This window comes from Notamacropus eugenii, chromosome 4, assembly GCF_028372415.1.
Source record: "Notamacropus eugenii isolate mMacEug1 chromosome 4, mMacEug1.pri_v2, whole genome shotgun sequence".
Classification (NCBI taxonomy): Eukaryota; Metazoa; Chordata; class Mammalia; order Diprotodontia; family Macropodidae; genus Notamacropus; species Notamacropus eugenii.
In genome coordinates, this window is record NC_092875.1 from 110615490 (window position 1) to 110687578 (window position 72089).

The window sequence follows — 72089 nt, forward strand, 5'->3', positions numbered from 1 at the left end:
AAAGACCAGAGCTGAATAGAAAATTTGACTTTCAAACACAAGAATCAAGAGAAGCATGAAAAGGTAAACAGGAAAGAGATATCAAAAGGGACTTACTAAATTTGAACTGTTTACATTTCTACATGGAAAGATAATATCTGTAACTTGAAACTTTTCTCAGTATTTCAGTAGTTGGAGGGATTACACACAAGGTGAGTTGAGTAGGAAGGGATGATATCTAAAAAAATAAAATTAAGGGGTGAGAGAGGAATATATTGGAAGGAGAAAGGGAGAAATGGAATGGGACAAATTCTCTCTCATGAAAGAAGGAAGAAAAAGTTTCTTCAGTGGAGAAGAAAATGTAGGAGGTGAGAGGGAAAAAGCAAAGCTTATTCTCTCCACATTTGGCTTAAGAAGGGAATAACATGCACACTCAATTTGGTATGAAAATCTATTTTACACTACAGTAAAGTAGGGGAGAAGGGGATAAGTGGGGTGGGGGATGACAGAAGGAAGGGCAAATAGAATGAGGGAATAATTAGAAGTAAACACTTTTGGGGATGGGCAAGGTCAAAAGAAAGAATAGAATAAATGGGGGCCAGGATAGGCTGGAGGGAAATATAGTTAGTATTATACAACGTGACTATTATAGAAGCCTTGTGCAAAACTACACATATATAGCCTATATTGAATTGCTTACCTTCTCAGTGGGGATGCATGGGGAGGGAGGAGGCGAGAGAAGTTGGAACTCAAAGTTTTAGGAACGAATGTTGAGAATTATTTTCTCATGCAACTGGAAAATAAGAAATACAAGTAATGGGGTATAGAAATCTATCTTGCCCTACAAGAAAAAAGAGAAGATGAGGATAAGGGAAGGGAGGGGTATGATAGAAGGTAGGGCAAATTGGAGGAAGGGTAATCAGAATGCATAGTGGTTTGGGGTGGGGAAGGGGGAGAGATGAGGAGAAAATTTGGAACTCAAAATCTTGTGGAAATGAATGTTGAAAACTAAAAATAAATAAATAAACATTAAAAAATAAAATAAAATGTAAAAAAAAAAAGAAAAATCAAGAAATTATGAAACAAAACCAAAAGAATGAAAAAATAGGAGACAATGTTAAAAGAACTCCTTGGAAAAACAATTGCCCTGGAAAATAGATCCAGGAGAGGTAATTTAAAAATTATGAGACTACCTGAAAACCATGATCAAAAAAAGAGCCTAGACATCATCTTTCATGAAGTTATGAAGGAAAAACTGCCCTGATATTCTGGAATGAGAGGGTAAAATAAATATTGAAAGAATTCACTGATCACCTCCTGAAAGAGATCCAAAAAGAAAAGCTCCTAGGAATATTGTAGCCAAATCCAGAGTTCTCAGGTCAAGGAGAACATATTGTAAGCAGCCAGAAAGAAATAGTTCAAGTATTGTGGAAACATAATCAGAATACCACAGGTTTTAGCAGCTTCTACACTAAAGGATCAAAGGGCTTGGAATGTGATAATACAGACATCAAAGGAGGTAGGAGTAAAAGTGAGAATCATCTACCAACAAAACTGAGTTTAATACTTCAGAGAAAAAATGGAATTTCAATGAAAGAAGACTTCCAAGCATTCTTGTTGGAAATACCAGAGCTGAGTAGAAAATTTGACTTTCCAATACAACAATCAAGAGAAACATGAAAAGTTAACAGGAAAAAGAAGGCATAAGGGACTCATTAAATTTGAACTGTTTACATTCCTACATGTAAAGATGGTATTTGTAACTCATGAGACCTTTGTCATTTTAAGATTGTTAGAAGGAATATGTATATGTAAGTATGTATTATATATATGTGTGTGTGTGTATGCATGTGTATATTATATTTGCGTAGTTATGTATATGTGTATGCATGTATGTATATGTACACATACATACACATATTTATGTGTATATGTATACATATGCATATACCTAAACATACATACATACATACATATAAATGTGTGTATGTATATGTGTATGTATGTGTGTGTGTATACATATATATATATATATATATTTATATATGTAGAGAGAGACAGAGACAGAGAGACAGAGGGCACAGGGTGAGCCGAATATGAAGGGAGGATACCTAAAGAAAATGGGTTGAGAGGAATATACTGGGAGAAAGAGAGAAGTAGAACACAGTGAATCATCTCACATAAAAGAAGCAAGAAAGAGCTTTTACAATGAGGAGAAAGAGGTGGAAGGTGAGAGGGAATAAGTGAGCCTTACTTTCATCCAATTTAGCTTCAAGAAGCAATAACATGCGCACTCTATTGGGTGTGGAAGTTTATCTTACCCTACAGGAAAGCAGGGGGAAAGGGAATAAGAGAGAGGGGATGATTGAAAGGACAGCAGATTGGGGCAAGGGGTAATCAGAAATGAATACTTTTGTAGAGGGACAGGTCAAAAGTAAGAATAGAATAAATGGAGGGCAGGACAGGATAGAGGGCAGGGCGATATAGTTAGTTTTTCAAATCATGAATGTTATGGAAGTGCTTTTCATGACTACATATGTATAACCTATATAGAACTGCTTGCCTTCTCAGTGAGTTTGGGTGGGGAGAGGGGAAGGGAGAGAATGTGGAAAGAATTCACCAATCACCTCCTGAAAGAGATCCAAAAAGAAAAGCTGCTAGGAATATTGTAGTCAAATTCCAGAGTTCCCAGGTCAGGGAGAAAATATTGTAAGCAGCCAGAAAGAAATAGATACTTAGGCAATGGAGTATAGAAATCTATCCTGTCCTACAGGAAAACAGAAGGGAAGGGGATTTGAGGGGTGCAGATAAAAGGGAGGGCATATTGGAGGAAAGGGTATTCAGAATGCACTCTATCCTGGGATGAGTGGAGGGGGGAGATGGGAAAAAATTTTGACATTCAAAATTTTGTGGGAGTGAATGTTGGAAAACTGAAAATAAATAAATATAATTAGAAAGAATAGAAAGAACTTTCTAAGATTCAATCTAAAAATAAAATGGGCTGCCTCTTGAGGTAATAAATTCTCCATTACTGAGAGTGTTTAAGTAGTGACTGAATAGTAATTCAATCAACTATTCAATACAATTCAATTAATATATGAATATTCTATTTCTACTTGAATATTTTCAGTGTGCTTAAAGGGATATTGTAGAAAAAAAGTTCCTATTTTGGGGGAGGAAGTTTGAAAAGATGATCTTCAAGGCCCTTTCCAAACCTAATATTCTAATACTAGTTAATGGAAAACAGCGATGGGTGTTTTTGTTTGGTTGTTTCATTTTTGTTCTTCTTTTTCCCTTTCCACAATACTACTACCCTTCTTCCAGCTATTGTGTGCCATAGCTGTTAGCTTTAACAGCAACTTCTTCCTTATAAAGATTCAAGGTCTTGACCAGGGGTGGGGAACCTGCAGCCTGAACACCACATGTAGCCCTCTAGGTCTTCAAGTGGGACCCCTTGACTGAACTCAAACTTCACAGAACAAATCCCCTTAATAAAAAATTTGTTCTGTAAAACTTGGACTCAGTCAAAAGGTTGCACCCAAGGTCTTGGAAGGCCACATGTGACCTCAAGACCACAAGTTCCCCAACCCTGGTCTTGACACTCACCTGTTCTTAACCTTTTTTTGATTCATAGACTCCTTTGGCTGACTTACAAAGTCTATGGACTCCTCAGAATAATGTTTTTTCAATGCCTAAAATAAAACAGAGATTACAAAGAAAACCAATTATATTTAAATTATCAAAAACACTGTTTTTGTTTTCCAAGAAATATTTGTTTGTTTTCAATTTTCAACAATCACTTCTATAAGTTTAAAATTTTCTCACCCTCTGTTCCCTCTCCCTTCCCAAGACAGTATGCAATCCTTTATGGGATCTACACATACATTCTTCTTAAACACATTTTCACATTAGTCGTGTTGCATAGAAGAATTAAAACGAATGGGAGAAAGCATCAGAAAAACTAAACAAAACCAAATCTAACAAAAGAGAAAATAATTTGCTTCATTCTACATTCTGACTCCATAGTTCTTTCTCTGGATGTGGGTGGTATTTTGTGTCATGAGTACTTTGGACATGTTTAGGTCCTTGCATTGCTGTGAAGGGCTGTCTATCAGAAACAGTTCTCACACACTGTGGCTGTTACTGTGTATAATTGTCTCCTGGTTCTGCTCACTTCACTGAGCATTAGTTCATAAGTCTAATCCAAGTATTTCTGAAGTCTGCCTGTTCGTCATTTCTTATAGCTCAATAGCATTCCATTACATTCATATGCCATAACTTGTTCAGCCATTCCCCAGTTGATGGGCATCCCTTTGATTTCCAGTTCTTGGCCACCACAGAGAGCTGCTATAAATATTTTTGTACATGTGGGTCCTTTTCCCATTTTTATGACCTCTTTGGCATACAGCCCAAAAAGCAGTATTGCTGGGTCAAAAGGTATGCAAATTCAAAAAAATTTAAACAAATTCATGAACTCTATGTTAAGAACCCTTGTTGATCAAGGATGATGATCTTGGCGCCTCCCTCAGGACTTCATCATTTCTCTGTGTCCCATCCCTTTGCACCCTAGTTGGTTTTGCTATCTCTGGATTTATTCTGGAAGATTTGTTTTTTCCTGTTTAGATTTTGGTCTCATCTTCCTCCCCTCCCTGCTCAACCCATGATAAGGCATCATAGATCATTCTTTAAAACTTTAGGGGGCTGTACAAGTAATTTGGCCTAAGGATATTTAGATTCACTATTCTAGTGACAAACTATTGCTCAGTGGCAGAACCAATTCATAACCCTCTGGTAAATGTAATTGGCAATGCTTGCTCTTCTTTGTTCTCATATTAGTAAAATAAACCTAAGGATAAAGAAGAGAAATAAACACTTCACTTACAAAGTTTTGAAGTGCTATATGGATGTTAATTATTAGTATTTTTTTGATCATCACAAAAAATTATTGAGTTAAATTCTTGCTATGTGCTATTATCTTCTGAATAAAAATACAGCATGTTTTTAATCTCCCTTTTATGGATGAGGAAACTGAGGATCAGAGCAGTCAAATGATGACCTGCTGAAAGTCACACAGTTGCTATCAGTGCTGTTGTGCCCATTTGTTTACTGACTCCCTGAAAGGCCAAAGTTCTTTCCATCGCACCAAATTCTAACAGTAAAATATCACTATACAATATGTCTCAATCTGCTGGGGATGGAAGCTCAATTCCAGGTGGACAGTCTCGGGCGGGTAAAGGTGGGAACTTCTAAATCTTAGAGTTCTCACGAGACCCCCCAGGAAACGACTGGGAATCGAGGTGAACTGAGCTATCTCGTGTATTTCCGCCTCTTCCCGTGAGAGACGTGATGGGAGAGAGCTCTCCCCGCCCTCGAGATTGTCCCGGATCTGGGCACACCTAACAGGCACGGTATTCAGATGCAAACTATACGCCTGGAGAACTTAAGTAGGATCAGGAAAGCCTGAAAGCTCTCTTGGGCGGAGGGGCGCGGAGCGGACAGGACCACAAGGCTCCGCTTTTCCTCTCTCTTCTCTCCCCTCCCCCTCTCTCCCCACTTACACTTCTACTTCCAATCTCTTATTGTAAGATCTTTGCCTCCTTGGGAGATTCTTTGCTCCCTCCTAAGGAAGAATTCCCCTACACTTGTAACTAGACCCTGAAATAAAGCTCAACCCTTGTTCGACTCTGGAATGTCCTTTCTCTCATACGAGCATCCGGTTTGGCCAACTGAAGACCTCCAATAGAGGTAAGGGAAGACTTGGGTAGCCCTCAGGCCTCTAGGCCTGGCATCAATCTTCTCCTTAACTTGAACCAGAGGTCTCACTGAGGTTAGTGAAAAAGATACTTACAGAAAAAGGAGATTAAATAATTGTTTTATTCCATACTGCCATTGGTTTTTAGTATTAGAGCAACAAGGTGGTATAGTAGGTAGAGTATTCAGTCTAGAGTCAGAAAGATCTGAGTTCAAATCCAGCCTCAGACACTTGCTACCTGTGTGACCCTAGACAATTCCTTAACTTCTGTTTGCCTGTTTCCTCATAGGTAAAATGGGGGTGATAATACTCCCTACCTTCTGAAGTTGTAGTGAGCACCAAATGAGATAATAACTGTAAAATGCAGGTGGGTGGGCACAGTGGTTAGAGTGTCAGGTCTGAAGTCAGTAAGACTCATCTTCCTGGTCTCATATACTTACTACTTGTATGACTCTTAGCACCTCCATTAGCCCTGCTTGCCTCAGTTTCCCCATCCATGAAATGAAAAGGAGAAAGAAATGGCAAACCATTTCAGTATCTTTGCCAAGAAAACCCCCAAAGAACTCATGGAGAGTCAGACATGACTGAACAACACTTAGCACAGTTCCTGGAACATAGCAAGTGCTATATAAATGTTAGTTATTGTTATTACTATTGTTAGATGCTTTAAAGATTCACTAATCAAACTTCCTCATTTTCCAGATAAGAAAAGTGAGGCTCTGATAGTTGGAATAATTTACCCAAGGTCACAGGTAGTGTCAGAGGCAGGGCTAAGGTTGGATTCAGTCAAAGTGACACACTTGAGGACTTAGTGTACCACATGTGACCTCAAGGGACCAGGTTCCCCACCCCTGATCTAAACCATGTTCCTCTGTCTCCAGAACTTGAATTCTTTTCATTTACTGTTATTTCACTACTTCTGTATGGAGGATTCTAAAACATACTGTATTTGCAGGCAGAAGATCAGAGCTGGCTTCAAGGACTAGCATACACTGTGTGTTACAGTTTTAGGGAAAGACACCCCTTACCTCTGCCACTGTCAATTCTTCTTATTCATTACTTATATTTACTCTGTATGTACTTGTGGAACTTACATAGATATGCTTGTCTCCTTTGTTAGGATATAAGAACCTTTAAAATTAAGACTATTTCATTCTTTACATTTATATCCATGACAAGATGATTAATAATACCTTCTGATGGACTATTCACTTGATTTAGTAATCTACCATTTCCCCCAAGAGCTTGCCTTTTCTAAACTCTCCAACTAATTTTCAACTTATCCTTATCCATTCTCTCCTTCCTTTCTCTTTGTAAATGTGTCCAGATCTCTTCAATTTATAATATGAAATAAAATAAAATACAACCTTCCTCTTACCCGACCATCCCATCAAGCTATATTTGTCTTTCTCTTCCTCCCAGTCAAACCCTGGTGGAGGTGAGCAGGGGAGGATATCTATACTTATTACCTCAACTTTCTTTTCTTCCACTTATGCAATCTGGCTTCTGTCCTGAATACTCTACTGAAATTATTCTCTCCGAGGTCACCAATGATCTCTCTATTGCTAATGCAATGGTTGTTATCTCAATCCTTCACTTTTTATAGGATTTGACACTGTTGATCTACTCACTTCTGAATATTCTTTCTTAGCTGGATTTTCACAACTCTGTTGTCTCCCAGGGATCATTATCCATATTATACTCCCTATGGGTAAGGGTACCCCTCAGCCTTCTTCTCTCTGTGCATTTATTTTAGCAATCTAATCAATGCACATAAAGCAAAATTATCACCTCTATAGCAATGCCTACCCAGGCTATGTATCTGCAATTTATATCATCTCTTTCTTAAACTACCTGCCATATCCAATCTATTGCCAAGTCTTACTGATTCAAGCTCAGCAACACTTCTCACATCTGCCCTATATCATCATTCACATCCAAACACTCCAATGTAGCCCTCACCATCTCTAGTATCTTATTGCAATACCTTTTTTAAGTTTCTTTTTTTAATTAATTCTATTTACTTTCAGAGTTCTACAATCACTGCCATATAACTTAGATTTTTTTCCTCTTCCTCCCCTCTCCCTCCCCCCTCCCTCCTCTCTCCCTCCCTGAGATGGCATACAATTTTATATAGGTTCTACACATGCAATCCTATTAAATACATTTTCACCATAATCATACTGTGTAGAAGAATTAAAATGAATGGGAAAAATCATATAACAAACCAAAAGGTAATACAAAAGAAAATGATCAGCTACATTCTGTTATTGAATTCCATAGTTCTTTCTCTAGATGTGGAAGGCATTTAAAAGACCATTGGAAATTTTTTTTAAGTCCTTGTGTTGCAATGATGTTCCAAATCTACCAGAAAAACTCTGACACACTGTGGTAGTTACTGTGCACAAAGTTCTCCTGGTTCTGCTCCTTTCTCTCAGCGTCAGATCCTATAAATCTTTCCAGGCCTCTCTGAAGTCTTCCTGTTCATCATTTCTTATAGTGCAATCGTATTCTATTACATTCATATACCGTAATTTATTCTGCCATTCCCCAATTGATGGGCGTCCCCTTGATTTCCAGTTTTTGGCCACTACAAAGAGTGCTGCTATAAATGTTTTTATACATGTGGGACCCTTTCCCATTTTTATGATCTCTTGGAGATACAGTCCTAGAAGCAGTTTTGCTGGGTCAAAGGCTAGGCATATTTTTTGTACCACTTTGTGTATAGTTCCAAACTGCTCTCCACTGCAACTCACAGCTCCACCAATAATGAATCAGTGTTCCTACTCTCCCACATCCTTTCCAACATTTATCATCCTCCTCTTCTGTCTTGCTAGCCAATCTGGTAGGTGCAGTGTGGTACCTCAGAGTTGTTTTGATTTGCATCTCTCTAATCAATAGCGATTTAGAGCATTTTTTCATATGATTATAGATATCTTTAATTTCTTCCTCTGAAAACTGCCTGTTCATATCCTTTGAGCATTTATCAATTGGGGAATGACTTATATTCTTATACATTTGATTTAGTTCTCTATATATTTTAGAAGTGAGGCCTTTATCACACACTAGCTGCAAAAAATTCTTTCCCAGTTTTCTGCATCCCTCTGAATCTTGGTTACATTGGGTTTGGTTGTGCAAAAGCTTTTCAGTTTAATGTAATCAAAATTATTCATCTTGTACTTCATAATGCTTTCTATCACTTCTTTAGTCAAAAAATTTTTCCTTCTCCATAAATCTGATAAATACACTATTCCTTGCTCCACCCATTTGTCCATAATATCAATCTTTATACCTAGATCATACACCCATTTGGAGTTTATTCTTGTATATGGTGTCAGGCATTGGTCTATGCCCAGTTTCTGCCACACTGTTATCCAGTTTTCCCAGAAAACAGTGAGTTCTTATCCCAGAAGCTGGGATCCTTGGGTTTAACAAACAGTAGATTGCTCTATTCATTGCTTACTGTGTCTTGAGTACCTATCTAATTCCACTTGTCTACCCTTCTGTTTCTTAGCCTGTACCAAATGGTTTTGATAATTGCTCCTTAATAATACAATTTGAGATTTAGAAGCACTAGGCCACCTTCCCTAGCATGTCTTTTCATTAGTCTCCTTGATATTCTGGACCTTTTGTTATTCCAGATGAATTTTGATATTATTTTTTCCAGTTCTAGAAAATACTTATCAGATAGTTTGATTGGTATGGCACTAAATAAGTAAATTAATTTAGGTTGAGTTGTCATTTTTATTATCAGCCTACCCACAAGTAACTGATGTTTTTCTACTTACTTAGATTTGACTTTGTGTGAAAAGTGTCTTGTAATTTTGTTCAAATAGTCCCTGAGTTTGTTTTGTCAGGTAAACTCCCAAATATTTTACAGAGTCTACCTTAGCCTTAAATGGGATTTCTCTTTCTATCTCTTGCTGTTGGGCTTTGTTACTAATATATAGAAATGCAGATTTGTGTGGGTTTATTTTGTAACTTGCAAATTTGCCAGAGTTGTTTATTATTTCAAGTACATTTTTACTTGAATTTCTGGGATTCTCTAAGTATTTCAACATATCATCTGCAAAGAGTGATAACTTAGTTTATTCTTTGCCTATTCTAATTCCTTCAATTTCTTTATCTTCTTTAATTGCTACAACTAATATTTCTAGTACCATATTGAATAATAGTGGTGATAATGGACATCCTTGTTTCACGCCTGATCTTATTGGAAATGCCTCTAACTTATCTCCATTGAATATAATGCTTGCTGAAGGTTTTGAGTAGATACTACTTATTATTTTATGGAAAGTTCCCTTTATTCCTATGCTTTCCAGTATTTTTAATAAAAATGGGTATTGTATTTTGTCAAAAACTTTTTCTGCATCTGTTGAGATAATCGTGTGGTTTCTGTTAGTTTTGTTGTTGATATGATCAATAGTGCTAACAGTTTTCCTAACACTGAACCAGCTCTGCTTTCCTGGTATGAATCCTACATGATCATAATGTATTATTCTCATAAGTTGCTATATTCTTTTTGCTAAAATATTATTTAAAATTTTTGCATCTCTATTCATCAGAGAAATTGGTCTATAATTTTCTTTCTCTGTTTTGACTCTTCCTGGTTTAGGTATCAAAACCATATTTCTACATAGAAAAAATTGGGGAGGACTTCTCCAATTTTCCCAACTTTCCCAAATAGTCTATATAGTATTGGAATTAACTGTTCTTTAAATGTTTGATAGAATTCATTTGTAAATCCATCTGGCCCTGGAGATTTTTTTCCTAGGGAGTTAATTGATGGCTTGTTCAATTTCTTTTTCTGAGATGCAGTATTAACAAAAAGTATTCAAATTTTTTTGTTAATTTAGGCAATTTATATTTTTTAAAATACTTATTCATGTCGTTTAGATTGTTGAATTTATGGGCATAAAGTTGGGCAAAGTAATTTCTAATTATTGTTTTAATTTCCTCTTCATTGGAGGTGAGTTCACTCCTTTCATTTTTGATATTGGTAATTTGTTTTTCTCCTTTCTTGTTTCAAATCAAATTGACCAAAGGTTTATCAATTCTATTAGTTTTTTTCATAAAACCAACTGTTTGTTTTATTTATTTGCTCAATAGTTTTCTTAATTTCGGTTTTATTAATCTCTCCTTTGGTTTTCAGTATTTCTACTTTTGTATTTACTTGGGGATTTTTTTTTTATTTTTTATTTAACTTTTAACATTCATTTTCACAAAATTTTGGGTTTCAAATTTTCCCCCTTTTGTCCCCTCCCCCCACCCCAAAACACCAACCATTCTAATCACATCTATCATCAATCTGCCCTCTCTTCTATCATCCCTCTCTGCCCTTGTCTCCATCTTCTCTTTTGTCCTGTAGGGCCAAATAGCTATATATACCCCTTTGCCTGTATTTCTTATTTCCTAGTGGCAAGAACAGTATTCAACAGTTGTTCCAAAAACTTTGAATTCCAACTTCTCTTCCTCCCTCCCTCCCCACCCCTTCCCTTTGGAAGGCAAGCAATTCAATATAGGCCATATCTGTGTAGTTTTGCAAATGACTTCCATAATAGTTGTGTTGTATAAGACTAACTATATTTCCCTCCATCCTATCCTGTCCTCCATTATTTCTATTCTCTCTTTTGATCCTGTCCCTCCCCATGAGTGTTGACCTCAAATTGCTCCCTCCTCCCCATGCCCTCCCTTCCATCATCCCCCCCAACCTACTTATCCCCTTATCCCCCACTTTCCTGTATTGTAAGATAGGTTTTCACACCAAAATGAGTGTGCATTTTATTCCTTCCTTTAGTTGAATGTGATCAGAGTAAACTTCATGTTTTTCTCTCACCTTCCCTCTTTTTCCTTCCACTAAAAAGTCTTTTGCTTGCCTCTTTTATGAGAGATAATTTGCCCCATTCCATTTCTCCCTTTCTTCTCCCAATATATTTCTCTCTCACTGCTTGATTTCATTTTTTTTTAAGATATGATCCCATCCTCTTCAATTCACTCTGTGCACTCTGTCTCTATGTGTGTGTGCGTGTGCATGTGCATGTGTGTGTGTGTAATCGCACCCAGTACCCAGATACTGAATAATTTCAAGAGTCACAAATATTGTCTTTCCATGTAGGAATGTAAACAGTTCAACTTTAGTAAGTCCCTCATGACTTCTCTTTGCTGTTTACCTTTTTATGCTTCTCTTCATTCTTGTGCTTGAAAGCCAAATTTTCTTTTCAGCTCTGGTCTTTTCATCAAGAATGCTTGAAAATCCTCTATTTCATTGAAAGACCAATTTTTCCCCTGAAGTATTATACTCAGTTTTGCTGGGTAGGTGATTTTTGGTTTTAGTCCTGGTTCCTTTGACTTCCGGAATATCATATTCCACACCCTTCGATCCCTTAATGTAGAAGCTGCTAGATCTTGTGTTATCCTGATTGTATTCCCACAATACTTGAATTGTTTCTTTCTAGCTGCTTGCAGTATTTTCTCCTTGACCTGGGAACTTTGGAATTTGGCCACAATGTTCCTAAGAGTTTCTCTTTTTGGATCTCTTTCAGGTGGTGATCTATGGATTCCTTGAATACTTATTTTGCCCTCTGGTTCTAAAATCTCAGGGCAGTTTTCCTTGACAATTTCATGAAAGATGATGTCTAGGCTCTTTTTTTGATCATGGCTTTCAGGTAGGCCCATAATTTTTAAATTGTCTCTCCTGGATCTATTTTCCAAGTCAGTTGTTTTTCCAGTAAGATATTTCACATTATCTTCCATTTTTTCATTCTTTTGGTTTTGTTTTGTGATTTCTTGGTTTCTCATAAAGTCATTGGCCTCCATCTGTTCCATTCTAATTTTGAAAGAACTGTTTTCTTCAGTGAGTTTTTGAACCTCCTTTTCCATTTGGCTAATTCTGCTTTTGAAAGCATTATTCTCCTCGTTGGCCTTTTGAACCTCTTTTGCTAGTTGAGTTAGCCTATTTTTCAAGGTGTTATTTTCTTCAGCATTTTTTTGGGTCTCCGTAAGCAGGTTGTGGACCTGCTTTTCATACTTTACCTGCATCTCTCTCATTTCTCTTCCCAGTTTTTCCTCCACCTCTCTAACTTGATTTTCAAAATCCTTTTTGAGCTCTTCCATGGCCTGAGCTCATTGGGTCAGCTGGGATACAGAAGCCTTGACTTCTGTGTCTTTCCCTGATGGTAAGCATTGTTCTTCCTCATTAGAAAGGAAGGGAGGAAATACCTGTTCACCAAGGAAGTAACCTTCTATAGTCTTATTTTTTTTTTCCCTTTTCTGGGCATTTTCTGAGCCAGTGACTTGACTTCTGAGTATTCTCTTCACACCCACTTGGCCTCCAGATCTGCCCAGCCAGCACTTGGGGTCTGAGATTCAATGTTGCTTCCCAGCCTCAGGGCTTTGGGCAGGGGTGGGGCTGCTATTCAGTGTGAGATTAAGTTCAGGTGCTCAGGTGAGGGCAGGGCCGCCTCACAGGCTCAGTTCCATCAGGGGGTTTATGCAGAGACCTTCAACAATGGATCAGGGCTCCTGCCTGCTTGGGGAGCCCTGGTCTGCTCCCGCCTCCACTGCTGCCTCCCAAGGGGGCCTGAGTTATGGGGACACCCCACTCCCCTCTCGGCAAGATGAAAAGACCCTCTCACCAACCTTTGGGGCCCATGGGTTGAGGGACCCACGCAGCTTCTGGAGATTCTGTCCCTGAAGCCTGCTCAGATCTGCTCCTCTCTGTGCTGCGCAGCCAAGGCAGGGCTGGGCTTGGCTCAGGGTCCAGGGCGCCACGGACTTTTCACGTTAGGTTTTCAGGTCTCTCTGGAACAGAAATCTCCTCTGCTCTGTTGTTCTGTGGCTTCTGCTGCTCCAGAATTTGTTGGGAGTTCTTTTTTACAGATATTTTATGGGCTGTGGGTTCGGAGCCAGCGTATGTGTGTCTTTCTACTCTGCCATCTTGGCTCCACCCCCTGTGGATTTTCAATTTGTTCTTTTTCCAACTTTTTCAGCTGCAAGCCAAAGTCATGGATCTTCTCTTTCTCTGTTTTATTTATGTAGGCATTCAAAGATATAAAACTTCCCCTAAGAACTGCTTTTGCAGTATCCCAGAAGATTGATAGGTTGTTTCATTATTGTCATTCTCTTGAGAGAAGTTGTTGATTGTTTCTGTGATTTGTTGTTTAACCCACTCCTTCTTTAGCATTAGATTATTTAGTCCCCAATTAATTTTTGGTTTATCTTTCAATTTCCTTTTATTACACATAATTTTTATTGCATTGTGATCTGAGAAGGGTGCATTGACTATCTCTGCCTTTCTGCCCTGGATTGTGAGGTTTTTATGCCCTAGAAGATGGTCAATTTTTGTATATATGCAATGTACCACTGAGAAAAAAATATATTCCTTTCTATCCCTATTCAATTTTCTTCAGAGATCTATCATATCTACCTTATCCAGAGTGTTATTCACCTCCTTAACTTTTTTCTTGTTTATTTGAGGTTAGATTTATCGAGTTCAGAAAGGGGGAGGCTGAGGTACTCCACTAGTATAGTTTTGATGTCTATTTCTTCCTGCAACTCCCCCAACCCTAACTCTAACCATAAATGTCCTCTCCTTTAAGAATTTGGATGCTATACCACTTGGAGCATACATGTTTAGTAATGATATTGCTTCATTGTCTGTTGTGCTTTTTAACAGGATATAGTTTCCTTCCTTATCTCTTTTGATTAGATCTATGTCTGCTTTTGCTTTGCCTGAGATTAGGATTGCTACCCCTGCTTTTCTTACATCAGCTGAAGCCCAATATATTCTGTTCAAACCTTTTACTTTTACCCTTTGTGTATGCCCCCATTTCAAATGTGTTTCTTGTAAACCACATATTGTTGGATTATAGCTTTTAATCCATTCTGCTGTCTCCATTTTAAGGGAGACTTCATTCCATTCACATTCCCAGTTATGATTATAATCAGTGTCTTTCCCTCCATCCCCTTTCTCACCATTTGCGCTTTTAGTTGTCCCATCTCCCTTCCCCTCCTCAAAAGAGTTTTTGCTTTTGACTACCACCTCCTGCAGTCTTCCCTTCCTTCTTTCAGCCCCCTCCCTTTTACTCCTCTTTACCCTTACTACTTCTTCCCTCCATTTTAGCCTCCCCTCCCCTTTCTTCTCCCTTTCCCTCCTACTGCCTATAGAGCTAGTTAGATTTATATACTTAATTAAGTTTATTGTTCCCTCCTTGAACCAAATCAGATAAACCTTGTAGGAAAGTGCAACATCTATTTACAAACGAAAAAGTTGAGGCTCAGAGAGTGAGATAACCACTGCAAAAGAGTGGGGGAGATACCTTCTAGTCTTTTTTCATGGGGTCAAGCTTGATGATTATAATTTTGTAACACTTAGTCACAATTGTTTTGTAGTGATTGCTCTTCTTAAGTTGTGCTTTTGCATATTGTTTTTCCTGGCTCTACTTACTTCACTTTGCATCAGTTGAATGTCTTCCCATGCTTCTTGATATTCATCACATTCGTTGATTTTTGCATTAGAGAAATAGTTCATGGCATTTATGTACCACAGCTTATTTAGCCATGTCATAAGTGATGACCATTTAATTTTCTTCCACTTGTTTGCTATTATACAAAAAATAAAAGTGTTGCTACAAATATGTTAATGTATATTGGACCTATTTTAGTCATTTCAGGGGGAGGAGCCAAGATGGCAGACTAGAAAGACACACTTATGTAGGGTGTCCCCACACAGCCCACAAAATACCTATAGAGAAGGACTCTCAACAAATTCTGGAGCAGCAGAAGTGGAGAACAACAGAGTGGAGGAGATTTCCAGCTCACAGTGAACTGAAAGGCCCACGGAAATGTTGGTTGAGCCATATGCGGAGCAGAGTGCAGAGCCCAGCCCAGCCTTGGCCATGAGGTGTGGCACGACGAGACTCTGGGAGGAGGACACCTTGGGGCAAAATCTCCAGTTGCAGCAGCAGGTCCACAGATCCCTCAACCCGCAGGTGCCAAAAGTCAGTGAAGGGGTTTTATCAGCTGGCCAGGAAGGGAGAAGGGCCTTCCCATAGCTCCAGCAGCAGGTAGCTGCCACAGCGGGTGCACAGCAGCCAGTACTGACTCTCCATTGTTGGAGCATAAAAACCCCTGGAGGCACCGAAGGTCTGAGTCTGGCCAAGCTGGTCTTTGTCTCTCACTGAATGGCAGCCCTGTCCACCCAGCTTATCTGAAAATCAGCCCCCAGTGCTGACTTGGCAGAACTAGAGGCTAGTGGCTGTGGAGAGGTAATTGCTAAGATTCTGGACATAAAAATCCTTCTCTGCATCCAGACCAGTACACTCTTGATTGTGCCACCTTGGAGGAACTGAGATCTCACAGATGTCCAGAGTATACCCTATTCTTGACAAAGGACCCAAAAGTCAAGTAACTGGTTGGGAAAATGCTCAAAAAGGGAAAAAAAAATAAGACCATAGAAGGTTACTTTCTTGATGAACAGATATCTCCTCCCATTCTTCCAGATGAGGAAGAACAATGCTTACCATCAGGAAAAGACATAGAAGTCAAAGCTTCTGTATCCCAAACATTCAAAATAAATATTCAATGATCTCAGGCTATGGAAGAGCTCAAAAAGGATTTTGAAAATCAAGTTAGAGAGGTGGAGGAAAAACTGGGAAGAGAAATGAAAGAGATGCAAGATAAGTATGAAAAGCAGGTCAACTAAAGGAGACCCCAAAAAATACTGAAGAAAATATTTTAGTCATTTCTCTCTTGGGATATACGCCTACCAGTGGAATCTCAGCATCAAAAAGATATGGATTTTTAGTCAATTTCTTTGAATAATTCTAAATTGCTTTGCAGAATGAACAAATCAATTTACAGCTCCACAAACAGTATACCTCCACAAACAGCTATGCCTGTGTTTCTATAACTACTTCAATATCAATTATTCCCATCTTTGTAAACTTGCTGTGTGTAAAATGACCTGTCAGAGTTGTTTTGGTTTTCATTTCTCTCATTATTAGAGGTTTGGAGTATTCTTTGATGTGATTGTTAATAGTTCACTATCCTTTGCAAATTATTCATTTCCTCTAACCATTTATTCATTGGGGAATGACTTTTGATCATAATGTGTTAATTTTCTATGTATCTTGGTTATCAGACCCTTATCAGAAATATTTGATGCAAAGTTTCCTCTCAATTCACTTGTATCATTTGTATCCTAATGAAATTAACTTTGTCCACGCAAAAAAAAAAATACTTCTCTTTCATCTAAGGAAAGTTATCTATTAAATTTTTTTGTAATCAACTTGTTTACTTAAGAATTCACAGCAGCCCCATTCATGTGTGTGGAAAGGACCCTTTGTAAAATGTTGTAACAATTGTTACTGAGGACATCTCAGTATTTTAAATTTATTATGATAGATGATATGTGTTTGTCTAAACAAATTTTTGCTTGACTGCTTTCTTGTTTTCTCAGCAATTTTGGTTAAATAGTAGGTTATCCATTAGGTAATTTATGCATGTAGAATTATCAAATACTGAGATAGTGAATTTGTTCTTTTGTTCTTTTTTCCTTGTCTATTTTTGTCATTGATCTACTTTTAACCAGAACAAAATCATTTAGTTTTTTCTGATTTGTAATATGGTTTGAGGTCCAAAAATGCTATTCTTCCTTAATTCATTTTTTTTTCATTTTGTCCCTTGATAATCTAGGTCTTTTTATCCCCTCCAAACTAATTTTATTACTATTTTTAATAACTCTGTGAAATATATCCTTAGTAGTTTGATTGGAACAGTGTCAAATACATAAAATGATTTTGGTAGCATTGTCCTATTCATTATATTGGTATGGCCCAGTCATGAGCACTGAAAATTTTTCTATTTGCTTAGATTGTTCTTTGTTTCTTTAAGAAACACTGCACACATAAAGGTATTAAATGCGCTTTGACAAAGGACCTCTCAGATATTGTAGGCATTTTGTAGTTGTTTTGAAAAGAACTTCATTTTCTATTATTGGCTTCTGGATTTTCTGATTGCAACATCGTAATACAATTGTAGATTTTTATGGGTTCATTTAATAAACTGCTACTTTACTGAACATATTGTCTCAAATTACTCATTCTCCAGGATTTTCTAAGTAAATCATCATGTCATTAGGTGTATGTACTATCCATTCATCCCTGGTGTATATCTCAACTGGATCACAGTGAATGATTTTTTGTATAAATTGTGATATTTCCCCAATGATTTAATTTTAAAATTTTGAATAAATATTCATAAGTGGTATTGGGCTGTAATCATTATTCTTTGCTTTAACTTTCCTCAGTTTAAGTGTCAGGAATATATTTGTCTCATAAAAGAAGTTTGGCCGAGTATAGGTATCCCCATCTTTTTTAGAATCATTTGTGTAGTAAAGGTATTCATTGTTGTTTCAAAGCTTAATACAATTACCTAGTAAATCTTTTTGAACCAGGAGACTCAGGCTAATTCTTAAAGTGATGGTCTTTTTCAAAATTATGATCTCAACATGGACTGCCTATATTTTGATAATTCTCATTTAGCCAGAATATTCTGGTAAAAAGAGGAGCTAGGCTTTTTTTTTTTTTTTTGTCCCTCTCCACTTTGGAAGAATGGATGTATCCTTCCTTTTTCTCATCTTTTCCCTCTGCTCCTAAAATTCTGCTCTCAGATTCCTTGTCCATATTCAAACATAATTGATTAGTAAGAGTAAAAGTGTTCTAAATCCTAAGGAATTTATTTTCCATTCTACAAATATTTAAGTGCCTCTTGTTTGCCTGATACTATGCTAGGACATTAAGATACAAAAGTCAGAAATGTACTAATCTCTGCCATTAAGGAATTTACATTCTATTATATTTAAAACACACGTACACAAAGATAAATAAATTAACTTCTCTGAGACTTTCTTTGTCTATAAAATTATGATAAAATTATAGAGCCTCACAGAACTGCTTCCAAGTCCAGAAGAGATAGCATCTAAACACTTTGCAAATTTAAATTTAATTTAAATTAAATGTCAGTTTTAGCACCAATAGCAGCATCCCCCATCCCTTAGGATGTTTGCTCTTTTTAGGTTGATTGCCAAACTCTCTAACTACCCCTATCATCCCTCCCTCAACATCCCAAATATTCTCAAGGTGAGTAGCCACTTGATAAACTGGTAAAAGTCATACTTGGCACTGGACTTTGTCAGAACAACTGTAGCCAGTGAGAAGTTCCACACTTTTTATAGATACAATTAGAATTGACTGGGAAGACAGCAATGAAAATGATAAAAGGGTTAGCAAATAGGGCCTTGAAAACAAGTCTAGAGAGATGAGGGTTATTTAGCCTGAAGAAAAGGCAAAGGAATGACTTAATAACAGTCTTTAAGCATATGAAGCATTATTATACAGAAGATGGTGGCCAGCTGTTTGGCATCATCACTAAGAGTAATGAGTATGGAAGTGAGCAATTTCGTGATATCAAAGGGACTTGGAAATAACAAACAGCTTCATGATGGTGGGGGGGGGGGGCTCTTAGATTCTAGGACATGATAAATAGAGCTCCTAGATATTTTCCTTCAGAAGGCTTTAAAATTTTCATCATTCTCTCTTAGAAAGTCTATCATATTTATTGATATCATCAAGATCATCTAAATTCTTCTTCCAATTTTAGCAGATTATGAATCTAAGAACCTCAAAGTGTTTGAAATTGAATACCTTTTTCTGTTATTTGGGTAGTGTTAACAAAAGGAGGGATTTGACTCTACATCAAAACATCAGGAGATTCTGACAACCACTGTCTTGAGAAAGTCTCTTTCACTCCCAGTCTTGGGGGGGGGGGGTTTGAATATTGATCCATAAATTTGCTGAATGCTAGATCATTCCTACCAGTGGGCAGCTAAGTAGTACAGTGGATAAAGCATTGGACCTGTACTTAGGAAGATCTCAGTTCAAATCTGGCCTTAGATACTTACTAGCTGTGTGACTCTGGGCAAGTTGCTTAACCTATATTTGTCACAATTCCTCATCTATAAAATGGGGACACATTGAAGAAGGAAATGGCAAACCATTCCTGTATCTTTACCAAGAAAACTCGACTGAAAAAGAACAAAGAGCTAAAAAAGGATACGACCAGATTCTTTTAAATTTTAATTTTCTTATTTGACCTAAAAGAATCAAAGAATTTAAAATTGGAAAGGGTATGAAATATACTCTAGTAATATTCATTCATTTGTGGATGAAGTCACATAATCATTTAGTGACAAGGTTTGTAATAGAACTCAGATACTTTCATTTCTTTTAGACTTACCCCTTTGTCTTCAGCTCCATCTCTAGTTTTCACATGCTTGGTTGATTTTACTTTGTTTACTTGTCTGTTTGCTTGTATTAGATGCCGAGAAGATAGAATTCAACTTAGTGTGACAAATATTTATTGAGCTCTTGGGTTTTTGAGGATAGAAAGTAGTAGAAGTAATAGAGGTAGCAGAAGACTTACCATCCTACCATACCTACCTTACTGAAGAAACAAGATATAGGTTCAGGAAGCCAATACATAGAAATAGAAAACAGAATATGATAAAAGTAGTCAAATTAGTAGTAACAGAAAGGAGGCTGTACATGTATTTAGAGGAGGAAGAGAAAAATATGACTTCTTTTAGGCAATTTTTGATAGAGAAGAAGGCCTTGACTCAGATAATCAGTCATTACAAATGTTCATGTTGGCGGGGTTGGGGGGCAGGAAGTGAGGGAGGGAGAGAGAAAGAGAATCCAAGATCAGTTGATAGTTCTGTCAATCTGGGCTATATAGTAACTTTAGTAATGACCAAATTCAAGATGATAGAATGATAGTATTAGGTTGGAAATTAAAAGAATCTAATCCAATCCCCTCGCTTTTTAGATGAGAAATACCTGTCTGATCTTGTACAAGTCATTTAATCTCTCTGGGTCTCACTTTCCTCATCTGTAAAATGATGGTGTTGCAGTAGTCCTTCTCTAAGATCCCTTTTGGCTCTAAATCTATGGTCCTATGAGATGCCAAGTAGAAGCATATAGTAGCTAGGATACCATAGCACAATGCCTGGGACATCATATTCACTTCTAAAATGGTTTTTGACTTACTGGTCATAGAAAAATCATGATGACTCTCTGTTCCTCCTTTTCTGTGTCCATTAAATGGGAATATTAACATACAAAGTGCCACAAGTTTGTTGAAGATCAAATAGCATCATATATTTAAAGTGATTTTCATACCTTAAAATGCTATGTACGTCAGTAATTACAGTTATCATCAATATTATTGTTATTATTCCTAGGATGGAGACTAGAAATCAGGTCTCTTTTCCCATGAGTTAGTATTCTTTCCCCTGTACCATATAAGTGCCTGTTTGGATGACTTTTGATTCTCTGAACAATTTAAAATTCAGGCTACATGAGCAGCTGCATAGTGCACACTGTGGCAAACCACCCTCCCTTTGGCATCCAGTATGCTCTACTTGGTATGCTGACCATTTTGTACAGCTTCTGGGGGAGGCCTAAAGAGGGGAATCTGATCCAGTTTGGCAAATGTCTCAGTATACTGCTGAGTAAGTGACTTTGAGATAAGCAAGTGTTTATTTGCTCTTGAAGTGACCTTAATTACACTTGTCAAGAGATTTATGCTAGAGCAGCTGACAGGAAAACAAGACAACAAGTGGACATTAGGGGAAATGTATACAAAAGATTCTACAATTAAACTCAATTAGCGTTTTCATCCTTCTCTGAATGCCAAACTCAAGTTGTGAAACCAAAAAAATGGAAGAGAATGAGTTAAAGAAAGTATAAGGTTAGGAAAATTTTAATTTCTTTCACTCGATTCTCTTAGACTTACTCTCTACGCCCACTATTCCTCAGAATACTACCTATGGTTCTGTTCACTTCCCACTAGAACTACATTGCCTGATGCCTATTGTACAGCTCCACTTGGATGTCCCATTTCCCTCACATATACATTTCCAAATCATTATTTCAACCACAGCCATTATGGGACCAGTCTTTTTCTCCATCACATGACCTGCCATAATCCTCAAAGACTTCAATATTCACATTGAAAATTCCTCTAAAAATAACTATGCAATTCCTTAACCTCCCAAACCCTGATAATAATCCCTCCTTCAACATTGTTTCAATCTCACACCAACATTAAACAACATTAGACACCATTTATTAGACTCTGCCATAGTTCTCAGATTTGCACTACCTCTAGAGAGAGGTGGATATTTTACATTCTATTCTCCCACAACTTCCTATCCCTAAACCTCTCCTGTCATCCCTCAAGCAAAATCTCTTTGCCCTTGTCATGAACCTTCTAGTCATTTGACCAATTCTCTCAGTCCATTATACACTTCTCCCCTAACATTCCCTTCACACATAATAGCTTCATCTGTCCTCATGTTCAAACGACCACGTTATCTGCCACTTTTTGTATATTTCACTAGCAACTGTCTTTTAGAAATTTCTTATATCTTAAATCCCCTTGCTTGCTCATGGGATCTTCTATCATTTGCTACCTGTTAATTCTTGATCCTGGTCACTCTCTTCCATTGAATCTCCCTGATCTAGGTCCTGGGATGTTGATTTTTTCTGAAGGAAATAACTACATGGAATTTTATTCTATACAATACACACTTATTAAATGCCTACTGTTTATATGTCATGAGGCTAGGTCCTAGGGATTTAAAGATTCCATATGCTAAGAATTTATATTATGTAACTCAGCTGGGCTCTTGCTGGTATGTTGCATTCCTTAAGCTGTATTCTTTCCAACTCCTTGTCTTATACCACAAAGTTATTACTCTACAATCTTTTAACAGGCTAAAGGAGGGAGACAAGCATCATTCTTAAACTACCCTCACTCAAAATCCTGAATTCATCTTTGATGCTTCCCTCTTCTTGTTACCCTACTCCATATCCATATAAGACCTGTCTGTAAATTCTTCTTTTCTGTTGTCTTTTCTTACGATCTTTCTTTTCCAGCCTTACTTTCACCTGTTCTAGTTAGAGGCTTTATTTCTTCACCATTATACTAATGTAATAGCTTCAAAATGTTGTCTAAGTATATCTTCCCCTAGTAATATGATAATAATAGCTAGTATCTTCTCTCTGCTGATGGATGATGGGTTAATCTTCCTAGGGCACTATTTTGATCATGTGACTGCCCTGCTTAAAGCTTCAATATGTCCTCACTTTTTACTGAAAAAATGAATTTCTTATCCCAGAAATTAGAGTATTTATAGCTTTGACACCCAGTCTTTCTAACCTTAATTCCTACAATAACATTTTATCAACTATTATAGCCAAGCATATTCAATAATTCGATAAACATTTATTAAGTGCCTACTATGTGCCAGGTACTGTGGTAAGTACTAGGGATACAAATAAGAAAAAGGAAGACAGTCCATTGCCCACAAAGTCTTATGGTTAAATAGGGAATGACAACACACAAAATGAAGCTAAAAAGCCCAGATTGCACCAAGAGGTAACTTGTTTCATGGAGTTAAAACCAAACAGACCTGCTGATGGAAGCTGGAGTGAATTGATGTATTTTAAGAGAGAAGCAGGCAAAATAGTGAAGAATGTGTTGAACCTGAAGCCAGGATGACAAAAATTTGAGTACTGCCTCAAATATTTGCTACATATATAACCCTGAGCAAGTCACTCAAGCTCTCTATGCCTCAGTTTGCTCATCTGTTAAATGGGGATGATAATAGCACTTACTTAGGGGTTTGCCTTTTTGCTTGTCTGGTCTTCTGATTCCAAAGAAAGCTCTCTTATTATACTGTTCTGTTGACAGAGTATGATCTGCAAAGTGTCAAAAAAACTTGTATCAACTGCTTTCATCATAAGATGAAAGTTATTCTGCCTCACTGGGAGGTGTGACCATAAGAATAAAGGGGAAACACAAGCTGAGGTATTTCCCTCAGTCTTCAGAACAGTTCTCAGTACATAATGAAAGACCAATAAATGTTTACAGAATATTTTAACATTATAAAACACACGTTTCTTAATATGTAGCTGTTAGGTGGGCTATATTTCACAGCATGATTATTCCATTTTATGGATGAAGAAAATGTGGCTCCACATCTTAAGTGGCTTGCCTGAGGTCGCCCATTTTGTACATGAAAGAGCCAGGAATGAAGCCTTCTGTTGAACTGCCACACGTGCATCGGCTAGCAGTATTTTGTGACTATGTATGAGTGCATTTAGCTAATCATCAGAGACTCTAGTTTATTATTCTTTAGGTGGTTTCCTGATTTGTTCCACTATTCCTCCCAAAAGGCAGAAAATGGCCTGGGGTTTGGAGTCAAAATTAATGTTACATAAAGCATTTCTATTATTTACTTTTCCCAGAACATTCTTTTATCTTTTCTACTTTTCTACCTTTCCTCCTGGAATCTTTTCATTGCCACAGCTACATTCTTCATGGCCTATCCTAAATGCTATATCTTCCATGAAACCTTTTCCTAAACCCAAATCTCCTACAAAGTTGAACTCCTATAAGATTAACCATCTACATCATTCATCAAACACTGAAAAATCAATGATGAATCCCTAAAATTATTTTTTTTTACTAGAACTGTGTACACAGAGCTCCAAAAAAGAGCTAGGTGGTACAGTAGACAGAATATTGAGCCCAGAGTGCTGAAGATTCACCTCAAATATTTATTAGCTATGTGATCATGAGCAAGTCATTTACCTTCTGTTTGCCTCAGTTTCCTCAACTGAAAATGGGAATCATAATACTCAGTACTTCCCAGGGTGGTTGTAAGAATCAGAGATGAGATTTGTAAAATATTTAGCACAGTGCGTGGCACATAGTAGGCATTTAACAAGTGTTTCTTCCCTTCTTCTCTTCCTTCTTTTAACTTCTTTCATCCTTATGCAGATCAGTACCTTCTCTGTCATTTGTAGAATTACTGCCTTACCTTGTGCCCTAAGAGGTTAACTTCTCCAGAGTTCTACAGCCAGAATGTATCAAAGGCAGAATTTGAACCCCAATCTTACTGATAGGGAGGCCAGTTCTCCAATCACTGTGGCATGCTGCCTTTTAGATTTTACTCATACTACAATTCTTTGTGTCTTATTTAGCATGCCTTCCATTTCTATTAGCTTGAAAATGCTTTTGGATTAAGGATTTATGTCTTAATCATCTTTATGTCTTCCTCCGTGGTTATCACTGGGCTTTTCTACAGAGTGGGTGCTAAATATTCTTCATTGAATAAATTAGTGAAAAACTATAGAAAATAATACTGCCTGTCACAGAGGAGTATACTCCTTGACTTGCAAAGACTATCTTTTACTTCTCTTTGCACTCTCAGAGTCTAGCATGGTTCTCAGCAAATAATAGGTACTTAATAAATGCTTCTCGTTGACTGATAAGAATCATATTTTGTAAGTCACAAAGCAGTATATAAATATGAGCCACTAATAATGTTTTCATTCAAACATCCTCCAAAGATCAGTGACTTGATTTATATGACTACTTATATTGCTAATAATAGTTCAGCTTTCTTTCCAAATTTTCTTTGTAGCAGAGACCAGTGACCAAAGGATGTGATCTGTGATGGAAGTTCAGCAATCAGAATTTCTAAGAAATGACCATTAAAACCATGGAGAATTCATTTCCTGTGCAACTCCATAAGAGAATGACTTTTCTAATAGAGTTTTCTAGTTACTGTGACCTTGTCAGACAAAAAAAAAAGAAAGAAAAGAAAATTTTGCCTTATGACATGGCTCCAATTTCCAATTTTAAAATATAACTTTTTGATGACTTTAGATCATTCTGTGGGACTAAAACTTGAAGCTTTGGAGAGGGGATGCTACTGTTTAATATTGTCATCTATGGTTTCTGGAAGTTCAGAAGGGGAACATTCCTCTTTTCTGACTGGAAAAATACTCTCATATTTCTCAAAGCCTTAACTAAGATGTGGCAAATTGTTTGTCCATATATGTGTGGAAAATGGTTCTTCCTCTCATAAAATTCCAGCTGCTTGCCTTTCCTCATAGTCCTTCACTGATCAATATCAGCACACTGTACAACTGCCCTTCAGTCTGTCCATGCTGTCCCTATCAGTAGAACCAACATTCCCCCAAACCTTTCATGGAAAAGGTAGGACCATTCCTTCTCCCAATGTGATACCCAAAATCATATCAACCCCTCTTGCAAAGCCCACCAAAACTACCCCCACCAAATGCTTTTGTGCTGCATAAAAATATTCTTCGATACAGTTTTAATGAAGTTTTATACTACATTGCTTATATAGGGACACTTCGTGTGCTTGTGATTTTCTTCTTCTGTGACCCTTTTTGCTTTAGAAGAGGAATGGCAGGCCTTTTCAGGTATGTGACTAAAGGAGTTAAAATGGCAAAGTAAGCACGCTGTCTCTCTGTCTCTGTCTATGTCTCTTTCTGCTTCTGTCTCTCCCCGCCCCAACATTAGGTGAATGAAGTCATACGTAATCACAAAATACTGCTATCAGGTATTGGAATACACATGTGTGGTGTTTTGACAGATGGCTCTGCTCCTGGCTCCTCCATTTATGAACTACATGATCTTAGGCAAGCAACTAAAACACTCATTTCTTTCATCCATAAAGTTGGGGTTGTTACAGTAGGAGGATCTCTCTACTTCATGAATTCATTTCAAAGAAAGTGATTTGTAGATGTTAATACATTCAGCAAACATATATTGAGCCCTCACTATATACAAAGCACTTATTCTGCAAACTGAGGGAGATAATACAACTTTACCTCTATCATGGTTCACAGATATACAGAGTACCTTTTTACCTTGTGATAAAGGCATTTTGCATGTCCCCTCAACAGGGCATAGAAGGAAGAAAATCCAGGATAGTAAGAAAGACAAATGCCTTTCGAGTCAGGAGACCAGGAAAGTGATAAAGGAACAAAGGATCACTGATCTAGAGAAGGAATTGATGATCTAATCCAAGTTTTTTTTTTTAATTTAACAAATGATGAAAATAAGGCTCAGGCAAGTTCAATGATTTTCCCAAGGAGATGTGGGTAGGAAATGGCAATGACAGGATTCTTATATTCTCATATAATTCTCATTCTTATATTCTCATATCTTATAATTCTAAATTCCGTGCTCTTGCCACTGCACCAATCTGGCTACTGCCGTGACTTGGAAGACATTACTAGACGAAAATAGAAATACTTTTAAGTAAAGTTCTCTGAGAATTCTGTTCTCTCTTCTTCTCTGACCTTTACTCTTTTCTCCTTAAAGAATGGCACAGAAGTGAGATGGAACCACGATGGCAGATATTCACCTGAGTTCTCCCCCAAACACCTCCAAATACCTTTAAGTAGTGACTGTAAATGGCAGAACCCACAAAAAGGTAGAGTGAAACAATTTTCCAGCCCAAGACAACCTGTTAAGTTTGTAGGAAAGGTCTGTTGCACTAAAGTGAGAGAGGAGTGCAGTCCACTGCAGGCTGCATCAGCACAGACCTTGCCCAGAAAACTAGAAATAGGCCTCTGGGCAACTAAATCAGTGACAGGAATGGCAGTTTCCAGACCTTTCAGTCCAAAGATGCCAAAGACTACTTGGAAAGTCAGCAGGGAAGGTCTGTCACACCTAGGTGAGAGTGGAGCAAAATCCAGTGTACACTCCCACACAGCTCCAGCCCCAGGAAACCAGGAGCAAGTCTTGGGAGACACTGAATCAATGGCAGGAGCACCTACTTCCAGAGCTCTCAGCCCATAGATGGTAAGGATGCTGAACAACTGATCAGAAGGAGATTATAAGGATCTCTTTGCTAGCACTGAGGGAGGACTCTGCTGCTTTGCTCATACTCAGATCCAGGAGGCAGTCCTGGGCGGCAGCCCCAGGGTAAGGAAGAACACTAGCACACCAGAGCTTGTGGCTACAGTGGATCAGGCACCCTTCTCATAGCTCCTGGGCAGAAAACAAGTGCTTGTGGTTACTTATAGACCAGAGCACAGACCAGGAGAGTAGTAAACACCTCTCCTTAGATCTTGGAAGGACAGAAAATTTACAGGTCCCTAGAAGTATCTATGAAAATAGCTGCACAAAACCCCTGAACCTTGAGACAGTGCACACTCCATCCTGATACAGAGCCCTGCTTTGAAAAAGAGTAAAAAGTCAACTAATAGTCTGGGGAAATGAGCAAACAACAGAAAAAAAATTCTGGCCATAGAAAGTTACTATAGTGACAAGAAAGATCAAAACACACACTCAGAAGAAGATAACAAAGTCAAAGCTTCTAGATCCAAAGCCTCCAAGAAAAATATGAATTAGTCTCAAGCCATGGAAAAGCTCAAAAAGGATTTTGAAAATCATGGAATAGAGGTAGAAGCAAAATTGGGAAGAGAAATGACAGTGATGCAAGAAAATCATGAAAAATAAGTCAACAGTTAGGTAAAGGAGATGAAAAAACTGAAGAAAATAAGCATAGTAGGCCAAGTGGTAGAAGAGGCCCAAAAAGCCAATAAGAAGAATGCCTTAAAAAGCAGAATTGGCCAAATGTAAAAAGGAGAACAAAAATTCACTGAAGGAAAACAAAAATCCTTAAAAAGTAGAATTGGCCATCTGGAAAAGGAGGTACAAAAGCTCACCAAAGAAAATTGTTCATTAAAAATTAAAATATAGCAAATGGAAGCCAATGACTTCATGAGAAATCAAGAAACAATAAAACAAAACCAAAAGAATTTTAAAAAACAGAAGACAATGTGAAATATCTCATTGGAAAAACAACTGACCTGGAAAACTAGATCAAGGAGACAGAATTTGTGTTGTGTTGTCCTTCATTTTCAAAGAAGACCATGACATCAGAGAAATGATGACATAATTTGCACTTGACTTTTTTTGGAGGGAGGGAGGGCTGTGCAAGGTCACCAGCCTCACTTTATCCTCCTGAACCATATGGATCCAGTGACCAGATATTCATCTGAATGACTGGAGATGGTCCAGGATTTAATGGGAGACTTTGGTCTTTTTAGTCTTGGCTTTTTGACCTACTCACTTTGAGGGAGGCAATGCCCATTGAGTGAATAGACCTCTTTAAGAAGTAGTCAGGGAAAGGCCCTTTTAATGAGCAAAAGAAAAAAAAAATAACTAAATCAAACTGGGAGGGAAAGAGAAACTGTCAGATTGATATGTATATGAAGATGCTATTGAATGGAAAACATTGTATAAAGTCATTATATTGCCCCAGGATGCCACTCAGATGACGGAACACTCATCAACTCCCTGAAGGGAGTCTGGGTTCCAGTAAGCCCTGCCAACAGAGTGCAATTCTGGAATATTCAACTAAGTGGGAAAGACTTCATGTATGGTCCTTACAATTGTCTGCTCTATGAGGACCAACCCAACTGAGCACACTTTAAAAATTATTAGACTGTCTGAAAGCCATGATCAGAAAAAAGAACCTAAATATCATTTTTCAAGAAATTTTTTAGAAAAACTGCCCTGATTTTCTAGAACTAGAGGGTAAAATAGAAATTGAAAGAATCTGCAGGTCACCTCTTAAAAGAGATCCCAACCTGAAAACTGCAAGGAATATTACAGTGAAATTTCAGAGCTTCCAGGTCAAGGAGCAAGTATTTCAAACAGCCTGAAAGAAACAATTCATGTATCATGCAGCCACAATCAGGATAAAACAAGATTTAGCAGCTTCTTCATAAAAGGATTGGAGGGCTTGGAAAATGATATTCAAGAGGACAAAAGAGACAGAATTACAACCAAGAATCACCTACCTAGCATAACTGAGTATAATCCTTCACAGGGAAATATGGATATTCAATGAAATAGAGTATTTTCAATCACTCTTGATGAAAAGACCAGAGCTGAATAGAAAAATTTCACTTTCAAATGCAAGACTCAAGAGAAATATATAAAGGTAAACAGGAAAGGGAAATTATAAGGGAATTAATAAGGTTAAATTCTTTGTATTCCTACATGGGAAGATGATACTTGTAATGCATGGGACTTTTTTATTACTAGGGCAGATAGAAGGAGTGTATATATATATATATATATATATATATATATATATATATATATATATATATATATATATATATATATATATATATACACAGAGGGCACAGGTATGAGTTGAATATGAATATTCTAAAAAACATTAAAATTTTGGGTTGAGAGAGTAATGTGCTGGGAGAAAGGAAAAAGAAGAAATAGAATGGGGTAAATTATCTCACATAAAAGAGGCAAGAAAAAGCTTTTACAATGCAGGGGGAGAAGGGAGAGTGAATGAAACTTACTCTCATCAGAATTGGCTAAAAGAGGGAGTAACTTGCAAACTCAATTGGGTATAGAAATTTATCTTACCCTATAAGAAAGTAGGCATGGAAGGAGATAAGAGAAGGGAGGTGTCATAGAAGGGGAGGCAGATTGAGGAAGGCAATAGCCAGAAGCCAGTACTTTTGATGAAGGAAAAGGTGAAAGGAGAGAGAGAATAGAGCAAACAGGGAAGAATAAGGTGGAGGGAGATACTGTTAGTAATAGTAACTGTGAAAAAAACTGAAGCACATTTCTCTGATAAAGAGCTCATTTCTCAAACACATTGAGAACTGAATAAATTTGTAAAAAGGGCCACATCCCAATTGACCAATGAGCAAAAAAAATAAATATTTTTTCAGATGAAGTAATCAAAGCTCTATATAACCATATGAAAAAATGCTGAAACTCACTATTGATTTTAGAGATGCAAATTGAAACAATTCTGAGGTATTACCTCATATCTATTAGGTTGGGAAACAGGGCAGAAAAGGTAAATGACCAATGCTGGAGGGGATGTGAGAAAAAAATGGGACAGTAATGCACCATTGGTGGAGTTGTGAACTCACTCAACCATTCTGCAGAGAAACTTGGAACTATGAACAAATGATTTTAAAGCCATGCATAACCACTATAGTTATGCAATGCCACTACTAAATCTGTATCCCAAAAGAGATTTCTTTTTTTAAAAAAGGAAAAGAACCTATATTTACAAAAATATTTAAAGCAGCTATATTCTGGGGGCAAAGTATTAGAAATCGAGGGGATGCCTATCAATTTGGGAAAGATTGAATAAATTGTGGTATGTAATTATGATGGAATCCTATTGTTCTATAAGAAAGGATGAGCAAGGATGATCTCAGAAAAACCTGGAAAGATTTACATGAACTAATGCAAAGTGAAGTCTACTATCTACTAAATAACATAGATACTGGAAGATTGTGAATGATACTATGGGTGCTACAGAAGCTGTAAATGGCATTTTCAGCAATACACTGATCGAAGACAACTCTGAAGGAGTTATGCTGAAAAGTGCTATTCATGCCCAGAGAAAGAACTGATGGTATCTGAATGTAGACTGAAGCACACATTTTGTGCTTTATTTTTCTTGGGGTTTTTTAAATTTTTTTTTGGTCCATGTTTTCTTTCACAACTTGAGTATTGTGGAAATGTTTTGCAATAGTACACATGTATGACCTATATTAAACTGCACCTTCTCAATGTGGAGGGAGGGGTGCAGAGGGAGGAAGAAAGAAACTTTGGAACTGAAAGTTTTAAAAAATGAATCATAAAAATTGTTTTTATGTGTAACTAGGGGGAAAATACTAAATAAATTTCTAAAAGAAAGAAGCTATAGAAATGACAGTCTGTTTCCATTGCTCTCCAATGGCTATATGGGATGGTTTACTGGGTCAAGCATGTATATTGACAGGTGGTTCATTTCTCTTATTTTTTCAGTAACACAAATGGGTGTTAGATTTCCAGGGATATTGATGATTATATTTTCAATTTATGGAATTCATTTTGATGAGCTTACATGCCCTATTATTGAGCTAAAAATATCCTCAATAACCCATATGCTTTCAGTGCTCATTAAACACCTCTCTCTAGTCTAAGCAAAGTTTTCTTTATTCAGCATCAACAATCTGTTGCTGAAAAAACTCTCCAGACAAAAGAGCACCAGTCATAAATAAAACAGGCTTGGAATATTCACTTATAATTTGTGAGAGTCATTTATATTTTACAATATTTAACACTTTCACCAGTGAAAGTCAACATAGCCCCAAACTGTTGTGAAAGGCACAGGACAGAATTGTGATTTCAAAAGTAACCAGTGACAGGTTAACTTGCACGGTAAAGTGAATAAAGTGTTGGACTTGGAATCAGGAGAAAACTGTGTTCAAATAATTCCTCTGAAAATTAATAGCTATCTGGCTAGAGTTATGTCACTTAAAGTCAATGATCCTCAGTTTCCTATTGCAGAAAATCAAATTACTAACATCTGTAGGACCACCCAGAGATTAAACAAGAGAGCTTTAGTACTTTATAAACGTCACCAAATATCTAATACCTTGCACATAGTAGATTCTTAATAAATAATTATTGAAGGAGTTCAATATAGAATCAAGTAGAAAATAACAGAGAACTTGGATAACAAGATAACCTTTTAAGCTCACCAAACATTTCAGATAAAAATATTCCTTATGATTATAATGGATGTTCTACCTACATGTTCCTCAGGAATGTTGTTGATCTGAATCAGGAATTTCATAGAAGTAGGAAGAATTTTTCTACTTAAGCTAAAGGAATGCCAGAGTTAGAATAAGTAATGATTAATAACAGTTAAAAATGTTAAATTACCTAATTATAACTAGACATTTGTCTTCCTTTAAATCTTCTTTCAATTATTCCACATCTTTTAGATTCTGTGATGGGTCATTTCAATTAATTCAGTTTAATTCATCATTTTAAGTACCTAGTTTGTGCTGCAGGCTCTGAATTAAAAAAAAAAAAATAATGTAATCTCAAAGGAGAGGGAAAAGAAAAACATACATATAGAACTATGGCACAAAAGATAATGTGTTAAGGGCAGAGAACAACTGCCCACAAAATGCTCTAAGAAAATTCAGGGATGGAGCAGCAGCTTTCAGTAGGGTGGGTGGCTGAAAGTAATTGGAATCTGAGTTAAGGTTTGAAGTTATAGAAAGATATTAAGGGATTATCATAAGATAATGAAGAGATTAAGTTGAGGAACGAGTGAATTCTGGGCAAGGGGAAACAGTGCACAGAGATGGGAGGGTATAAGATTAGATCAGGTTACAGCTAGTCGTTTTAGAATAGTTGGAATATAGAGTTCATTCTGAAGGAACACATCAACTGTTATTCTTTTCATCTTGCAGATGAAGAAATTAGGTCCAGGGAGGTAAATGTGACTTATTCATAATCATCCTACCAATGTTAAAGGTAGAGTTCAAATCTAAGATTCTCAAGATTCATGTACAGTATTTTCCCCGTTATAGTATTCTGCCTCTCAGCAATTTTTTGCTTCATTTCTCTATAATTTCCTAAAAATATTTAAAATACCCAGTGCATGTTTTTTTTATTTTATCAAGGTTCAATAAAATGTAGGTTATAAGTTTGGAAAGAGTCCCTTGTGGCTACACTCATATCAATGCCCACAAATTCTACTGAAACCGAAATAGACATGGATGGTGGTGTGTATGCTCGAAGTGAGAGAACATTTGCTTAAAGTTCATGAGTTAGCACTCTACTATCTTGAAGACCATAGCTGTTGACTCTTTTGTTGATTGTCTTGTGTTTCCATCAATTTTTCCACATATTCTGTTATTTCATTTCATATTCAACCATTGGAGCATAGACCATTTTTCCCTGAGAAGTGTTTGTCTGACTGCTTTGATCCAGTGGATCAACTGAAAACAGGCTGTCCACAAACCTTTACAAGTTTTGGATGAATCTCTCTAGCAGAATTTAAAAAATCAAATATAGTCTGTGCTTCTTCTGGGGATCAATTGTGTAGAAAAGTTACTCTATTAAACCAAGGGACTGCCAAGTCATAGTTACAAATGACCTACTTCAGTTTTCATCTGCATAACAATATAATACAACTTGAGAGTTGACTGTCTTTTGCCTTGTTTCTGTATCCCTATGGCTTTGACAGTGTCTAGCACATAGTAGATGCTTAACAGATCCTTGTTGACGATTGACTGAGTGAACAATCATTCTTCTACATCTGTTATACTTTGATAATTAACCTTGCAAACTTACTCTTGCAATAACTTTCCTGTATTCAAGATTAATCAAGAGAGTATATGGGAGCTTCAGCTGGATAAAATAAACTAGCAGGATTGCAATCCTAGTACAATTTAAAAAAAACACATTTACTCAGCTTCTGTTACAAGTTAAACATTGAGCTAGCCATGCACTTGGATATGGAGATGAATAAGACAGAGCCCCTTTGCTCAAAGATTGTATATATGTGTATGCATGCATGTGTAGTTTGTGTGTATATATATGTATACATGTGCATGAATATGTGCATATGTACACATACATACATATATACACATCCCTTTGTTTCTCTCTTTGACTTCTTGGAAGTATGTGCCCAATAGTGGAATTGCTGGGTCAAAATATATAGATAATTTCATCATTTTGGTTATGCAATCCCAAAATGACAGTGATAACAGTGGATCAATTCATATTATGACTCCACCAAACATATTAGTATGTCTCTGCACAACTCCAACACTGACTATTCCTATTTGCTTTGACGTCTTTGCTTAAATAAGCAGGGTATGCAGTAAAAACTGTTTCTTTTTTATATTTTTTCACTATGAATTACTTGAAAGTTGTAAATTACTAGGTTTTTTTTTTTAAAAAAAAACTTGCATTTTTTTGCAGGGGGAGATGGGGCTGTTGTTAGTTCACATTCTTTGTCCTTTCAGCTATCAGGAGATGATCCTTGTACATGGGTGACTCTTGGTGGAAATGTGTTGGTTCTTTAGAAATCCTATATACCAGATTTTATCAAAGATATTTGCTAAGAATATTTTTCATATCCAACAGTTTCTTTTATTCAATCTTCCTTGATTTCTTTCATGAAATAATTTTTGGTTTTATGTCTTTGAAATTGTCTATATTGTTGTTTATGGTTTCCTTTATCTTTTGTTGAGTAAAGAAAGTTCTAACCCTCTCTGGTTAGTTTTGAAAGGCACCTTCTTCCCATTCTCCTTTTTTCATTCTCAAGTCAACTATCCACTTTGGGACTATTGTGATATGGAATAAGTATAAGCTGTTTCCCTAAACCTAATTTCTGCTAAATAGCTTTTAGGTTTTTTCCAGTGATTTTTGTCAAAATGGAAGTCCTTCCCCTAATGATTTGTACTCTTAAGTTTACCAAACATTGCTACTGATTTAAATTGCTTTGTCATTTCCTTATTTAGTATGTCCCACTGAACTACTTAACTGTTTCTTGACTGATATGTAATAACTTTGATGACTATTGCTTTTTAGTATAGATTTAGGTTCGGTAATTCTATTGCTACTTTTAAAATCATCTAGTTCTCTAGAAATATATTATGTGTTTGTTACTCCACATTAATTTTGTTATTGTTTTATTTTGCTAACATACAAAGTAACACCTTGGCAGTTTAATAGGCTTAATACTAAATATATAAATTAATTTATTATGGTGGGTCTAATAATGAGCAGTAAATGTCTCTGTAATTATCTTTTTTTTTATTTTTACAAAGAGTGTTTTGTGGTTGTAGTTATAAATAATATTATATGTGTCTCTCAGTAAATTAACTTTCATATGTTTTTGTATTTTGTAATAATTTTGAATAGAATTTCTCTTTCCATTTCTTCCTAGTTTTATGAGTATTATACATAAATGCTTATGATCATTACGCATTTTTCCTGCTATTCATTAATACTATTGTATCAATTGGTTACTTCACTAGTTTTCTGGGGTTTTCTTAGTTTGCCTCCAGTTTATCTGCAAATGTGAAAAAAAATCTTAATTGCTGGTATTGAAGTAATTAATTTTCTTCTTTCCTCTTATTGCTCTACCTAAAATTATGCCAAATAATATTGGGAATAAAGGCAGCTTTGCTTTACTTATATGTGCATTGGTAACTCTTATTATTAAGCATCAGAAATGTTCGTTATAAGTTCATAGATACAGAACTGGAACATATATCAGAGACCATCTAAATCAATCACATTCTGTAGATGCAGAACCTGAGTCCTGGGGTAATTAAGTGACTTGTCCAAGGTCATGTAGGTGGTGGTAGAATTTGAGCAAAAGTCCTATGACTCTAAAATCACTGCTCTTTTTACTAAGCTATACTGTTTATTTTATTATTTTTGCTCCTTTTGACTCTTTGTTAAATATAATAGATTTTATATACTTATATTTTGTGCTTGTGCATATGTGTGTTCAATAGATCACAGTTATCAGAGATGTAAGGGAATTCAGAGGATATTTCTTCCAACTCAAACCTGAGCAAAAATCATATTTTAAAAACATCCAACAAATGACAAGTGTTCACCTAGATTTTTATAATGGATCAGGTCTCATTAAAGTTCTTCTGGATCCTCAGGTTTAAAAGAAATGAAACACTCAGAGAACATATGCCATTTAACAAAAGGAGAACTATATTAAGAACAGGGAAAGGATTCAGTAAGAATAAAGCTTTGATTCAAATGATTGCTACTTGTTAGTGCTGGCATTGGTCAAGGTTTTAGTTTGACTATCAGAAGCCTGAGGGATGAGCTAAGCAATTATTTGTGGTCTATTTTTTAAATTATTATTTTTTCAAAAATAAGCATGCATTTTCTCCTTCCCAATGCTACCACCTTGCCTTCCTTACACACAGGGAAAAAAAGATAAAGAAAACCCTATTAATAAATAAGCACAGTCAATCAAAACAAATTCTCATATTGCCTATATCTAAAAATTATGTCTCATTTTGGATAGTAAGTCCATCATCTCTCTAACAGGAGAAGGCTAGTATTCCCTATTAGTCTTCTAGAAAACTGACTGATTATTGCCTTCATCAGAATTCTTAAGTTAATTAATTAATTCTTATATATTATTCTCTTGATTCTAGTGCCCTCGTTTTGTGTCAGTTCTTCCAAATCTTCCCAGGTTTCTCTGAAACCAACCCCTTTTTCATTTCTTAGGTACCTGGTTTTTGTGCTTAACAGCACCAGGAAGCTCTTTCAATACCTTAACCTTTGCATCTCCTGAGTCAATTATATCTGTATTGTCCTTCAAGAGATTGAACTTTAAAAATCAGGATTTTAAAAAAAGGAAGGGAACTTTGGATCTCCCCAAATCATTGGTTATTAATAATCTTTTCTCTCATAGTGATAATTCACATCTAAACTTGTACTGAACTTCTGATTTCATGGTATCCTGGAAAAATGCTGGATTTAGAGTCACAAAGACCTGGGTTTGAACTTATCCCCAGGAATTTACCTCTCTGGGTCTCAGTTTCCTCCTCCATAAAATGAGGCAATCAAACTCAATGATCTTGAAAATTTCTTTTGGCTTTAATCATATTAATCTATGATACTATATACCACAATTCCAGTCTAAGTCTGGCTTCTTGAACTGAAGGTGCTCAGTTTTGCCTTCTGTGTCCCTCTGGACAAAGTCAGACAATCTATCGACGATCTGTCAAAAAACGTTTATTGCGTACTTACTTTGTGCCGGACACTGTGTAAAATCAGTCACAAGAGAATAGCTTTAACCCTCAGAGTTCACCACCCATTATAAGCTCCCTTCTTATCATCAAACTTACTTTTACATTTTAAATAAGAAACTCTCATTGTTTGGTATTCATAAGAATGGTCTGTTCATTGAGGTCCAAAGACATGTAGAGGAAGAAAGGACTGAGAGCTCTCTTATGAGTTCCCTTGGTGCCTTTTGTTTATTTCAGCTCAATTCAGCAAACATTGATTCAACTTCTATTATGTTCTATCCCCAATGTAAAAAATAGAGTTAACCTCAAATCCAGGAATATCTTGGTTCCGATGCTGACTTTTACACATGCTGCCTGTCAGGCCCTGGCCAAGTCGCTTAAACTGTCAGCTTTCTAAGCAACTCTATAAAATTTTAAGTTAGAGAAAATGTCAATCTGAATTGATAATGGGAGTTTCCTCACCTTGGATTTCCCTGTGCTAATGAATCAGAGATCCAGTCCCAATCTCTTTCTCTTAGTGGAATACACTAGGGCCTGAATATGTGCTTTAATCCTAGAAGGGATTTTTTAAAATAGCTAAAATATCAAAGAAAAGGGATTTAAATGCAAAGATGAAGTCCAAGCATAACATCAGAAGAAGCTTGAGGAGGGGAAATGCTTTAAGTCTCTGTCTCTTATTACATTGGACCTTTATTATATTTCTCACATGCCCCCAAATTCCAGATGTTCTAGAATCGCCAGTAACAAGATATGGGAAAAATACAAACATTCCCAGATACAAATGGGAAGATTATAAAAATAAGAACCAAGCTGTTTGCAATGAGGCACAGGCTTAAGATATTTAGCAGGTTAAAGGCTGAAGACAGTTAAGAGCTGCCCCAGAATCCCACCTGTTGGAATTCCAGAAAATAAAAGCCACTAACTTGTCTCTTTAGCAAATAGAGAGCAACCGAGTTTGTTTTTCCTGTTAATACTAAATATTCTTAGGTGGACCAAATTTATAAAATTAGGAGAATGAAAGTGAGGAGTGGGGCAGTGAATTGGAGACCCCATGAAACTATGCTTTTTATACCACAGTTCATTATCTCAGCAATTCTAATACCTTTTGGGTCAGATGCTGCCCCATGAAACAGAATAAAATACAGTAAAATCCTAGAAAAGCAAATGATAATCATATCTCCTAAAAGCAACATTTTAAGACAGTTTTATTCAATTTTTGACATTGTGTGTCTTGATAAAAAAAAATAGAGGTCACATTTGGGCCCTTTACTTCCTGGAATCTCCAGCTTGTTTTACAAATGAGGAAACTAAAGCAAACAAAGGTGAAGTGCCTTGCCCAGGGTCATAAAGCTAGTAAGTGTCTGAAGCCAGATTTGAACTCAGGAAGATGAGTTTTCCTGAGTTCAGGCCTTGTAATCTATCCACTGTGCCCCTTAGCTGTCCCATCAAGGGGTTAGCGATGTAAGAACTGCTGAAAATGATGGATTAAGAGAAAAATATGGAGAGAAACCTTTGTTAAGTGATTATTATGTATAGGTCTTGTATTGGTAATACAAATACAAGCAAAAGGACACACAAGTCTCAAAGAGTTTTCATTTCAATGGAGAAGACAACACATAAAACAAAGTTGAAGGGGAGGGGATAATATCTAGCAAAAGCAGTTGTGGGAAACAATTAAAGGAATTCTGTTTCCACAGGATTAAAACTCCTCCCAGTTTTGGGTGATAGCAGCCGATCAGAGCTGTGACCTAGCAGAAATAGGCTCCCAATCATATAAAAAGTGACAAATCTTTGAGTGTGCTTGATAAGGTACTTAAGGGGGAGCCTATCAGAGAGGAAAATGTTGGGGGTGGGGGCTGCCTCTAGCCAATGAAGAGCGAGGTGAGACATTCGAATTTGAAACAGCATAAAAAGACCGTCATTGGTCTGCAAAACTGCAGCATTGAGGGGGAATGATTGTAAAAATTAATAAAAGCTTTCCTGATTTCACAACAAGGATTGTTCTTTGTTTAAAGTGAGCATGTTTTCCACAGCAGTCAAATGGGAAATGAAGAGGTGCCTGGTCTGGGTGCCCTCCATAAATGTGATTCTGGGAGGAACCCTTCACCCTCTAATCAGAAAGAGAGGCCCCAGGCAGAGGGTACTGATATGGTTTGAGTCCTCAGGCTGACATGATCTTCCCAGTTGAAGAAGTTCCTGGAGACTGGATGGTGAAATCCAGAGAGGCACAGCCTACTGGGAAATAAAGAGGGCAAAATAAGATAGATTTTCAAACAAGATCCTATTTCTTAATTAAAAGTGAGGGGTTGGGGACAGTTGGAGAGGAGGAAGTTGGTAGTGATAGTGATGCCAAAAAAAAGTACCCAAACACCTGAAGAAAATACAAGTAAGGCATTTGAAATCCATAGATCAAAGCATAAGGAAGTTCAAAAGGGGATTCAGACAAACAGGACTATCTTGTTACTGTGATGTTAAATTTAATTTAAATTTTAAGGAATCAACAAAACATAATTTCATAGTTTCATATAAAATCCCCCTTTTCCTGTTCTATAAATGCTGAAATGTTCACGTTTATGGATGCTTATTCAGTTCATTATAAAAAGAAATGAATCAATGTAAAGGATCAGGTTGCTATTTCCTAGGCAGATTACTTTAATTCTCTCTGGGACTCAGTTTCCTTATGAATAAAACATGTGAGTTGACTGAATCTTTAAATCCTATACTTATGTAATCCAATGACATGACACCTGTTTTCAAATATTCTTTTGGAAATAGTATTTGAGTTTTTTGCCAGAGGGAAATGTGTAGAACTATCAATGGGTACAAAATAGAGGTGGTCAGCCAAATTCCAGCCTCCCATATGACAGAGGACATTAGAGATCAAGGAGAAGGGTTTAAATCCCTGCTTTGCCATTTACAGCCTTCAATAATAAACCAACAAGGCATTAAGAACTCTAGAGTCAAAGGACGTGAGTTCAAATTCTACTTTTGTCATTGCTTCTCTAACTCTATGCTAGTTATCTATCTGGGCCTGTTTCCTCATCTGCCTATGAAGAGGTTTGATTAGATGACTTCTGAGATCCCTTCTTATTCTAAGTCTGTGACAATTAATGTTGTACAAAAGTGAAAAGAGCTACTTGAAGAGGGTAGTGAGTTGACTATCTGATGATGACTGCTCAAGGATTTTGTAGATGGGTTTCATGATAATTGTAGAACTCCTTCTGGATGACCTCTGAAGTCCTTTCAAATCCAGGTCTTTAACCTTGCGGTTCTGCATTCTTATTCACTCTTTGAGTCTCAGTTAGTTCATTTATCACATGGAGATGGTAAAGTTTACACATGATGTCTATTACAATCAAATGACAGGATGCGTGGAAAGTACTTTTTAGCAATAAAGCATCCAATAGAATTCTTCTTTCTTTGGAAACTGAGACTACTAGTTTAACTGAAGATTGAACTTTTGCTGGAGACGAAAGCCTGCGGACAAAGCCTGAGACAAAACAAAGAAGAAAATTGATCCTAGATCTTGTGCTGTTGCTTTTGTGTCTTGCTCCTTGGCTTATGTTGTAAGCACCCTTGGGTGGAGAAGTTATCTCCATCAGCAGACTGCAGCAATCCCTGCACACAGCAGGTGACCAGAAACTGTTTCCAGATGCTAATAAATAGCTCTTTTCCAATGTTCCCATGTAATATTAAAAAGATCTGTTGACTCTACTTGAGAGACAAGCCCAGAGGGGAAGAAGGGGGACAGGTAGGATGATTAGTTTCACAAACCAGAATATTAATTCTTAGGAAAATAAAATCCAGAGCTAGAAGGAAACCTAGGCCAAGCCCTGATTTTGTGTATGAGGATACTGAGGCCCAGAGAAGCAAAGGGACTTTCTTAAGGTTACATAACTATAATTAGGAGAGGTAAGATTAAAAACCAATCCTCTGACTGAAAATCAAGTCCTCTGTCAACTGCACCCACTGCAAGGAAATTGCTGTAAATATCAGTTCTGATTTTTGTCAACATCGTCATTTCAGGATATTGGGGGTGGTGGCATGGGACCACAATGACGTTTTAATATCACAATTTAGACCTGACCATGTGGACAATAGAGTTGTTTGAATGAAATTGAGCTTAAATGTGAGTCAACTGATGTTTGTTGGGGTAGACAGGCACTGAGAAGAATGATTGAGGGGAGGGGGAGGTTTGTTTGATTTCTTTCTATAACTAAGTGGAACAAAGCAAAAGGAGAATTCCACTTCATTGCAGCAAAAAATGACAACAAAAAGAAGATATTACAAAGTACTGGTAGAAGGCAGAGATCAGAGTCCTTAATAAGCAAGTGAAAATTAGGAGTAGAACATGCAGGGCACCTGTGGCAAATCATCCATTACCTTCACTGGGTCTGTGACCTTGACCTTCTGAAAATAAATAAACACAACAAATGTCTCCTGGACCTTATTCCCCTTGTTTAACGAAAAGAAAAGATAACAACTGTTCGGTTACACACATTCCAGAGATCCCTCTCCCTTTCTCACCCTACCTCCAGCCCCTGGGAAGGGACAATGTTGTGGCATGTTCGTAATTATCTCTGGATTAACACATGGCGACATTTCACATGATCCCTTCCTACAAAGTGTAACATCCCAGACCCTGGTATTTCAGTCGCATTCCACAGCAGCCTATTTAAAATGATTGATTTGTTTTCTACGTTTGCAAATAGATTTTGCTCCTTCAGAATTTTGGAGTGCAGCCTCACAGCAACTTGTGTGACCTCATAGGCTTTCTATTATTAATTATATCATGGTTTTCTCCATGGCAACACTCCTTTAAGTTCCAGAGATTGTGAAGGAAAAGAAATCAAGTCACCCAGGAAGCAGTGACAGTGAGCAGAGACCCAGAAGTCATTTATTCCAAAATCTAATTCTTAAAAAGAATGAAGATTGGGCTAATAACTTATGATGTCTTCCCAAACTCAACCCCCACCTCTTTCAATGAATGAGGGCAAGGTTTATGGGAATATTTGGATGCAGGGCCCCTATTAAAGGTGACTCAAGGCTTTCAAAACCAAGGGACAGAGAAAATATATAAATTATGCACTCACTATCATAAGCACAACAACCCACACTATATTTTTTTTTGAGTGGACTTCCTTGCCTTAGCATACACAAGACAGAAGTTGGTTTTTAAAAGTGTTAACTAACAATTAAGGGAAAAAACATATAGAATATAAAAATAACACATTACGAACGTAATATAAATGCCAAGTTACAGAGTTTAGGGGATTTCATCCAAAGATTCTTACAAATCTTGCCTTGTAGGCTAATATAAACTGAGATGAGATAAACCTATTCTCCCTTCTCCCTCCCTTCAGAAGTTTGAAGCTCTTGTTCCATGGGGCTATTTTGGAACATGTCTGCTAACACTCTCTCACTTTGTTTTTCCAAAGCCTTGTTCCCATGAGTGCTTTTTTCTGTACCCAGCTCATGCAACCAACATCTGGGAAGAATGGGTTTATTCCATCTCTAAAACCTTATGAGCCTTCTTACATTCCACCATATGTAGTGTTTTTACACTGATTATTCAAGAGTGAAAAACAAGTTTTGTTGTCCTTAAAGGCACCAGCATAATATTACAAGATTATTACATACGTAACAATTCACAATAGCTATGTACAATTTCTCCCACCCACAAATAGCCAAAAAAGGGTCATTTTTGTATACTCAAATCCAAAGGGGAAATTCTCCAGGGATGAAGTAGAAGAGGAGCTCTAGAAAGTCATGGCATACATATAGACTTTATGATCTTAGTGACCATCAACAAAATAATCATCCATGAAAAACAAAAACAAAAACGGGCAAAATCTTATAAGCTGAAAAGTAATGTTTACAGAGTGCTTTTAGGCTTGCAGCACATTTTATGTGGTATTTGATCCTCACAACTCTTCGACCGAAATGTTGTAATGATTCCCCAATTTAGAAATGAGAAAACGAAGGCTAAGAAAATGACTTGCCCAGGGTCATACAACTAGTAAATGACTGAGCCAGAGTTGGACCTCAGATCTTCTTTACTTTGAATCATTCACCATGCCCCTAGCTTGGCATAAAACCTTTGGCTTTACTGAGACAAAACTCAACAAGTGAGCAAACAGCAAGCAAGAAAATGTGTTCATTTTAATGTCAGAGTGGAAATCGGGGTCCATGAAAGGCTGGTGGGAGATATTTAAGTGGCAAGACCATTGCAAAAGTATAGCCTTCAAGCTGAAGTCCTTTCCCTTAGTGTGAAGAAGAGTGGAGGTAGCACAGTGGAATAGATAGCAAATGATCAGAAATCTCTGAGAGATCTAGCCTAGGCATGGAAAATGTGTTCCAGCAGGAAATGTGAGGCTTTGAACAGAGGTGAACAGAAATAAGATGTAGCAAAACTCGGAGCACACAAACATTTACAAACTGAATGCCAGGAAGATACAGCTAAAGAGGCAATGGTGTGATTGAACCTGAGGCAAAAGAGGGGATAGTGCATACAGAATGAATAATTTGTACACTATGAGTTGTGCATTTTAATGGTCATTTATCCCCATTGCCTTTGTATGGGCCATGGGTGGCCATCATTGGGTCTTCTTAGAGCTGACCCACTTCAAAGCCTCCTTTGTCCAGGAAAGACTTAAGCTCCATATGTGTGACTAATTGAATGTTTCCCATATTACCAGAAGTTCAAACCTCAAGCACATGCAAATCAAGAAGCATTTAGGAGTTTATGGATATAAAAAGACAAAATGAGTTACAGAATCACTCCTTTAAGAGTGGAAAAGACCTGAGTGACTGTCTAGTCTAATCCAAACCAAAAATTGAATCCCCCTCTACAGCATTTTTGACAAATGATCATGGCACAATGTATAGAGCACTGGACCTAAAGTCAGGAGGTCATGAGTTCAGATTTGACTTCTGACATTTACCAGCTTTTTGTGATCCTGAGCAAGTCAGTTAGCCTTTGTTTTCATTCAAATTGCTTCAGAGGGTGAGACTTTAATGGACTGTCCACATTGTTACATTGCAAAAGGTACGCTTGCCAAAAAGACTGTTTTACGGACAGCTCACACAGGACAAGAGTTCACATCACGGTCAGAAGAAATGTTACAAGGATGCTCTCAAGGTTTCTCTGAAGAACTTTGGAATTGATTGTGTGACTTTGAAGACACTGGCCCAGGACTGCTCACATTAGAGAAGGTGCTATGCTCTATGAGCAAAGCAGAATTGAAACAGCTCAGAAGGAAACACAGGGTGTGCAAATTTAGAGTATCCACCTCAAATGTTTGCACACACTATTTGTGCCTGACCTGTGGTTGTGCATTCCAAGCGCAAGCTCATGTTGGTCTGTTCAGCCACCCTCAGATTCACTGAAACTTGACTCCGGCATACTGATGTCATTTTGGTCCTCTTCAAGGACAAAGAACAATAACCACCATCTGCTAAAAAGTAATAATAATATCACTTCTCTCCCATTTGAAGATCCCATCATTTGAAGAGCAAATGAGATAACATATGTTAAGTGTTTCACAAACTTTAAATCATTCTATAAATACTAGTCCTGACTTAAATCTCTTACCACCTATGTGACCCTGGGCAAGTCACAACCTCTCAGCCTCACAAGGTAATTTTGAGGGATCAAATGAGAATATATATTTTTTAAATTTACAAGCAGTGCTTGCAAGTCTGTATAGAAATGCTAGCTATTATTATAGTCCTTTACTTGAAGACCTTTACTTTTTTCTCAAGGCAATCCATTCATCTTTAAGATAGATCTATTTGTTAAGAAGTTTTTTGTTTTGTTTTGTTTTGTTTTACATGAAGCCAAAACATGTTTCTTTCCATCCTCTACCAATTGCTTCTAGTTCTGCCATCTTGGGCAGAGTGAATAAGTGACATATCTCTTCCACATGATTGTCCTTTAATACTTGAAAACAATCAGTCAAAATGTACTTATTATATGCCTACTATCTACACTTAATACACCCTAGGAATATGAAATCATTATGCAATTAAAGACCTTGTATACTATTAGTTCAGTGTTCTCAATCCCTTTCCTCAAGAAATTTACAATCTCTCTCTCTCTCTCTCTCTCTCTCTCTCTCTCTCTCTCTCTCTCTCTCTCTCTCTCTCTCTCTCTCTATCTATCTATCTATCTATCTCTTTCTGTGTCTATCAGTCTTCCCCCCTACAGTGGTTGATTCTGTCCCCATAGTGGGCCAGAGTCAAGGTCAAATATGCTCCATTTTTGCACTCCAAAGGCTTCTTCAGTATCCAGAGAGGGTTGGGGAGTTCTTTGCTCTTTCCCATTGGTTTTTCCCAATTCGAAGGTCCCAGTGACTTTCATCCCAGTTCCATTTAGCCAGTTAACTACACATTAGCCCATTAGCCTTTAAAAGGATATTTACTTCAAAGATTTAGTAAAAGCAAACATTCAGGCATTTCCTCCAACATATTTGTAAAACGTTCTCCCACTCCACCTCATCTCTGAGGAGAGGGATTAGGCTCACATGTTTTCTTGAAGCTGGCAATATTTCTTTTAAGAATTTGAATGCTAGCCATTTGGAGTGTATAAGTTTATTGCTGACATTGTTTTATTTGTTCTGGTTCCTTTCAGCCTAATATAATTTTCTTGTTTGTACAATTTTTCTTTTTTGAATGTATATTTTTGCGTTGTCTGATAACATGATGACAACTCCTAATTTTTTTTAGATTCACTTAATGAATAGTAATTTCTTTTCAATCCAACAGTTTTATTTTATTTGTCTTTTTTTACCAAAAAAGTTGTATTTATTATATGCTTATAATTATAGCTAAGTTGTATAGTCGAAGGTCTGTTTACAAAGAACTTTATATTTTTAAAAAAAACTTATTTTTAAATATTTTGACAACCATATTTAAATATAACTGCTTTCTTCTGTTACCCTATGTATTTTATTTTATGCATTCCAAAACATTGTTCTCAGGAGGATTTCATAGATTTTACCAGACAACCAAAGAGGTTCATGAAACAAAAAGGTGGAGATTTCCTTCTGTCATTCTGTAATTCTTGTTTCATTGTCTATTTCCCTGTTGTCTTTTTTTTTAATACTTGTTTCTTGTAAGCAACAGGCTGTAGGATTTTGTTTTCTTATCCAACTTGTCATTCTTTTTCACTTTATTGTATTTTTAATACCTTCACATTTAAAGTCATAAGAGTTAGGTTTCTATTTTCTTCCATCTGTCTCTATTTTTAAGGTATAATTTCCCCCCTCTTCTGTTGTAAAACACAATATTATGTTTCTTCAGTTATTTTATTTTCAACTTTTTTTGAGATAGACTTGTTCCCCATGGCTCTCTTCACCTACCTTCTGATCCACTCTTCTTGCTTCATACACTGTTCCCTTTATGATTTTATTTATTTGTTCCTCTCTCAACTTTTTTCTCTAGTTATATATTTGTTCCTCCTCTTTTTTCCTCTCAGTCATCTGGATTTCCCTTTCTTCTTGTCCTCGTCAGCTAGCCCTATTCATCAGTTTTTAAAATTTTATTATTTATGCCCCTTTCCTAAAAGGACTTCTATTGATCTCCTCATTATCCACCTTTTTTGTTTCCTCCACATCTTCCTCAGATTTAGAACCATTTTCTTTTATAAATAAGGCTTCTAAGGTATCCATTCTGGGTCCTGCTCCCAGGTGCTTTCTGCCACCACAGTGAAGGATGTACTTACCCCATGGCTTCCTCTTTACTACTGTGCCTCCCTCTCAGAAGGATGCTTATTATTGCAGACATCCGATGGGACAGTGCTCCATAGCAGAGCCTCTCTGTCCTTCCCTCCTGTCCCAAACCCCACTGAGCTATTGACTCTTTTGCTGATTTTTTTTCCAGTTGCCTGGAAATCTCTTCCCTAGGTCCACATTCTCTTACTCTTAAAAGCATCAGTTGCATGCACACACAACACACACACACACACACAACACACACACACACACACACACACACACACACACACACACACACACACACACACACACACACACACACACACACACCCTTTCCAGAACAAGTAGTTTTTCATGCACTAAATCCTCCAGGCCTCATCCGTTCTTCACTCACAGGAACATTCATCAGTGGAACCTACCCCCACCTCTAAAGTAAGACCTAATTCAGGCCAAACCTGTTCAATCTTTCTCTTCCTCTTCCTCAACCATTCCACTACAGGCTTTCCTTTTTCTATAACCAAAAAGATCACTCTCTTTTCATTGTAAGTCTTTGATCTGATCCTGGCAAATCGCTCTTTCTTTTCTATCCCTGTTCCCCCTTTCATATCTCCTCCCATGTTGTAATGTAGTTCCTCAAAAGAAGCATCCACCTGTAAGCACGGTATTGCCAGCTTTTGTCCGTAATGTCCCTTGTCTACTGTCTTCATTGTTGTATCTACCAAATTTTTGTCTTCACCCCTGTCTCCTTGTGTATAAGAAAGACTCTTCCTGGTTTTGGGGGTTTTTTTGTGATTCTATTGCTGTTACTATCTGTATTTATTCACTTCTAAATCTGTTCTTTGGAATATTCATAAAACAAATAATCTCTTCAGTTCTAATGTTCTACCAAAAAACAGTTTCAAACTCCACTTTGTTTTTGAATGTCCGTCCTTTGTCCAATATGTTTATGTTCAGATTTGCAAGAAGAGTTACACTGGGCTGCATTCTGACCTCCAATGCTCTTCAGAGAGCATTTTTTTCCATTCCACCCTCCTTTCCTTAATTGATGTGTAATAGCGTTGTTTTAGTCAAATGTCCTTCCCTTTGTCTTTGGTGGTTTTTCTCCTGATGACTTGCAGAACTTATGGTTTCTAAAGTGAATTGTTAAACTTAACCACTATGTGTCTTGGAGTATGTAGTCCTTTTCCTTTTGTTTCTGGAGCAATTTGTGAATTGTTCGATTGGAATTTCATTTTCTATGTTGAAACATATATATGTTTTTCATTGTGATGTTAAGGTTTTTTTTCTTTCACATTCTGGGAGACCTAAGATTTCAGGTTGGGTTTTCTCTATGCCTCCTGACTTTGAGATTCATGTATTACTTGCATAGTGAACATATTTTCAATGAATGTTTTGTTTTATTTTGTTTTGTTTTTTTGCTTCTCTTCTTTCAGGTTATCCTTCACTTCTAGGTTTTGCATTCATAATCTGCTGCTGTCTCTTTTGTTTCTTTGATGAGACTTGCCATTGCAGACTAAAGTGCTTTTTAAATTATACTCATTACTTTTGCTTCCCAAGATATAAATTTTGATTTGCCCAATCATATTCCTTAATATTACATCCCATGTCCAAATCTTTCTATGTGATTTTGTGTGGTGACCTTTTGAAGTATCTCTTCTCTACAGCCATTGATTCAAACTACCCATTTGCTGTGTTTTACCCATACTGATAGATTCCATTTGCTTGCGTCTCCATCTCATTTAACCTTTCCACATTAATTAGTTAATAGAAAGAGATATTCACATCAAAGATGTAACAATAAAAAAAAATACAAACATTTCCTTAAGACCCGGGGTGTATGTTTTCTCCTATCTCACCTCAGTTTTGGGGGAGAGTGGTTTTAAACTTATCCAAACTCCTACTTGATCCCAAGTCCATGTCCAACTATAAAGTTTCTGCCAAATAGCCTCTTCTTGGTTATATCCCAAAGGTGGTTGAAGGTATCTCCTTCTGGGCACTGGTGCTGGCCTGGTTGAAAGACCCACCATTAACTTGGACTCTCGTTCTCCTGGAAGTTTGCTTTTCTAAACTTGTGATACTCTGTATAGGTCAATGTTTCCAGATTAATTTTCTTCACTCAGAATAAAAAAGAACAAATGCCAGATCAAGCAAAAAACAAAAAGAGTTTGTCTTCCCAAGGCATGTGTCAGCCTTGGTAGGGAAGAGTCAAGTCTTATCCCTTCCAGCGTTGTCTCTCGTTACATGTCAAATAAAGGAGTCCATCAAATTCATCAAAGAGCCCAGTTAAAGAGATAATATTTGATACTTTGGTCACTAACAATTTTTTAATGTGTTCCAGTCAATTAAACAGACTGCTTTTCATCATATGTTTAGCTGAACCAAACCAGTAAGAATATTTCTCTGCATTCTCAAAGTCCTTCCTAGACACTTCCATTTCACACCCTCACAATCCTCCTAGAACCTAGCTTTCAAGCCTACTGCAGATGGAGAAACATCAGAGGAATATATGTCTCTGTTATATATTATTATAAATATTGTCATATATATCATATATATATATATATACATATTTTTTCCTACTTGACAGTAAGCTTCATGAGGACAGAAATTTTCTTATCTATTCTATCTCCCCCAGTAATTAGAATAATGCTCTAGAAACATCAAGTGCTTACTACATGTTTTCTGAATGAATTATGATTGTGAACATGGGCTTGTAGTGCTCTAACTAACCAATTAAATGTGCTAGAGCTCTTCCCTTTTTCACAGGGAATAACACAAGTCAGTTAGGAGAACTTCTGATCCCAAGATTGTTTGACATACCAAGAATCCTGGTGCCTAGGAGTAAGGCCAGACAGATGTACAGAAAATCAGAAACTCTAAAGCCAACTAAGCACATACCAGCTGTGAAGAAGACTTGAAACATTTGGTGGTTTGTGGACCTACAAGAGACACCCTTATTTTCAGAGAGTCACTTAGCTGTTGGTTATGGAGCTCTCAGACAAAAATCCTGTTTTCTGGTTTGGGGAAACATCTCCTAATCTTGCTGTCTGTGTACAAGCCTTGAACTGTGGAGTGTTTTTCACCAAGGATGCCTTCTGATTTGTGTATCAAAGGGCCACAGCTCCAACACCTGGGATTGTTCATTTCCCTTTTTTCCTGTGTTATCCTGCCCAGGCTCTGCCCAGATTCCTGTCTTTTCTCTATTCTTTGTTCAGAAATTATATAAATATCTCACTTTTTCCAACTGGTCTTTGATAACACTGACACTGTTTCAGCTTTCAAGCTTTTTCTTCTTGGGCAATAAATGCATTTACAATCTGTATAAACTGTGATCAGACTGGTTCATTCCAGGTCCCTCTTGTGGTTCCTAGAATTTATTCCATTTAACAGTTCACCTGGGTTTTTCTTTAGCATGAATAATTGAATTGCATCCTGAGTGCCATGAAAATTCTCTATATTTACAAGTTAGATGCTCATAGTTTCCCTCTTAATAGACTTGAGGGCAGGAAACCTGTTTCATTTGCTGTATTTGCTCCCTATCTCAGTGCTTAATACAGTGTTCCAGAAAGAATATGTATTGACCTACTATTTGCTATTGTTTTGTTCTCCCTACTGATCAGTCATAAAAGAACACTGTCACCACCTTTTATCTATCTAAGATATCTATCTATCTATCATCTATCTATCTATCTATCTATCTATCTATCTATATCTATCTATCTAAGTATAAAAGCAATTGTTTCTGTTTTGACCAGAAACCCCTGAGGGTCTTCCCTTCCCAGACTGCTTCTTTCAATAGATGAACTAGACCATGTTTTGCTTCAATTTTTGCCTAGCTTTAAATCACTGAATGGATGTTGCCTCCAACAAACTGAGACTTGGGAAAGACCTTAACTTAAAAGGGCCAAGGTCTCCCCTCTGCATCCAAGGTCTCCAGTTGTCCTGACCCTTCTTACCACTGAGGTGACTCTGAGGAGGAAGTGAGGCAGATGACTCCGTATAGGCCTACCTCACTTAAATCCAACTCACTTGCTAGTTAAGACATCACCCTCCTGTTGTCATTCTTTTAAGAATGAAAGACGAACAACAACAATAGACGTAGGTTGACAATTAAGCTCTTCTCCTTGGAAGTCTTCAACTGGCATGGGCATCTAGGGGCCCAATTCAGTTTTGACCTCTAGCTAACTGAAGCCTTACTATAACAGTAAGGACTCCAACATACACAGGGGTACTTGCAAAATGTGAGGGCAAGCAAAATAGGACCTTTTTGCTATTTTTGTTTATATCAAGAAGAATAATGCCTCTGAATAATGTGATTAAGGAGGATCTTTCCCATCCATTGTTGGACCTGCTCCTTGAGAGAAGCATGATTGGGGAGTTGTTTTATAGGAGGGTCCCAACTACCTTTTGTTTTTTCTATTGAGGCACTGGGTCATGCCCTCTGACTCTGAAAAATGTATAAATACTCTGAGGATGAGGTTTTACTTTAGGGCTTAGTTTTTGGAAGAAGGTCTGTGTGCCAGATGAGACTTTGGAAAGACGATAAGCAGCTCCCCAGCTTTGAAAATCCAGATATTGGAGCTTCCCTCTCTGGTAAAGATGTATGTATATGTTAATAGTGAGACATTTTGGAAGCATGTCCGTTGATTTTTGCTTTCTCTAAATTTTCTCTGAAGTTCAGGGTGCTGACTTTTCTGCCTGAACTAACTGAATGAGACATATGCTTGGTTAAAGTGATTATTAACCCTTCAAAAGTTGTCTTTCCTTTTAGAGAAGCAGATCAAAGAATCTGTGATAGCAGGCTCCCCTGTGTATGTGGAGGTGCTTACTGATACATTATGTTGTTGAGGATGGGATCTGCATAAATTAAAAGGAAAATATGGGCACTGGAAAATGGTCTGTTGTTTCCTAGTTGTGGTGGCTATGATTCTGTGGAGCCCTGGGAGGTGGGGGATGTCCAGAGCCAGGGCTTGAGTAGATTAGCCCAGCTCTGGACTGTGCTAGAGAAGTCAAGGCCCTGAAAGAGTATTGTGTTCAGAAACTGGATCAGAGCAGTAAGAGCTTGGAATGGAGCCCTGGGACCAGAGCAGAAAACTGTATGCTGAACCACTCAGCAGAAGTGAAAAATGGCCTGTGTGCTGACCTTGGTGAGGTGAGGGGAATGGGAGTGCAGAGCTGCCTTTGCACAGACTCAGGTGGGAGCTTCTGCTGGGAGGAGGAAGAACACATGAGCTCTGATTTCAGCCCTGGGGCAAGATTGGGACTGTACAGCAAGGCACTGAGTGTGCTTTTTGCACCATTCTCCTGGGACAGTTTGGGATCTAGGTGGTGGAGTTGTCTGTGGTGGGTGGGGGGAAAGTGCCATGTACCACCACAGACCCCTTGTTGCCCAACTGCCCATCAGGCCTTGGTAGTGGGGGCTGAAACATTATTAAGATGTGCACCTGAGAGGGCAGGCTAGGGAAGACATACCCCCAAGAGGACTTTGCTTGGACATTTCTGTTTGGGATTGAGGAAGGAGGAACTGATTGTTTTCTCCTCAAAGAATGATATTATGCATATACTTTTGCGTTTATTTAAAGCCATTTGGCCACCCTGGTAATAAGTTGCCTTGTTATATATTCTGCAAATGTGAATTATGTTATATTTACTTAAGAATGTTAGTGCCTATTTGTTCTAGGATCCATGACCATTTGGACTGTAAGGCCAAGGATCCTGGAAGAGCAGAATATAAGGCCAAGCAAAGTAGGATCTTTTTGTTGTTTTTGTTTTTAGTATAGTCAAGAAGTATAATGCCTCTATTTGAATGTGATTAAAGAAGATCTTCCCTAACCATTGTTGGGCAGCATTGAGGGAAGCTTGATTAGGAGAGTTATAGGAGGCTCCCAAGTACCTGTTGTTTTTTTCTATTGAGGTCTTTGGCTCTGTCAAGTTTATAAATACTCTGAGGGTGAGGTTTTACTTTGGGGCTTAATTTTTTGGAAGAAGGTTTGTGTGCTAGATGAGAGACTCTGGGAAGCTGCTAAGTAGCCCCCAGAGTTGGAAAACCCAGATGTTGGTGTTTCCGTCTCTGTTAAAGGTGTATGTATGTTAATGGTCAGGCAGTTTAGAAGTGCTGTCTGTTGATTTCTCTGAAATTTTGGTTTTGATTTTTTCTCATATCTGTGCTTGATTAAAGTGATTGTTAACCCCTCAAAAGTTGCCTTTCTTTTTAAAGAAACTGATCAAAGAACCTGTGATAGCAGGGCCCTCTTCGTATGTTGGGGTGCTTATTTTTACACTTCCCAAAATGCAGCCAGCAAAATATGAGCCTGTGAGTGTTCTAATGGCTGTTGTTGGTCTTTACTATCACTTCACTATTTGTTCTCATTTATTTTGGGAAGCATTTCATTCTCTTAGTGCTCACACACTCTATCTTTTGCTTGTTATTTCTCAGTGCTCCATCCTCCCCTCTTTGTCTCTTCTTCTTCTCAATCCCCATCATTAGTTACTCATTGATGGTAATCTCTTTGAGGCAGCATATTGTGGGGACTCTGCCATCCTCCTAACAAGCACCATCTCACTGGAGCTTTCTGCCTAACTTTGAGATTCATCTCAGGAGTTTGCTTTCCTTCCTGAAACTTCATATAAAGACTAAAAATTGTGAGGAATAATAAAGAAAGGTCAGTTATTAATGGGAAGCCCCAGAAAGGTTATGTTATAAATATTCTTTTATATAGGCACAGAGATATAAAGAGAGACAGATATCGTAATGCCTTGGGACACCTGGCAACAATTCTAGTACAAGACAGATTGCTGTTGCGTTTTTTTCCTCCTGAGCTTTGTATGAGCTTACTCACTGATGCCATGAGTTCTTTTTTGTACACAAACATTTTTAAAAATCAAATAAAGAACTAAATAATATTTCACTGGAGGGGTTAAAGGAAAAACTTACTGACCACTTCTCAAGTATATTACAGTGGGCTTCATAGATTTGCAGCTGTAAAGGATACCAGAGGGCTACTCTGATTCCTTAGCTTACGTATGAGGAAATTGTGGGCCAGGGAGGCTCAGTGACTTGACTAAAGTAACAGAAAAATTTTAGAGGCAAAACTTTAACCAAGTCCTCTCGTTTGTATATGAAGACTCTATCTATGTCAATGAAGGAATTTAGTTTGATCCCTCCTTTTGTTATTTTTGCAAACAATTTATGTTATATTTGAATAAATTGTTCTTTGAATATTTAATATAATGGATTTCTGAATCCAACTGGTCCTGGGATTTTTTGTTTGGAAGTTTATTTATGACTTGTTCAATTTCTCCTTAGAAAATGGGTTTTTTGGTCCACCAAAAAATTAAAATTCATTCTACCAAAAGCACCTACACCTCTCATTTGAACCAGAAACATCTTGGCATTTCTATATTGCATAGCTTAAATTTGGGAAATGTATATATCGGGTAACTTTTCAGAATAAATTTTTATATGTTTTTGGTTTTTTGTTTCCTAAAATTTTTGACACTGGGTTATTTGTAATAATATAAAAGAGAAAATAAAGTTTAAAAAATTAATGTTTAAAAAAAGAAAGTTTTTCACCTATATTTCTTGTCTTAATCTAGGTATTTTATATTTGTGCAAATAATCATTTAATCTTTTTGGCATATATATGTAAAAAAATTTCTAATAATATCCTTTATTTCTTGTTCATTTATTATTTATTTGCTTTTCTGATACTGCTAAATTGATTTTCACATTTTTTCTTAATCAGGTTAAGTAACATTTTATCCCCCATTCCTGTAATGCTCACCCTTTTAAAATCTATTTACTGACTTTCTTGGCTTCCTTTAAGTCCCACTTATAATCTTTATTTTACAGGAAGCTTTTTAGATTCTAGTGCCTTTTCTCATTTAATGATTTCCTATTTATTCTGCACATAAATTACTTTATTTATGTTTGTTTGTATGTTGTCTCTCTCACTGGAGTATAAATAACTTGAAGAGAGCCACTGCCTTTTGTCTGGTTTTTTTTTTTTTTTTTGTATCCCTGATATTTAGCAGAGTGCCTAACACATGGGGGGAACTTAATAAATGTTTTTTTTAATTATTTTAATGAAAAAGAAATTGCCCCTAGTTTCAATGACTTTTTTTCTATTCTGTTCATCCTTTAGTTTTCAAGATTTCTCTTTTGCTATTAGAGATTTTTAATTTGTTAGTTTTTTAGTATATTTTGTTATATTCCTGATTCACTGAGCTGTTTTTTCTCTTTTTTTATTAATAAAATATTTGGACATCTAAATTTCCCCTTCAGAACTGCTTTGACTACATTTCTAAAATTTCAGAACACTATCTCACAGTTATCATTATTTTCAATGAAATTTTCTATCATTTCTTTAGTCTTAAACCTAAAACTCTTTAGGAATTTTAATTTTGTTGATTTTTAATATTTTGTCATAGTGATCTTTAATTTAATATAATTTTGTTCCATTGTGTTCAGTAAAGGATATGCATGATATTGCTGTTTTCTTGCATTTGTTTGTGAGTTTTTCATTTCCTAAAACATGATCAATTTTTGTAAAAGTGCCATAAACAGTGAAAACATGTATACTCCTTTCTGTTTCTGTTTAATAATCACTAGAGGTCTGCCACTTTTTTTCCTCAAAATTATATTCAATATCTTATGTCTTTCTTTTTTATTTTTTTGTTAGATATATTTAGGACAGAAATGGAGTAAGTTGAACCTACCTACATTATTATAGTTTTATTGTTTATTTCTCATTGTTATGTATTTAGGGTTTTTTTTTAACCTTTAAGTATTTGGAAACTATTTCATTAGATGGATATATTTTAATTATTTAAATCAATTCAAAACAATTTCTTTTTTTAATCTAATTTTGTTGTTACCTTTTCTGAAATTATAATTGCTACAACAAATTTTTGTTTGTGTTCATCTGAGGTATGACAGATTTTTGTTTAAATCCCTTATTTTAATTCTGTGAGATTTTACATTTTATATGTCATATAAATAACAGATTTTTGTATTTTGCTTTCTTCATTCTATTAACATCTTCTAGTCTATCAGTAAGTTCTTCCCATTCACATTCTCAGTTACAAGAGTGAATTGTTAGTTTCTCTCCAATTTATTCTTAAACTTTTTTTCTCTTTAATCCTCTCAACTTACTTAAATTATTGTTCTTCCTTTTTTCTCCTTCAGCTTTTTCTTCACTATTTTTTTATTTTGATTCTTACTAACCCATCCCTGAACCTACCCTGCCTATAATATTCTCCTTTTCCCTCTTCATGTTGCTATCAGTATCCCTATTAAGTTGAAAATATTTCTACATGAAACTTTCTGCATGTCTTCTGCCTCCTTTGACTCTTTTATTTTCTATCTTATATATTAGAATATAAATATTTCATATCTATAAAATCCCTTCTGATTATTCAACTATAGTGTTATTTTTCTCTTGACTCCCATATTTGTATTTCAAAATTCCTTTTCAAATTCATTTTTAAAAATCAAGAATATTAAAAATTCTCTATTTTATTAAAGATCCATTGTTTCCCCTTGTAGAATAATACTCAGTTTTTCTGAGAAAGTTGCTTTGGTTATGGACCTTAGTCTTTTGTCATTTGGAATTTCTCACTCCATATTCTGGACACCTATTTTAAACTAATAGTTAGTAAACTTTGTGCATTATTGATTGTGGTTCCTTGATATTTGAATTCTTTCCTTCTAGTTGCTTCTAGTATTTTTTATTTTGTCTAAAACTTTTGGATTTTAGCAATGACATTTCTGGAAGTTTTCATTTTGCTGTTTCTTTCAGGAGGTGATAGATGAATTCTTTCTATTTTTAGATTTTCCTCTTATTCTAATATACCTGGACAATTTTGTTTAATGGTTTCTTGAAATGTCATATCCAGTTCTTTTGGCCACTGATTCGAATGACTACAAAGTTGTCATATAGTTATTAATCATAATCTTATTGTTATGAAGTTATGAAGTTTCATTGATCTCTTTTCTAATCTGTTTTTTATGAGGTATTTTATATTTCCCTCCATTTTTTTCATTGTTGTGATTTTGTTTTAAAATTACTTTGCCTCCTGTGATCATAAATTTTCATTTGACCCATTATGACTTTTAAAGTGTTTGTTACTAGGATAAGGTTTTGTTCTTTATCCATTAAGTTGTTGATCTTTTTTGATCAGTTCTGTCCTCCATAGCTTTCATTTATCTTGCAATATTTTTTAAACTCTTGCATCATTTCTTTGGAGAAGCTTAATTCCTCCTACATGGAAAATGCCTTATTTTTCTTTGATGTTTTAATTATAGATATTTTTGCCATGCTCTATGTTTCTAGGTTTCTTCCCTAGTCATCTCTGTCATCATAAAGCCTTTTTTTGTTTCTGAGTCCTCAGGAGTTGTGTTCTAGGTCTCCCCTACTCTGGGGCATTAAATCATATTGAGAAGCTTTTCTTTCCCCAGGTGGTATTTCTGTAGACCCTTTCCCTTCACAACAGACATGTAATTTGAAGTGATGGTGGTCTCCACTGAACCCTGTCATCTTCTTGATCATGTAGAAGAGAGACTAGGCAATGGCTTCTTAGATGTTTTTTTTCCCACTCTGAGACTGAGTAATATTTAAAAGCTCTTCCAATCCCTGCAAAATGCAAAAAGAAAAGTTAGACAATCACTTACTTTCCACTCCAGATACTCACTTTTGAAAAAAGAACACAGGAATAAATCCCTTCCTCATTTGTTCAATGGCAATAGCAGAAACAGATGAATGTAAGGCCAAAGGCAGAAGGTATTTTTGGATTTGGATTTGGTTTGAATTTCCCATTGCATTTCATGGTATGATTAAGAATCAGGCTCAGTCTGAAAGGTTTTTGAAGTTGGGCTCATTGATGTTGTCGCTCCTTGTGCTGGCAAGTATCTTTTGGTTTCAATTTCCCTTTAAGCTTGGAGATGTCCAAATGCCATGAAATAGACTCCAAGCAATTACCACTGGAGCAGTACTGAAGGCTATTAGTTTTAATTAAGTCCATAGTTCTCAACTGGAAGTAGAAAAAAAAAACAACCCCAATTATTGTGAAAGAGGGAAGGAGAAACTTGTCATTCATCTATGGGAAAATTGCTATGCAACTTGTAAAGGCTTCCAGAATGAGCTAGCAGTCAGGGGACTGGCATTTAGGCCCCATTTTTGCCACTGGCTAGCTGCAAGACCTCAGACAAGCCCTTTTCCATCTCAGAGGCTCTGTTTACTCAATTCTAAAATAATGACTTGGTATTCAATGATCTCTCAGGTCTCTTCCATATCATGTAATCTATGTGGTCAGAATAGAAATAGTGCTGGCCTTGGAATCAGGAGGACCTAAATTCAGAGTCCCGTGACAGATATTTACTAGTTGGGCATCTCTGTACATGTCACTCATCTAATCTCTCTCAGTCTTAATTTCCTCATTTATAAATGAAGATAAAAATATGATCTACCTCATAGCATTGTTATAAGGATCAAATGAGAGTATATTTAGAGTGTTTTTCAAACCTTCACTTGCTAAATGAATAAGAGCTGTTAATATGCCCACTCATGGATGCCAGAGCAGCTAGGTGGCACAGTGACTAGAATACCAGGCCAAAAGTCAGGAAGACTCACCCTCATGTGTTCAAATCTGGCCTCAGACATTTACTAGCTGTGTGACCCTGGGCAAGTCATTTAATCACTTTGTGTCAGTTTCCTCATCTGTAAAATAAAGAAGAAAAGGAAATGACAAATGACTTTTCTCTGTGAAGAAAACCCCCAAATGGGGTCACAATGAGTAACACATGACTAAAACAACAGAACAAAGCATATTATGAAAATTCCTATATTTATACTATTTTTTTAGATGTATATGATACCTTTTTCATAATATGCCTGTGAGAAAAGTAGGTCTAATATTACTATCACTATTTTGTACAGCAACAATACTAAAAATAGCTGATGTGTATACAATGCTTTCTGGGTAGCTAGGTGACACAGTAGATAGTGTGCTGAACCTGAAGTCAGGAAGACCTGAGTTTAAATCTGGATTCAGACAGCTACTGACTAAGTCACCTTGGGCAAGTCTCTTAACACTGTTTACCTCAGTTTCATCATCTGTAAAATGAACTGGATAAGGAAATGACAAACCACTCCAGTTTCTCAGCCAAGAAAATTCCAAGTAGAGCCACAAAGAGTCAGATATGACTGAAAAATGACTAAACAACAGTATACAATGCTTTACACATATTATCTCACGTGGTCTTCACAACAACTCTGTGGACATTATTATCCACATTTTAAAGATGATGAAACTGGGAGAGATTAGGTGATTTATCCAAGGTCATACAGTTAATAGTGTCGGAACTAGGATCACAACTTAGGTCTTCTTTAGTCTATTGTGGAAAATTTGAAATTTGGAGAACCTATTTGAGTTGCCCAAGGTTGTGCAATGAGAGCAAGAATCATGGGATAATGAATCTAGAAGGAACCTCTGAGGCATCTAGTTTTATTCCCTTATTATTTATTTGAGGAAACCTGGGCTTGGAGAGTTTAAGTAATTTTCCCAAAGTCATATACTATCAGAGATGGGATTTGAATCCAAGTCTTTGGACTCCAGAGTCGGCATCCTTAATGAAATGAACCTAGATTCTCTCCTTGAAAACAGAGTGCTCTTTTCATCAAATGACTTCCCCCCAATAGAACAGAGAACAGAGGGCAAGCAGTATGAAAACTGAAGTACACTTGCAGACACAAATGGCCAGGTTAGACCCCAGAGAAAATGGCAGACGAGTTTCCTTATTCCTCCTTGGTCTTTTCTGCTCCTTTCCAATCAGTGCTATTGCTCTGTGCATTTGTCCAGGTACTTTAACCACATGCTATTGTGAAAAACAAAGCCTTTAATTCTTCTGTAATCAACATATGTCTCTTCCTGACCTTTCAGCCAAGGCAAGAAGAATAGATTTTTTGAACATCATAGCTGCATTCATAATGGAATTTTTGAAGTCAAAATGTGGGAATTTACATTTTTTTCTATTTTAAAATACATCATATTGGTTTCTCCTCAGCATTCCAGAGTGTTGATTTTGCAGTGAATTTTAATTACTTAACATATTTTCCCAAATAGCAGGTTACCTAATGAATATGTTGCTCTTCTCAGTTAATTTAATGCCTTAAACCTGCTGTATGTTTCCCTCAGAAGTGACTTTACTAGTGGGAATTTTAAACACAATAAAAGAAAGAGGGAGAGTATTTTGTGATGGAGGCAGTAGCTTTCAACACCCTTCCATTTATATTGTGTGGGCAACCTATAACTCAACTTATGCACAAGGCTGTAAATGATATTATGTTGACTTAAATATAGGTTGCCCCTAAATACAGGTTACACTATGAAAATGAGGTGTCTTTGAAAGGGAGAAAATGCACATGTAACACACAAAAAAATATGAGTGATTGTAAGTTTAGGCATAAGTTTTATACAAGTCAAATGAGATTAAAAGTAACTTTATATTTAGACCAATAGGGTATTTATTTATCAAATGGTTGTGATCAACAGCCCACTGATTCTCCAAGGTATTGTTACAGGCATTTCCAAGATTTTAACCGGAAAAAATGTTTTTGAAATGTCTTGTTGGGTAATCCCTGGCAGTATTAAAGTATTTGTTGGCTGACCATTTGTCAGGTTATTGTTGTCAAGGAATTCATCTGCTGGACAGGAGGTTGTAAAAGATAACCCCAAAGATCCCTTCGAACTTTGAGATTCTATTATTTTATGATTCATCCCTCTGTTAAAACAAGGAAAGGAGTGAAAAGTAATCTGGTCGATACTGTCCAACTCATGACCCTTGGGTCACATTGCTTGTCAAAGCTAACTCTTGGGCATACTGGGAATAGACAATGATGTTTGGCACACAAAGAGTCTCCTTTCCCTAAGTGTTTATCCTTCCATGCCTCTCTATTCTTCTCAACCCAATGGTTCAGAGCCTTTGTTCCTCTTTTTATGTTATAATGTAAAAGCCATTAGTCTAGAACCTGGAACACTGAGTTAGAGTTTTGGCTCTTGTATTTACAAGAACACTGATAAGTTTATAGGTGTCCAGAAGAGCATGACCAGAATTGTAAGGAGATTCAAAACCAGACCAGTGATCATGTAATTGCATGGATAGAATATTCAGAGATTAAACTAGAAGGCTTGGGTGATGTAGGTCTTTTCATTTTCTGTGAAAGAAACTAGGAAATTCAAGACTTTAAAATTGGCTGTTTTAGGATATATTAATGTACCATTAAATTTTAGTGTCTAACAAATCAGAATTGAGGAGGTTACAAGTTTAAAGATATCCTAAAGCCTTTGCTCTTTCCTCTCAGGCATATCCATTGAACCCTGACTGTTAATTACATGATTGCTTAAGACTGCAAAATGTCATAGAGTTTTTAGAATTATAAGATACCATACAGAACAACTTTCTCTAAGCCCCCCTTATCTATCTCTTTTTAAAAGTCTTTAGAAATGAGAGAGGATGGAAAGTTTGGTATGAATAGGCATTCTTTTAGCAAAAGAAAGGATGTTCTTGCCTGAAGAAGGAAAAACCTTTGGTAAAGCCTGATCAGCACCTTTGTATATTTGATGGAATGTCACTGGGAGGAGGGAAGGAAGGCTTGTTCTATGAATTTCCAAGGGCAGACATGAAAAGGGAAGGAAAAAAGAAATTTATTAAGTACCTACTATGTGTTGTGATGGTATACTAAGCATTTTAGAAATATTATCTCTGATACTCTTCACAACCCTTCAACTTAGGTGCTATTTTATCACCCCCATTTTACAGTTGAAGAAATTGAGACTAGGAAAGGTGAAGTCATTTGCCCAGTCACAGAGTTAATAAGTGTTTAGGCTAGATTTGAACTCAGATCTTCCTGACTCCAGACCCAAACCTCTATGTATTGTGCCACTTAGCTGGATTCCATAGTGAAGTTACCCAGGAGGACAAATTTCAGTTCTCTCTTACTCTCTGTTTCTTTCTTTCCCTTTTTCCTTTCTTTTATTCTTTTTTTCTTTCCTTCTCTCTCCCTCTTTCTTCTTTCCTTCTTCCTTTCTTTCTCTTCCTTTCTTTTTTCTTTTTCTCCCTCTTCCTTCATTCTTTCTTTTTCTCTTTCATTCTCTCTTTATCTCTTTCTTTCTTATTGACTTTTTTGTCTTCTTACTCCTCCTTCTCCCCTCTCTCTATATATATATGTATCTATATACAGATAGCTATAGATATTTATATAAATATAGAGCATAGATAGATAGACAATTTTAACCTTCTTAGTAACTAAAACCGTTCAGTCAAGGAATGGGCTGTGGGAATTCCCATCGATGGTAATACTCCAATAAGAATTGGTAATCTACCTTTACAGTGAGATTGCCGCTTTGGGTGGAAATTTGGATGGGATGATTTCTTTCTTAGGTAAGATTCCTTGAGTTCTTGAAGGTCTCTTAAAACAATGCTGTCCTGAGGAATGGTAAAGTAAATGCTCGAGTAGGAGCCCCCAAATCTAAGTTTTAAGTCTGGTGTTTTTGCTAGTAAGTACTGGGAAGATGTGAGGATCCGAATCACAGAATGACAGAATGTTAGAGCCTGGATATCATAAATCCAAACTGTCATTTTAATCCTGAGGAAATTCATGCTCAGTGAGAACAAGTGATTTACCTAAAGTCATAAATCAAACAAATAAAGGATCTGGAAGCAGAACCCAGGTCGTCTGTCTTGGAGACCAGTGCTCTAGTCACCATACCATGTTTCTCCCATAAGCTCTGAGTTTATAGTTGTTATCTCCTATGAGAAATAACTTATACTTACTCTTTGGGATCCCCTTCATCCATAGGCTACTAAACTGAGTCACTTGTGTGATGTATCAGCTGAGGGATATTTGGAACTATTGAAATATGAGCAAGATGTAAATGGGGATTAGATTCCATTTCTTATCAAAGCCTTGAGACTATTAACAGTGCCAGGCATGTTAGTCATTTACAGGGTGACTGGAGTTTTTTGGCTTGCTTCAGCATAAGCTGAGCCTCTGAATAATGCAATACCTGACTACTTTCCTCTTTTCCTTCCTAGAAATATTGAGATTAAAATTCGGACTGCTGCTTAATTGTAACAGCCATCAAAACTACAGGCATTCTAAGTCTGGAAAGCATTGATTGGTAGGCTGTTGCAGGCTTTATTATTTTTTTAATCTTAGATTCTTTTTCTCCTCTTGAAAACTAAAAGCAAAAAAACCATACCAAGACACGTCATGAAAAAGGTATTAAAGAAGTACCAGAAAATGGCAATATAAAAATTAAAATAATATAAGTGAAGACCTCTCATAAAGATTTTTGTACACACCAAGTTATTTATACATTGTCAACTCCATTTGAATGCATGCTTCTCCAGAGCAAGGCCTAGGCTCTGTTTTCAGGTGGATTTTTTTAAAATTATTAATCATTCATTTGTTTGTTTGTTTGTTGACTTTCTTCGAATTCTTCTTGCTTAGCACAATGCCTGGCACATAGTAATCTCTTAAGAAATGCCTTTTGATTGACTCACTCATTCACTGGCTCAAAGAAACAGACCTCTTCCTTCTCTCATGTGATAAAAATATGAATTCTGTGACCTTCAGTTTCTTCAAATGTAAATTGAAGATAATAATCCAGCAAGGTAGCACAGTAGAGTTCTGGACCTGGAGTTAGGAAGACCTGAGTTTAAATCTGGCCTCAGCCACTTACTAGCTGTATGACCCCAGGCAAATACTTTAAACTCTGTTTGCCCTTTATCCTCCTCTGAAAACGGAAATAATAATAGCATCCGCCTCCCAGGGCTGTGGATATGCTCAAACGAGAAAATTGTAAAGTGCTTAGCAGTGTCGGGTACATAGTAGGTGCTTCATAAACATTAATTATTGTTATTTTTTTATTATTTTTGCACTTTCCACCTACCTCATTCAATTTTTTGTGAAACTTTTTTAATAGTACTATGTTAAATTCAATTAAACAAGCATTTATTAAGTGCCTATTGTATACCAGGCACTGAAATTACACAAGACAAAAACCAAACCATCACTGCCATCAAGGAACATGAGTAGAGTGAAAGAAAAATGATACTATAATTAGAGCCCTATATCATACCATCATGCCTAAATAATCTGCTAAAATTCACACTAATAAATATCATATCTACTTTAGGTAAATATCGGTTTCTTCCCGTAATGAGCTCTAATTAACTTCACCGGGTTCTTGGAACAACCAAGAATGATACAGATATTAAGAGATTAACCTATATGGAAGTATTTATTTTCATGAAGCAGAATCAGTAAGTTTAATGAAAGAGGTATCACTGTCATTCTTTAGAAAGCTATTAGTCTGTGTTTGTATACACATTCAAAAAATTTTCTTAATGTTGTTTACATGGAGAAATGTTTTCTATGTTCTGTCATGGTGTCAACTTGTTTACTTCATCCTTAATAGTTATCAAGCTATATCATCTTTAGCCTGTTCAATACAATTTATGGAGTTTAAATAGGGATAACAAGTGCCCTGCCTCTGATGTCTAACCCTTAGTGAATAGAAGGATGGGAATTTCAGGCCAGCTTCAAAGATACAGTTATATAATTGGGAGGAAGTTCATTAGTCAGATGATTTCCAAATAATAGAAGATGTCTACAACATTCCTGAAAAAGCAGTTTTTAAATGTTGTACACTTCACTATCACTCAGGGAAGCACTATTGGAAGCACTCTAAATGTTAGGATCTTGAGCAGTGGATAGAATGCCATACCTGGAGTCAGGAAGATTCATCTTTCTGAGTTCAAATCCAGATTCAGTCACTTACTATCTGTGTGAGCCTGGGAAATTAATTTAACCTGTTTGCCTCAGTTTCCTCATCTGTAAAATGAACTGAAGAAAGAAATGACCAATCACTCCATTATCTTTGCCAAGAAACCCCCAAATGGGGTCACAAAGCATTGGATAAGACTGAAACAATTCAATAGCAATGATAAAATATTAGGAAATATTTCCCTGTGTGGTAAAACTTTAAGGAATTAAAAAGAGCAACAGCACTAGATCATGGATTTAGACCTAGAAATCACAGTTAGTTAATAAACATTTATTAAATGCCTGCCATGCCAAGAACTGGGGATACAAATACAACAAAAGAAAGTCTCTACATTCAAGGGGCTAACAAATTAATGGGAGAAGACAACACACAAAACTAAGCTAAAAATCGGTTAGAGGGAAGGGCCAGAGGAAGGAAAGGAAAGTACCTGATGTGGGAGCATAGTACAGATAGTGGAGAAGATAAAAAAAAATTATATGAGTGAAATGTATATTAAAAGCCATCTAGTCCAAATTCCTTATTTCTCAGATGCCTAAACTAGAGATGAAGGGATCTACCAAGCCATAACTTCCATCTCACTTGTACGACTTTTACCTTGAGACGAAACAGAACAAATATTTCCTATAAGAAATGATCAAATATTTGAATAGTCTCCATTGACCTTCTACTGTTCAGTAAAGTCATCCTCAATTACTTCAGCTGCCTCTTGTACGTTGATGCAAGATAGAGAATGATGGTGGCAAAGGAGAAGTCTGCATAAGACATTATAGAAATGTTGAGTATGAGAGTTATCAACTGGGAGAATTATAGAAGCCTTCATGGAAATAAGTGGGGCTGAACTGGAGCCTTTGAAAAAAGAAAAAAATTTAAGACTATTGTGAGAATCAACTAAGATGGCATATAACTAGTACTCTGCAAACCTTAAAATGCTATGTGAATGTTAACTGCTATTACTGCTACTATCCAGTACTAGGAAGTTGAAATGGTAGAAAAAACACTAGTTCTGGGTAAGAAAATTCGTTTTCTGCCACAACTTCTACGTGATTTTGCTTATTTCATTTAATCTCCTGAGTCTCAACTTCTTCATCTGTAAAAAGAAAGCATTGGTCTGGATGGCCTCTAAGGTAACCTCTGGCTTTTGATCCATGGCCCTATGATCCCACTGCACATGTACCCCTGAAGTACTGAAAGAATGGAAGAAATGGTTTGATTTGAGGTGGATTCTACACAGACAATCATGGTGAAGCATGGATAGAATAGTAGCTCTCAAGTCAGGAAGACCTGAATTCAAATCTTGTTTTAGATACTTATTAGCTAATTGACCCTAAGCAAGTCATTTCTTGATCATTCATCCATTGTTTTTTTTTTTTTTGTCTGTTAATTTTTTTTTTTTATTTTTGAAATATTTTAATTGACCTACTTGACCTTCCAGGAGCCAACATGGCAGAGTAAACTTTAAGTGCTCTTGCACTCTCATTGTTGATCTTGAAAAACCCAAAAAATATTTCCCCAGGAAAAATTCTGAAATAATGGAGCCAAAAGAAGGGGTACAGCAGTCTTTCGGCTCTGGAGGCTAAGGAGACTGAAGAAAAGAGTCCCTTTTGCTGTGGCTAAAGGGGACAAGTACAGGAAGGGAGGTTTCCCAGCAAGCCCCACCTCAGCAGACCAGCAGGAGATTCTGGGTTCCAGTGAGGTGGAACCAGTAAGGGCCAACACCAGGACCCCAGGAAGGCCTTAGCACATTCAGGGGAATTGGGCAGATACCAACACAGACAAGGGTTCACAAGCCAGCCAGCCTGTGCTCTAGTTTAGATCTAGGAAAGGAGGAGACTGTCTGTGGCCAAACTACCCTTCTGCCACCCACACCCTGTGTTTCATAATAATCTTGGGGAAACTCAGAAAGACTTCACCTGGCCTTGGCCTTGCCACACACCACTCAGCTCAGCACCAGATAAGTTGCACCATTATATAGCGTCTAGCTAAAAGAACCAGAGACCACAACACACAAAGCCAATAAGTAGGCCTCAAGCTCCCAGTACAAGAAATCTGGGACAGAATCCCCTGTGCCCCAGAGGCAGAGATGCATTTTAAAAGCCAGAAAAATGGCAATCACCATGAGCAAAAAGCAAATTAGAAAAGGAAAGATCATAGAATCTTACTACAGGCACAGAGAAGATCAAAATACAAATTTAGAAGAGCAAAGCACTGGAGCCTCAAAAGGAAATATGAACTGGTCTCAAATTCAGAAAGCATTCTTGGAAGAACTCAAGAAGAATTTTAAAAGCCAAATTAGAGAGGTAGAAGAAAAATTTACCAATGGCTTTAAAAAATGCAATTGACAAAATGAAAAAAAAAGAATTTTTGAAAAGAACAGGTCCTCTGATGCTGAGTGAAAGGAGCAGAACCAGGAGAACTTTATGCACAGCAACAACCACAGTGTGTGAGAGCTTTTTCTGGTAGACTTAGATTTTTGTAATAACACAAGAACTTCTGAAAAAAAAAAAAAAATCCCAATGGTGGACCTCAAGGCAAAATGCCTTCCACACTCAGAGAGAGAAATATGGAAGTCACTCACATAATGTAGCAGATCATGTTTGTGTATGTGTATCTGTTTGTGTATCATGTTCTGATTTGTTATACGGATTCTTTCATTTATCTTAGTCTGACTACATAGCATGACTATAGTGAAAATATACTCAATAGGAAAGTATATGTAGAATCTATACAGAATTGTATGCAGTCGTGGGGAGGGAGGGAGGTAGTGGGGGGTGGGTGGGGAGGGATAAAATCGCAATTGTATGGCAGTGATTGTTAAACATTAAAAAAATAAAAAAATATTAAAAAAAAAAAAAAAAAAGAAAAGAACAGGTCCTTAAAATGTAAAATTGGCCAAATAGAAAAGGAGGTACAAAACCTAACTGGGAAAATTGGAGAAATGGAAAAGGAGGTAAAAAATCTCACTGAAGAAAATGATTTATTGAAAATCGGAATTGGGCAAGAAGAAGATAGTGACTCTATGAGACATCAAGAATCAATCAAACAAAATCTAAAGAACAAAAAAAAAGAAGAAAATGTAAAATATCTCACTGGAAAAAAAACTGACCTGGAAAATAGATCCAGGAGAAAAAATCTAAGGATTATTTGTCTACTAGAAAGCCATGATGAAAAAAAGAACCTGGACAATGTTTTCCAAGAAATCATCGACAAAGCCTGTCCTGAGATCCTAGATTCAGAGGGTAAAATATTCATAGAAAGAATCCACCAATCCGTCCCTGAAAGAGATCTCAAATTGAAAATGGCAAGGAATATTCCTAAATTCTAAATTCCAGAACTATCAAGTCAGGGAGAAAATACTGCAAGCAGCCAGAAAGAAACAAGTCAAAATTGAGGAACTGCAGTCAGAATCACACAACTTCTACATTAAAAGATCAGAGTGATTGTAAAATGATATTGCATAAAGCAAAGGGGTGTGAACTACAAGCAAGGATCAATTAGCCAGCAAAATTGAGCAAGATCACTCAGGCAAGGAGATGGATATTCAATGAAATAAAGGATTTCCATCTCTTCCTGATGAAAAGGCCAGAGCTCAAAAGAAAATTTGATCTTCAAATACAAAACTCAAGAGAGGTATAACAAGGTAGATGAGGAAATAAAGAAAAAACAACTTGTTATTCAATATAGGCAAACTATTTATATTCCTATAAGGGAGGATGATACTTGTTAATCTGGAAAACTATATATTTATCACAGCATTTAAAAGGGATATAAATAGATAGACAAAGTGGGTATAAATTAACTGATGGGATGATAAGAAAACATAATTAAAGGGTTTGAAGGGATTGTAATGTGGGAATAAGAAACAAGGAGGCAGAAAAGGGTAAATTACATCAGATGAAGAGGAACAAAAACATATTATAGTACAGGGAAAGAAGGGAGGGAGATGAGCATTGTTTGAGCTTTTCTCTCATCAGATCTAGATCAAGGAGGGAACAACATATTCAGTTAAGTATAGAAATCTAACTTGCCCTACAGGAGGGGAAAGGGAAAACAAAGGGGAGGGAGTGGTTAGGAGGGAGGGAAGAAGTAGTAAGTGGAAAGGGGAAAAAAGGGAGGGAGGCTGATAGAAGGAAGGGAAGATTTAGAGAGGCAGTGGTCAAAAGTAAAACTCTTTTGAGGAGGGGAAGGGAGAAGTATCTATATACTCTGAGGTATGATATCACATCTATAAGGTTGGCTAACATGAGAAAACAGGAAAATGATAAATGTTGGAGAAGATGTGGTAGAGTTAGAACACTAATTTACTGTTGGTGGAGCTGCAAGCTGATCCAACCATTCTAGAGAACAATTTGAAACTATACCCAACGGGCTATAAAAATATGCATACCCATTGACCCAGTGATACTGCTTCTAGGGCTAGATCCCAAAGACATAAAAAAATGCAAAAAGGACATACATGTACAAAAATATTTACAGCAGGTCCTTTTGTGGTGGCCAAGAATTGGAAATCAACAGGATGCCTATCAATTGGGGAATGGCTGAACAAGCTGGGGTATATGAATGTAATGGACTATTATTGTGCTATAAGAAATGACAAACAGACTTCAGAAAAGCCTGAAATTTTATATGAACTGACGCTGACTGAAGTAAATACAACCAGGAGAACGTTATACACAGTAACAGCCACAGTGTGTGAGGACTTTCCAATAGACTTAGCCCTTCTCAGCAAAGCAAGGACTAAAACATTTTCAAAGGACTCTTGTTGAAAAATGCCATTCACATCCAGAGAAGGAGCTATCGAGTCAGAATACAGAATGAAGCAGATGCTTTTCTCCTTTGTCATATTCTTGTTTGATTTGGTTTTCTCAGGGTTTCTCCTATTCATTTTAATTCTTCTATGCAACATGACTAATGTGAAAATGTGTCTAATAATAATGTATGTGTAGAACCCATATAAGATTACATGCTGTCTTGGGGAGGGAAGTGAAAGAGAGGGGCAGAAAATTGAAAACTTATAGAAATGATTGTTTTGTGGTTTGGGGGGGTTTTTTTGGAAATTGGGTGATTTTTATTTTTCATTTTTAACACAGTTCATATCACATAAAACAATTCCAACTTTTGGTCAGATAATACTTTTTTTTAAAGCATTTACAATATAGACCACAAACAATTTTTTTTAACATTAACCAACTGAGACCCAAATAATAATTATGTATGATAACTTCACAAGCCCTTGACCTAATTGTCTCCACACTATTACTAAGAATTAAAGGACCCTAACTTATTGTTGTTGGTCTAAAGCTTAATTCTAGACTTAACCTTGGATGTTCCACTACCAACAACCTATAATTTAATAGATCTGGTATTAAGCTTACAAACCTTTTGACTATAGGAAATTGCCACTAAGAGTAGGGACATTGCAGGGAAACAATTTCTCCCCAACTTCATGTCAATTCCAGGAGGAGTAGATTGTCAACTTGCATTCAGTCAGGCTTAAAGTTTTCCAGGTGTCAGTGGGGAAATTGAGTCAGGAGAATCCTACCTCAAGCCAGGCTGAACAGCTGCTCTCCCACTCTTCCCATGAGATCACCTTTTTCAGTTCACGCCAGCATCTCACAGGCTTACTGGCATCATGAATTGGAGGCTCAGATCATCTTTCTTGCTATCCATACCTGGAGTTAGACTCAGAAGAACAGTCAGTTAATAGTCCCATAGAATCTTAAAATAGCAAGTTCAATAACCAGGCTTCAGATATGACTATAATTTCATATTGTCTAAGGAACATCTTTTGAGGCAAGTCTTAAGTGGCTTGCATGCCTTTCCATACATGTTCTAGTTCCTGTTATTGTTAAATAACAATCATAAAATCAAATTTACCATTAAGACCTTAACTTTTCCATCAATGCCAAATTTTACCCAAGGTTACTTGCCTCTAGGAAATTCAGACTAAAATTCTTTTCCCCAAACTAAGGATGTCTCTGATTTAGACTCAGTAATTAATTCAGTCAATTGTTTTAATACTAATTGCTTTTACATCACTTTGTAACATGTCCAATTTTTCTCCCTATCTCTCCCCTCTCTCCACCCCCTAATACCATGCATTCTGATTACCCCTTCCCTCAATGTACCCTCCCTTCTATCACACCCCACCCTTCCTTTATCCCCATCTTCTCTCTTCTCTTGTAGGGCAAGATAAATTTCTACACCCCATTACCTGTGTTTCTTATTTCCCAGTTATATGCAATAATAATTCTCAACTTCAGTTTCCAATAATTTGAATTCCAACTTCTTTCCCTCCCTCCCTCCCTACTCAGCCCCACTGAGAAGGCAAGCAATTCAATACAGACTAAATATGTGTCATTTTGGAAAAGACTTCCTTAATAATCATGCTGTATAATGCTAACTATATTGTCCTCTATCCTATTCTATCACCCCTTATTTTTTTAATCACTCATTTGACCTTGTCCATTCCCAAAAGAGTTTATTTCTAGTTACTCTTTGCTCCCATTTGCCCTCCCTTCTATCATTCCCCTCTCCCCACTTGTCACCTACTCCCCTACTTTCCTGTAGTGTAAGATCAATTTTCATACCAAATTTAGTGAGCATGTTATTCCCTCCTTAAGCCATATGTGAAGAGAGTAAGCTTCACTTTTCCCCTCTCCCCTTTTCCCTTTTCTCCTCCACTGAAGATCTTTCTTATCTCTTTTATGAGTTATAGCCTGCCCCATTCCATTTCTCCCTGTCTCCTCCTAGTATTTTCCTCTTTCACCCTTTAAATCATATTTTATTTTTTTTATGGATATCATCGCTTCTGATTCAACTCAACCTGTACTCTGTGTGTGTGCGTGTGTGTGTGTGTGTGTGTGTGTGTGTGTGTGTACAATCCCTCCACCTACCCGAATACTGAGAAAAGTCTCAAGAATTATAAATGTTATCTTTCCATGTAGGAATGTAAACAGTTCAGCTTTAGAAAGTCTTTTATGATTTCTCTTTCCTGTTTACCTTTTCATGCTTCTCTTGAGTCTTGTGTTTGAAAGTCAAATTTTCTATTCAGTTCTGGTCTTTTCATCATAAATGTTTGCAAGACCTCGATATCATTGAATGACCATTTTTTTCCCTTGAAGTATTATACTCAGTTTTGCTAGGTAGGTGATTCTTTGTTTTAATCTCAGTTCCTTTGACTTCTGGAATATCCTATTCCAAGTCCTTTGATCCCTTAATGTTGAAGCTGCCAGATCCTGTGTTATCCTGATTGTATTTCCA